This window comes from Aquarana catesbeiana, linkage group LG08, assembly GCF_042186555.1.
Source record: "Aquarana catesbeiana isolate 2022-GZ linkage group LG08, ASM4218655v1, whole genome shotgun sequence".
NCBI lineage: Eukaryota > Metazoa > Chordata > Amphibia > Anura > Ranidae > Aquarana > Aquarana catesbeiana.
Genome location: NC_133331.1, coordinates 304,334,026 through 304,405,221, shown reverse-complemented (window position 1 = coordinate 304,405,221; position 71,196 = coordinate 304,334,026). Strand labels below are relative to the sequence as shown.

The 71,196-nt window shown below is 44.9% G+C and overlaps 4 protein-coding genes across 5 annotated transcripts in view; all 4 read left to right on the top strand.

The window, feature by feature from the left end:
- LOC141106885 (uncharacterized) overlaps positions 1-4,422 on the top strand; it is a 152,563-nt gene extending 148,141 nt beyond the window's left edge. The window contains exon 30 of the mRNA XM_073597814.1: positions 3,324-4,422. Coding sequence (XP_073453915.1) covers positions 3,324-4,135 — 812 coding nt within the window. The 3' untranslated portion in view covers positions 4,136-4,422. The remainder of the gene's footprint in view (positions 1-3,323) is intronic.
- A 3,698-nt stretch (positions 4,423-8,120) lies between these two features.
- LOC141105104 (uncharacterized) lies at positions 8,121-29,428 on the top strand. Of its 2 annotated transcripts, XM_073594966.1 has the most exons (11): positions 8,121-8,221; positions 11,192-11,333; positions 11,578-11,675; positions 11,796-11,919; positions 15,096-15,193; positions 15,310-15,442; positions 20,607-21,128; positions 23,188-23,307; positions 25,490-25,555; positions 25,662-25,748; positions 28,810-29,428. In XM_073594966.1, exons 2-11 carry the CDS (start codon positions 11,210-11,212, stop codon positions 29,289-29,291), a joined length of 1,854 nt encoding a protein of 617 aa, XP_073451067.1. In that variant the 5' UTR covers positions 8,121-8,221; positions 11,192-11,209; the 3' UTR covers positions 29,292-29,428. The 2 variants fall into 2 exon arrangements, with proteins under 2 accessions (XP_073451067.1, XP_073451068.1); XM_073594967.1 differs by lacking the exons at positions 11,578-11,675; positions 11,796-11,919.
- Positions 29,429-38,944: 9,516 nt separating this feature from the next.
- Positions 38,945-51,332, top strand: LOC141105133 (uncharacterized). The gene is made up of 7 exons (XM_073595010.1): positions 38,945-39,016; positions 41,033-41,152; positions 41,279-41,410; positions 44,535-44,676; positions 44,934-45,031; positions 45,126-45,255; positions 48,756-51,332. The coding sequence occupies exons 2-7, from the start codon at positions 41,048-41,050 to the stop codon at positions 49,532-49,534; spliced, it is 1,386 nt and encodes a 461-aa protein (XP_073451111.1). The 5' UTR covers positions 38,945-39,016; positions 41,033-41,047; the 3' UTR covers positions 49,535-51,332.
- A 4,131-nt stretch (positions 51,333-55,463) lies between these two features.
- Positions 55,464-64,103, top strand: LOC141105102 (uncharacterized). The gene is made up of 7 exons (XM_073594960.1): positions 55,464-55,584; positions 59,022-59,148; positions 59,424-59,579; positions 60,014-60,122; positions 60,320-60,417; positions 60,504-60,645; positions 61,739-64,103. The coding sequence occupies exons 2-7, from the start codon at positions 59,053-59,055 to the stop codon at positions 63,019-63,021; spliced, it is 1,884 nt and encodes a 627-aa protein (XP_073451061.1). The 5' UTR covers positions 55,464-55,584; positions 59,022-59,052; the 3' UTR covers positions 63,022-64,103.
- The last annotated feature ends 7,093 nt before the right edge of the window (positions 64,104-71,196 follow it).

Here is a 71,196-nt window from a genome sequence, read left to right as displayed (position 1 = left end):
GAGGGATCAGGAAAGGTTGGAGTGGTGTTAATTAGCATGGAGGGATCAGGAAAGTTGGAGTGGTGTTCATTGGCATGGAGGGATCAGGAAAGGTTGGAGTAGTGTTCATTGGCATGGAGGGATCAGGAAAGGTTGGAGTGGTGTTCATTAGCATGGAGGGATCAGGAAAGGTTGGAGTGATGTTCATTGGCATGGAGGGATCAGGAAAGGTTGGAGTGGTGTTCATTGGCATGGAGGGATCAGGAAAGGTTGGAGTGGTGTTCATTGGCATGGAGGGATTGGGAAAGATTGGAATGGAGTTCAGTGACAGAGAGGGATCACGAAAGGTTGGAGTGGTGTTCACTGGCTTGGAGGGATCATGAATGGTTGGAGTGGAGTTCAGTGGCATGGAGGCATCAGGAAAGGTCAGAGTGGAGTTCAGTGGCAGAGAGGGATCAGGAAAGGTTGGAGTGGTGTTCATTGGCTTGGAGGGATCAGGAAAGGTTGGAGTGGTGTTCATTGGCTTGGATGGATCAGGAATGGTTTGAGCTGTGTTCAGTGGCATGGAGGGATTAAGAAAGGTTGGAGTGGAGTCTAGTGGCATGGAGGTATCAGAAAAGGTAAGTGTTTACTTTTTTTCTTCACCAAAACAGCATTTCTCTGGAATTTAGGTAGACAGTATGGTCTCTTTAAATCAGAAAGCTCTATGGAGGGTCTACCTAGATCCCCCCATCATCTGATAAACACAAAGCAACAATATATTCAGTCAGTGTGTGTGTTTCCTACAGATGGATCCAGTGACACAGAGCCACCAGAGAGATGTCCTAGTCCTCTTGATCGCAGGGAGGAGTCCTCTCAGGAAGATGATAGCACCCCTCAGGATCAGGTACATGCGGAAAATGCAAAAATGACTCCGGACTGTATGAGATTATACTTTTCTCTCTAACCTCTTGGCACTCACGTTTTGCTGGTATTTTCTATCATCCCGATGGTTTAGGATGAAGAGCCGATGTATATAAAAGTTGAAGTTAAAGATGAAGACGAGGAGACATATGAGATGGATGATCAGCAGTCTGGGGAAGAGGGTGGGATGACGCCGGCAGAAGGTGAGCAAAGACCACCAAATACAGATATTGTTCTGTTGTATGGATTGTTGATTGAGGATCTTTAGCCCATCACATCATCAGAATAAAATAGTGGTGGTCACATTTTTTTTTGTTTTACATGATGTTGGTGCGTATCAAACCCTTATTTTTTGCTATGCTGTTTGGATTACTTGGATTTTTTAGCCACTAGAGCAATTCTTGACGCGTTTCACACCAACGGGCGCTTAAACATGATTAATGTGTACGCAGCATTACAGTATCTCAGGCATAGGACAGACATAGGACATGAAAAGCATACAAGTACCGCTAAAGCCTCTACAAATCAGCAAGCACACCTGGTTGGTTTGCTGATGAGGTATGACTAGACTAAGATCACTAATTCTAGATCTGGTTCTGGTCCTGATTCTGGTTTTGCCTGGACAAGTTGCCCAAATGTAGGACCCGCCAAGGTTAGCAGGGCAATATCCAGACTAGAGGATACTGGGGCCTGGCCAGAAAAATAATTCCACCATGAGGCCCAGATAGCGTCAAAGCGTTCACGAGTGCCCTTGCACGTGGCCACCCATTCCTCTGCTTACATGATCTTCGTCACCTTTCCAAGCCAGTCCAGCTCACTCGGGATGCGCAGGCTCTTCCAATGAATTAGTATAAGGCGCTTTGCAGCATTAAGGAGGTGAGGGAGGGCACTATGTTTATAGTGGGAGAGGGGAATGTGGAGCAAAAAAAGTGGAAAGATACATCAATACCAAGACCATCCGATATGTGTCTGCGAACAGCCAACCAAAAGGGTAATAACAATGGGCAGTCCCACCAAATATGGAGGAGTGTTCCCCTCTGTCCGCATTCCCTCCAACATAGATCAGAGACTGATGGGTACATTTTAGTGAGGGACGTGGGCACTTGGTACCGCCGTCTGTAACATATTTTTTTGAATCTGTATATTTTGATTTTTCTACACAATAGAAACATATTGAGTGAATAAAGAAAAAATGTACTGTACATAGAAAAACCTTTTATTTTTATAATAGCACCGGAAAGGATGTGAGTATTACAGCCTACACTGTTTTTTGTTTTTTTTCTTCCTGGGGGTGTTTTTTAATTCATGCAGGGCAAAAAAAAAAAAAATGTAACTGGAGTTGAGCTTCATTTATAAAATTTCACGCACTAATTGATTTAAAAAAAGAAAAACATTTTAATCAATAGAAACAACATCCCTAAACTGTGACAAGGTGGAAAAGCCCCCACTGCTATGAGTACAAGAACGTCGTCAATGTATCTATCCCACCACCTCATTTAAAGCCGAACTTCACCCAAATTGGGATACATAGTTAGTAAGGTTGAATAAAGACACCAGTCCATCCAGTTCAACCTGAGTGAGTGTGGGTGCGTGTTTACAATCATCCCTATTTTTATTTAAGGTACCCATATAGCGCCGCAAATTCATGCAGCACTCCGCACATACATCGTACACCCACATTGGTCCCTACCCTCAAGGAGCCCACAATCCAAGGTCCCCAACTCACATTCATATACTAGGGCCAATTTTGAACAGAAGCCAATTAACCTACCGGCATGTCTTTGGAGTGTGGGAGGAAACTGGAGTACCCGGAGGAAACCCACACAGGCACAGGGAGAACATGCAAACTCCAGGCAGGTAGTGTCGTGGTTGGGATTCGAACCAGCAACCCTTTTTACTGCTAGGTGAGAGTGCTAACCACTACACCACTGTGCTGCCTATTTACATCCGCCCCCATCCTCTGCCACATTTGGCACTTTTTTGGGGGGGAACTTCCTATTCCGGTCAGATCCCTGTGGCAATCCAAGCAGAAGTTTGGAAGTGGAAGCGGGCACCTGTCAAAAATAGGAACCCCCCCCCAAAAAAAAATCAAAAAGTGGTATAAGGAAGGAAGGGAGGAGGTGGAAAACCTGAACTTCTTCCCCTTTTGGGTGAAGCTCTGCTTTAATTTTCAATGGAGGTAGATGTGTTGAACATCACATAAGGTGTCAACTGCATATAAATAAATAATTAAATAGAAGAAGAATATTTTTGATATTATAAAGAATAATTCTTTCCAACAGGTAGAGGTGGTGTCCAGAATTCCTCGAAGAGACCAATGGGTCCCTCACGACCTCGCTCACGTACTGTTAAAAAAATCCATGCAAAACGTCGCAGTGCGGATAGCTCCTCAGACCCGTCCAATCCGGAGCGTCCTTTTCCATGTTCGCAGTGCGAGAAAAGTTTCACCCGAAAACACCACCTTCTTAGACACCAGAAAAGTCACACGGGCGAGCGCCCTTTTCAGTGTTCAGACTGCGGAAGGAGTTTCACTCACAAAGGAGACCTTCTTAGACACCAGAAAATTCACATGGGCGAACGCCCCTTTTCCTGTACCGAGTGCGGGAAATCTTATGTCCAGAAAGTAAACCTTCTTAGACATCAGAAGAGACACACGGGCAAACGTCCTTTTTCGTGTTCAGAATGCGGGAAGTGTTTCATTGAGAAAGCGGACCTTCTTAGACACCAGGGAAGTCACACTGGCGATCACCCCTTTTCGTGTTCAGAGTGCGGGAAGTGTTTCCCTTGGAAAACAGACTTTATTAGGCACCAGAGAATTCACACTGGAGAACGTCCGTTTCCATGCACAGACTGCGGGAAATGTTTCATTCGGAAAGCAGACCTGATTACCCACCAAAGGAGTCACACGGGTGAGCGTCCCTTCCCGTGTACAGAGTGCGGGAAAGGCTTCATTCAGAAAGGAGATCTTCTTAGACACCAGAAAATTCATACCGGGGAGCACCCTTATTCTTGTGCAGAATGCGGGAAATCTTATGTTCAGAAAGTACACCTTCTTGTACACCAAAGAAGTCACACGGGAGAGCGTCCCTTTCCCTGCCCAGAGTGCGGAAAATGTTTTGCTGAGATAGGACTCCTTCATAGACATCAGATCATTCACACCGGCGAGCGCCCTTTTTCTTGTTCGGAGTGCGGGAAAAGTTTTAATCAAAAAGGAATCCTTATTAGACACCTGAGAGTTCACAAAGACAAATGACCTTTTTTCGTGTTCGCAGTGCGGAAAATGTTTCAGACCTTCGTAGACAGTAGAAACTGAGACACTGAAAGGGCATCCTCATTGGAAATGTTTTGCATTGAGGGCACATCAAAAATTCCGTGTCCGCTGATGCCTATGACCAATGAACAGGCGGTCTTCATAACTTTTTCCATCAGTAGAATAATTGCCTGATACAGATAAGGACATTTTAGTATTTGTCGTCTTTTTGATTCACTTTAAAATGAGTGGGTGTGGATGTAGTTGTGTTATCATTCTTGAACTTGTTTCCAGGCCCAAATAAAACTCTCGCTGTTTTAGTTCTCTGTTTATTATCATTATAACCTTTCATTATTACACCACCCAGCACTGTATATCAAATTAAAAAAACAAAAGTACAAATATAAAAAAGCTGTAGAAGAACAAGTGTCACATTCAGGGGTCAAGCTTGGAGACCAGTAGCTATAGCAGTAGAGAGGCTCCCACTGACCAACAGGATAGGTATACAAGCAAGTCACCTTGACGGATGATGCGGGCTCACTCAGATCTAACGGTCAGATCTAAGCACTAACCGTTGTTCACCAGAGCTCCAGATGGTGGAAATGGGTTTTGCTGCGTGTTTGTACCGGGTCACAGTACTCAGGATCACCCCACCAGTGTGAAATTCCAGTAGAAAATATAGCAGGAATGGATCAACCAGAAGCACAATCAGTAAACAAGCCAAAGGTTGGTAACAACTGGTTGCAGGTTGGGGTCAAGTAGAAGCGTAATTGAGGAACAAGCCAAAAGTCAGTAACAAGGAATTGCAGGTTGGGATCAAGTGGAAGCATAGCCGGGAAACATGACAAAAGTCGGTACCAAGGGTTGCAAGTTAGGGATCAATCGGAAGCATAGTTGAGGAAAAAGCCAAAGGTTGGTAACAAGTAGTTGCAGGTTGGGATCAAGTGGAAGCATAGTCAAGGAACAAGCCAAAGGTTGGTAACAAGGGTTTGCAGGTTGGGATTAAGTGGAAGAGTAGTCGAGGAACAAGCCAAAGGTCGGTAACAAGGGTTTGCAGGTTGGGATTAAGTGGGTCAAGTAGAAGCATAATTGAGCAACAAGCCAAAGGTCGGTAACAAGGAGTTGCAGGCTGGGATCAAGTGGAAGCATAGCCGAGGAACATGCCAAAATTCGGTACTAAGGGTTGCAAGTTAGGGATCAATCGGAAGCGTAGTCGAGGAACAAGCCAAAGGTTGGTAACAAGTAGTTGCAGGTTGGGATCAAGTAGAAGCATAGTCGAGGAACAAGCCAAAGGTCGGTAACAAGGGTTTGCAGGTTGGGATTAAGTGGAAGAGTAGTCGAGAAATAAGCCAAAGGTCTGTAACACGGGGTTGCAGGTTGGAATAAAGTTAAAAAGTAGTCCAGGAACAAGCCAAAGGTCAGAAACAAGGGTTTGCAGGTTGGGATTAAGTGGGAGAGTAGTTGAGGAATAAGCCAAAGGTCTGTAACAAGGGTTTGCAGGTTGGGATTAAGTGGAAGGTTAGTCGAGGAATAAGCCAAAGGTCGGTAACAAGGGTTTGCAGGTTGGGATTAAGTGGAAGAGTAGTCGAGGAATAAGCCAAAGGTCTGTAACACGGGGTTGCAGGTTGGAATAAAGTGGAAAAGTAGTCAAGGAACAAGCCAAAGGTCGGTAACAAGTAGTTGCAGGTTCGGATTAAGTGGTAGTGTAGTCCAGGAACAAGCCAAAGGTCGGTAACAAGGGGTTACAGGTTGGGATCAAGTGGAAGCGTATTCAAGTAACAAGCCACAGGACAGTAACAAGTGGATGCAGGTTGGGATTAAGCAGAAGCGTCCACCCGGGCAGTTCCTCCAGAGTCCTGTGCCGTAAACGGCGGCTCCCACCCGCATGCACGGGAGTGATGTAATCACGGCTCCTGCCAGTCACACAGCCAGAGTCCGTGAACCCGGAAGGAGGACCGAGTGAAGATGGGACCGCCTTCAGCAGTGACAGTGCGGTGCTGGAAGGCTTTCTTTTTAGGTAAATTTAACATAATTTGTCATGACATTACCTTTCAGGTTAGAAAAATAAAAATATCCAGCGGTTTACTACTGCTTTAAGTGCACATGCTATTTACCAGTCTATCCACAAAGTAACCAAGCAGAGTGTATTTTTGTGGTGTTTTTGCTTGAAGAACTGGGATAGGGATTAAGGGGAGATAGGGATTAGGGTGAGAACTAATACAAACTTTGGTTGAGGACGCTATATAGCAACAGTTAATAAGGCCTCCAGAGCCGGAGAATGTGAACATACAGCTCAGGGGGCTCCCAAACTAAAAAGAGCCCCAGCTGGCGAATCTGGAACAGTCTTTTCAAGAAGGAGCACAACTCGGCAACAGTCTCTCTCCAGGATTTCTCCCAGGCCTCTGCTCACTGTGTCCCTGTATACATAGATGTCTCCTTCCAGTATCAGTCACACCCTGTACCGTGAGCTTCGCAAGCCAAATCCTCAGCAGACTTTGCTCCAAACTGTTCCTGCAGCTTTTGTAGTCGGTTCCCCAGCTCTCCCTGAGCCGGGATCCCGCAGAACCTCCTTCAGATTCCACTGGAACACCAGGCTGAGTCACATTCCAACAGACAAAAGACCCTGCTGTTCTGGGCCCCAGATTATTTATACCCACCTCACTGCTGGTCACTCTCTCAACCAGAAATTGGCTGAGGCTGTATGAATAATCAGCCCAGGATCTGCCCCTTCCAGCCCACTGTGTTCCACCTACAAGGGAAAGTAGGTGAGTCTGCAACTGAAGAACCCAGAACAGACTGCAACAATCAAATCCAGCTTTACTGAATACAGAGGAGCCCAACCATAACTAAATTTACCTACCCCCTGTAGCAGAGTGCTAAACAGATATCAGGTGCTTTTCAGCTACCTAAAGTATAAGTCCAGTCAAAACTAAGCATTCCCACCTCCATTCTACCCTGTTAAAGAAAAGATGTCTATACTTACGTATTCTCTGTGCGCTTTGGTCCGGTCACATGATCGGCTCCCAGCTTCAGTGTAGAGGAGGGGCAGCCGACAACGGATGCCCCATAGTCAACCTATGGATAACGTCATCACCCAACCCTTAGCGGAGACCTCTCCTCTTCACTGAAGCTGGCCGGAGAGTTCATGTTGGCCAGACTGGAGCACCTTCAGAATAGGTAAGTATTCCCTCATCCCTTTAAACCCGAACACATATCAACTATAAAGGTTCTGTGGTTGCTGAGGGTGGTAATTAAACTCACTTGGTGCCTTATGTGTATGAAATTACCCTCAGAACCCGTGTAATTCATATGTGTTCGGGTTTAAAGGGATGAGGTGGCAACCCGAGTAAGTATAGACATCTTTCTTTTTTACAGGGTAAATAAAATAGGCTTAGAATGGGTGTGGGAGTAGAATTAAGCTTAGTTCGGTTTTGACTTGCCTTCTGTTTAAAGTGGAAGTAAACCCTCCTATCGTTTTCAGCCAAGGAAGCCGCCATCTTGGCCTCTGTTTAATCTACAACTGCCATGATGCTGCCCATGTGATCCGTTATGACACCAGCCATTGGATGGTTTGACAGTTTGGTTGAGAGCGCAACCAACGGGAGTGTTACATTTCCAGCACGTGCCGGAAAGGTAACTGTTTTATGGATGGGTTTACTTCCGCTTTAAGCCTTTGGACATGTGTTGGTATAGGTGGAAATGTAAGATCCATCAACTGATACGGGTCAGGAGGTTCTGTCATGCAATGGAATGACAGAGGATGTACCTCTGTGGAAATAGCACTCGTCTTTTTTTATCCCAAGAGTATTACACAGGGTGAAAGACGCACCCCTGATTGGGGTGTGATCTCCATCCAGTGTAAAGGTTGACCTCAGAGGACTGCTTGTATACAACTTGGGAATAAAGGCTGCAGTTCCTCTATTCTCCAAAGGGTGGCGACCTCCTTCTACTGAGTGGGGTGTACAGATGGGAAGTCTCTATGGAAGCCACAGACAGGAAGTTATGTAAGATGGAGACAGGAAGTTCCGGGTGAGAGGTCAGTCGGCAGGAAGTAGAGAGGAGACATTGCTGAAACTGGCAGCAGAGGAGGTAATAAGATCTTATTTTATATTTACACCCAGTAACCCCCCGTCATGTCCGTCCTCTTCCTCCATAGTCACTGTGATGTCCTCAGGAGATGACGATACACACTTTTAGTATATAGATTATCGCTGACATATACCGCAGTGCTGTACAGAGAACACTGAGCCAGTCCCATCAGTCTCTGTACCAGAGGAGCTTACACTCTAATGCCCCTCCCCCACAGTCACACACTATTATTATTATTATTATACATTTATATAGCTCTGACATATACCGCAGTGCTGTACAGAGAACACTGAGCCAATCACATCAGTCTCTGTACCAGAGGAGCTTACACTCTAATGTCCCCTCCCCCACAGTCACATCAGTCTCTGTACCAGAGGAGCTTACACTCTAATGCCCCTCCCCAACAGTCACATCAGTCTCTGTACCAGAGGAGCTTACACTCTAATGTCCCCTCCCCCACAGTCACATCAGTCTCTGTACCAGAGGAGCTTACACTCTAATGCCCCTCCCCAACAGTCACATCAGTCTCTGTACCAGAGGAGCTTACACTCTAATGCCCCCTCCCCCCACAGTCACACACTATTATTATTATACATTTAAATATACATACTTGACAACTGTCCCGGATTTGCTGGGATAGTCCTGCTTTATATTCGTTTGTCCCTTGAAGGCCCGGGGCAATCTGTTCCAGCATGTCCTGCATCATTAGCCCCAGTGTTCTGTTGTGGTTGATGACTGTTTTCTCTTACCAATTTATTGATGGCAACATGCATTCGTCACGGGACAAGTTAGTCCAATGTTTAACATTCTGATTTGTCTGGCCCCGAAGACCAGTTGGTCCCTGGTTTGGGTGTGCGACAACCTGTCTCTAGAAGTCCTTTCTTGTGAAAGATCCTCATGATGGATACCAGCCTGTCAGGCTGAGCCAGAGTCCAGAGCACTCTGTTGTTGCAGGGGACTTGGACATCTGAGGAATATCCTCTTCCAATCAACATTCTGGAACTCTGGGCTGGTTTTCCCTGCAGTGCTGGGCCTTTTGGCTGGAGGGTCATGAGATCTGGATTCGGTCTTCTCCCGATCAACATTCTGAACTCTGGGCTGGTTGTCCCTGCAATGCTGGACCCTGTGGCTGGAGGGTGATGAGATCTTGATTCAGTTTTCTTACCATCAACATTCTGAACTGGGCCAGAGTCCAGAGCACTCTGTTGCAGGGGACTTGGACATCTGAGGAATATCCTCTTCCAATCAACATTCTGGAACTCTGGGCGGTCTGTCCCCTTCAGTGCTGAACTGTGCAGCTGGAGGATCATGAGATCTAGATTTGGTCTTCTCCTGATCAAAATTCTGAACTCTGGGCTGGATGTCCCTTCAAGGCTTGAGCTCGGGGCTGGAGGTTCATGAGATCTGGATTTGGTCTTCTCCCAATCAACATTCTGAACTCTGGGCTGGTTGTCCCCTGCCAAGCTCAACTTTGTGGCTGGAGGGTCATGAGATCTGGATTCAGTCTTCTCCTGATCAACATTCTGAACTCTGGGCTGAATGTCCCTGCAACGCTGGACCTCGGGGCTGGAGGTTCATGAGATCAGGATTTGGTCTTCTCCTGATCAACATTCTGAACTCTGGGCTGGTTGTCCCCTGCCAAGCTCAACTTTGTTGCTGGAGGGTCATGAGATCTGGATTCGGTCTTCTCCTGATCAAAATTTTGAACTCTGGGCTTGGATGTCCCTGCAACGCTGGACCTCGGGGCTGGAGGTTCATGAGATCAGGATTTGGTCTTCTCCCGATCAACATTCTGAACTCTGGGCTGGTTGTCCCCTGCCAAGCTCAACTTTGTTGCTGGAGGATCATGAGATCTGGATTTGGTCTTCTCCTGATCAACATTCTGAACTCTGGGCTGGCTGTTCCCTGCAACGCTGGACCTCATGGTTGGAAGGTCATGAGATCTGGATTTAATCTTCCAATCAACATTCTGAACTCTGGGCTGGTTGTCCCTGCAACGCTGAACCTCGTAGCTGGAGGGTGATGAGATCTGTATCCAGTCTGCTCCCCACCAACATTCTAAACTCTGGGCTGGTTGTTCCTGCAATGCTGGACCTCTTGGCTGGAGGATCATGAGATCTGGATTCAGTCAGGAAACGCCACAGCAAAAATAAGTCAGAGCAGATTCTGTCCTAGGCAGAACTTCACATTCCAGCCTTGTCCACCCTGTTTTTGACTAGGGTTGCCACCTCATCCCTTTAAACCCAAACACCTTTGAATTACACAGGTTCTGAGGATAATTAAATGCAGATAAGGCACTAAGTGAGTTTAATTACCACCTTAATCAGCCACAGCACCTGTGTAGTTCATATGTGTTCGGGTTTAAAGGGATGAGGTGGCAACCCTATTTTTGACAGGGGTACTTACTCAGACATCAGCCTCTGGACCTGGGGAGTGGCTCCTGCACCCAAAGGTGTTTCAGGACCTGTGTCACAAGTGTCCTGCTTTGCAGGATCAAGATGGGTGGTGCTCTGGTGGTCCTCATAGCTCTGGGCTGGGCCAGGCAGATGTAGTACTCCGACCTCATGATAACTTTGGTGTAAGCTCTATGGGCTCCCTTAGATCTTCTTCTGTTTAAAGACTGATTTACTACCCTGCTTCTAGGTCACTGGCTTTATTGGCGTGGTTCCGCTTTCAGATAATCGTAGGAAGTGTTGTGTAATTGGTCAGGACATGTGGCAGTGTTCCAGCGCTAACATTATCATTTTTATTGTGGTGGTGGGTCATAAGTAAATTATCAACACATGTTTGTATTACATTTTATCTTTTTGATATGAATAAAGTTGAGCACAACATTCCTCACTGTGATCGTGGTAGTTGGTTGAAACACAAGTGACACCAGAGTGTATGAGATCCTACTCTTCCATGTAGTTGTCAGCCCATAGGTGCTCCCATCATAAAGATGTTATTTTATGTCATTCTTTGGTTTAGCATGAAGAACAGAAATAAATGAAAGTTGGAGTTAAAGAGGAAGAAGAAGAGGCGCATGTGATGGATAATCAGCAGTCTACAGAGACAGATGGGATAAAGGCAACAATTAGGTGGGATGAATCTTCTCAAGATATCAGCACAGGTGAGTAATTAAGACTAAATACTGTGTATGGATTTATAGTTGAGGATCTGTAGACCTTCACATCATTGGGTGATATTATCTATACAAGGACGTCATGATGGAGAATCGGCCGCCCCTCACATCACCGGGTAAGAGGAGACTTTATTGTAAAGGAGAGAGCAGTACGGAGGCTCCACCTAGATCCCCCATCATCTGATAAACACATAGAAACAATGTATTCAGTCAGTGTGTGTGTTTCCTACAGATGGATCCAGTAATGGGAACCCACCAGAGAGATGTCCCCATCCTCTGTATTCCGGGGATTCCACACAGGAAGATCACGCCATCCCTCACCATTGTCAGGTAGGTGCATGGAACCCAAAGTAACTGTTGACTTTTGGAGATGGCACGGTTCCAAATTATCTCAGCTTATCAGTGCTCAGATTTGAAAAGATGTTATTTTGTATCATTCTGTTGCTGTAGCATGAAGAACTGATGGATGTTAAAGTTAAAGAGGAAGAAGAGGAGGCCTATGTGATGGATTATCAGCATTCTTCGGAGGAGGTTGGGTTGAAGGCAATGAAGGAATCTGTAGATGTCTGCACAGGTGAGTGATTACCACTAAACACAGAAACGTTTCAAGTATACAGTGGGGAAAGTAATTATTTGATCCCCTGCTGATTTGATGAAGTTTTCCCACTTACAAATAAATGAGGGGTCTATAATTTTTTATCATAAGTGTATTTGAAATGAAAGAGAGAGAATATCAACCAAAAATCCAGAAAAAACATGATATAAATGGAGTTGCAGTTCGGTGAGTAAAATAAGTATTCGATCCCCTACCAACCAACAATAATTCTGGCTCCCACAGACTGGCAACAGTATGTGTTTATGTGGTACACAGATCAGTCCTGTCAATTTAAGAAGGTGCTTCTAACGACAACTAATTATGTGTATAAAAGACACCTGTCCACAGAATCTCTTCCATTCAAACCTCACCATCATGGGCAAGGCCAAAGAACTGTCAAAGGATGTTAGGGACAAGATTGTAACCCTACACAAGCTTGGAATGGGCTACAAGACTCTCAGCAAGAAGCTTGGTGAGAAGGAGACAACTGTTGGAGCGATTATTCGCAAATGAAAGAAATACAAAATAACCATCAATCGCCGTCGGTCTGGAGCTCCATGCAAGATTTCTCCTCATGGGGTGAGGATGATCATGCGAAAAGTGAGGGATCAGCCCAGAACTACACGGGAGGAGCTTGTGAATGATCTCAAGGCAGTTGGGACCACAGTCACCAAACAAACCATTGGTAACACAATACACCGCCATGGATTGAAATCTTGCAGCACCCGCAAGGTCCCCCTCCTCATAAAGGCACATGTACAGGTCCATCTGAAGTTTTCCAATGAACATCTACATGATTCGTAGAAGGATTGGAGGAAAGTGCTGTGGTCAGATGAGACCAAAATTGAGCTCTTTGGCAATAACTCGACTCGCCGTGTTTGGAGGAAGAAAAATGCTGACTATGACCCTAAGAACACATCCCTGCAGTCAAGCACGGAAGTGGAAACATTATGCTTTGGGGCTGTATCTCTACTAAAGGTTGAGGAGCCAATGGACGGGGCCATGTATGGTAAAATCTTGAATGAGAACCTTCTTCCCTCAGCCAGAACACGGAAGAGGGGACGTGGGTGGGTCTTCCAGCATGACAAGGACCCAAAACATACTGCCAAGGCAACAAAGGAGTGGTTCAAGAAGAATCCCATTAAGGTCATGGAGTGGCCTAGTCAGTCTCCAGACCTTAATCCTATAAAAAAATGTATGGAGGGAGCTGAAACTTCGAGTTGCCAAGCGACAGCCAAGAAACCTTAAGGATTTAGAGAAGATCTGTAAAGAAGAGGGGACCAAAATCCCTCCTGAGATGTGTGCAAACCTGGTCATCAACTACAAGAAACGTCTGACCTCTGTGCTTGCCGACAAGGGTTTCTCCACCAAGTACTAAGTCATGTTTTGCTTGGGGATTAAATACCTATTTTACTCACTGCAACTCCATTTATAACATTTGTATCATGTGTTTTAGCTGGATTTTTTAGGTTGATATTCTGTCTCTATCATTTCAAATACACCTATGATAAAAATTATAGACCCTTCATTTCTTTGTGGGCAAACTTACAAAATCTGCAGAGGAATTAAATAATTAGTTTGTCCACTGTATGGATTGATGATTGAGGATCTGTAGAACTTCTCATTCTCGGGTGAGATGATCTCTGCACGGAAATCATAGTAGAGAACCAGCCACCCTTCATATCATAGATAATAGAGAACCTATCACCTAGATCAGGGATATGCAATTAACGGACCTCCAGCTGTTGCGGAACTACAAGTCCCACGAGGCATAGCAAGACTCTGACAGCCACAAGCATGACACCCAGAGGCAGAGGCGTGATGGGACTTGTAGTTTTGCAACAGCTGGAGGTCCACTAAATTGCATATCCCCGACCTAGATATTTTTGGCAGTCTCCTGCTGCACTCAGTGGTTCGTGCCTCCAAGCTTCATAGCAATACTGTGTCCTGTAGTAATATGGAGGTTGGCAGAGGGAAGGGCTGGGCTCAGCAGAGCACCAATAATCCCAGAAATGTCAGTTTGTAAAGAATCCTGAAGCGGAAGTCATCTAAAATAAAACATTAAATGTCCTTTGCCCCTCCCTTGTATCGTTTACCTTCTTTTTTGTGCTTCAAGGCAGCACTTCTGGGATTGAGGCCCACTGCCTCTTAGGATTGGTACATCACAGGTACGCCAAGAGGCAGTGGGCTACTGGCAGCTGCTGGAAGAGACCGGTGCTGCATCTGCGCATGCTTAGCGGATTTCTGCGCATGGACGCAAATGGCAATGGCTGCAATTTTGCCCAACAACCAGAGGCTGGCAACATTTGTTAGCAAGCACTGAAAATCCTTTGTAGATGCGCCACCGGTCTCTTCCAGCCCCAAAATGCCTGGAACAGACCAATGGCGAAACTGCGTGTGTGCCTGTGTTTTTTTGTTTTTTTTTTTAAATGGCAACACGGAAAAGGGGTGAGGGGATGTAATTCACAAGTGGTTTAGTTCCACTTTCACCTGGAGGGTTCTCCTCAATGGAGCAGTGTTTGGTGACTCAGGCTAGGTGAGGTAAGTATTTACTTTCTTCTTTACAGGGACAGCATTTATTTGAAGTTTTATTTGGCCAACACGAAGAGGGTCCACCTAGATCCCCATCATCTGATAAACACATAGAAACAATGTATTCAGTCAGTGTGTGCATTTCTTACAGATGGATCCAGTAGCAGGAACCCACCAGAGAGATGTCTCCGTCCTCTGTATTCCCGGCTAACAGTGGGGCCCAAACTGTACAGTGGTGCACATGCCGTCGTCTCTTTAGGACTGCATGCAATAAACTACTTTTATGGCTGTAAGGGAAAGGCAGTCTCTGGTTGTATTGGATCACTAGCAGTTGAACAAAAACACAGTTGAATCCACTCACGAGTCCTGGTATATCACAAACCTTGTCCTGGGCTCTTGGTGGTCTGCAGTCTTTAGGGTCCTGATCCCTGGTGGCTTACCTCTCTGGTGCAGGAACAGACAGGTCCAAACAGCAGATCTGTACCCCACAGTCTGAAGCACAAGAGGCTCTCAGGAGACTTTATTGTAAAGGAGAGAGCAGTACAGAGGGTCCACCTAGATCCCCCATCATCTGATAAACACATAGAAACAATGTATTCAGTCAGTGTGTGTGTTTCCTACAGATGGATCCAGTAATGGGAACCCACCAGAGAGATGTCCCCGTCCTCTGTATTCCCGGGATTCCACACAGGAAGGTTACACCATCCCTCACCATCATCAGGTAGGTGGATAGAACACATCAAATGACTTCAGCATGGGATTGTTCTCTTCAATAAAGTCTCAGCCTATTAATGTTCTCCCATTTTGATATTATTTTCTATCTTTCTGTTGGTTTAGCATGAAGAACAAATGTATATAAAAGTCGAAGTCAAAGAGGAAGAAGATGAGATGAGGGGTGATCAGCAGTCTAAGGAGGAGGTTGGGACGATGGTGACAAGTAAACGGAAGGAAGCTTCTCTAGATAGCAACAGTAAGTAATGAACACTGCGGTGTACATTTAATAATGTAGGAAAATGCTTGCGTCATCATGGTTTATGTTTTCTCTGCTTATCGCGATGGTGTCTCACTGCTGCCTTTAAGTATGCAATTCCATATTTAGGTGGGACTTCAGGCATTCTACATATACATCTATAAGTCTATAAAATTAGTATTACATTACTTATTACACATATGAAAATACACACTAAAAATTAAGGCAATACATAAGGCCACAATAGTGATGAAGACATATTGGGTGTACGTCTCTTTACTTCCAATGCGTCTCAAACAAACTTAGTGGCTCAGGGGAACAAGAATCTGCAAGAGGTCACTGCGACGCACTGCCTGGAACCCAGCCTGGGTGCCTCCTTCAAGATACAGCTTCCTCCACTCTCGAATCCTTGAACCGGGTATTATAGCTGGAAATTGCACCTAGGAACTAGACGACACTAGCTTAGGTGTAAACTGGAACTGACTTTATTGTAAACTCACACAGAATACATATCACACAAAATCACCTAAAAGCTTGATCACATTATTGCAAACAATGCAAACTGTAAACAATAATAGCAATACATCTATTGAACAGTAAACATAAACAGTGATCTAATCAAACAGTAATCTAATTAACATAACCATATAACGTCCCACAATAGTTTGTGTTTTGTGTCACATTTGTGGGGTTGTGTTCGATATGTGCAAAGAAAGATCACACACATACTTAAAAGTATAAAATGTATTAAAAGAAATGGCAGATACAGAAAAAAAAACATTTAGCAAGAATACTTAACTAAAGATGCTGTTTCCGCCATGGAGTCTCCCCCTCCTTATAAAGGCGTGGCCAGGCAATCGGACCAGAAGCTTGCATGTTACATGATGAAGCTCTGGATGAGACTAACCCTACAAGTTTTAGCTAGGGTATATAGGTCTTGTATGTAAGAAATGGTCAAGCCCACCTTCAGAGCAAAATGACCTTCTAAGGAAAATGGCAAATTCCTGAAGGAGAGGGGGCTGGCTTGTCCATAGCGTCTGCTTACAATCACGCTCCAATGACATGAGTCCGCTAAAAGTTATTAGAATGACCAAGATATTAGAAGCTTTATTAGAGATCTGTGAGGCAACTAGACAACTAATAATAAGGAAATATGAAATATGCAATTTCCATTTCAGTTTGGTAAGAAGGTGAAGTGGACACAATACTAGCAGAAAGACAGAAACAATAGGTGACTCAATTAACAATAGGAATTCACACCTAGGAGACACACAATAGGGAATTATACCATGAGAGAAAGACCCCTTAATAAACAGATTATAGCAGAAGACACCAGCATCTAGTTTTGAGCTGATTATATTAACATCTATTCCAAGTCTCTGAGTCTAGAAGGTGGGTGAAGCAGTCATTGCTGGTTGGGGCACAGAGGCCCCAAATCTGTATCTGGTTCCTAGGTTCCCAGAGTCTGTGTGTTTCAGGAAGACATAGACCCGAATCCAAAGCAAAACCACTCCAAAGGTCCCCCCGGGCACCCAGGCACACACCTCCCAAAGAATAGAGTCCCCTCAAAAGCTAGGACCCATGGTCAGTAGGCAAGAGGCTACCCTGCTGTCCCCTCCAAAAGCCCTTGTTCAGGTTGGGTCTGTCACAATCACAATACATATACAGCCAAGCTGACCGGCAAACCCCAAAGAGGGTGCCTCCCTCAGCAGGACCCAAGTGGCCAACTCTACTATATTAACGTTACATTATTAGCTCAAAATGGTCATCCTCCAGCTGCAAATAATAGCCAGGTCACCAGAGGCCTGGTAGATGATTGCCGCAATTATCAGGGAGGTTTTACCCCCATTGAAATGTCCCACCTAAATATGGAACTGCATACTTGTGACCACTTGGTTATTGTTTCTATAAAGTTCAACTGTTAAAGATTGCAGCTAAAAACATACCTTTTTACTACCGTGTTCTCCTGAAACTTCCAAGTAGTAAATTAAAGTTGTATTTGGTATCTGCTCACCTGAGGCCATTTAAGCACAGTCAGAAATCTTAAACCCTGATGTGTGTGTTGGCCCTTGAAACGCGTCGGCCCCATTTTGCTATAAATCAGTGGACGTTTGTTTGGCATTCTCATTGAACTACAACTACGAAACTACAAAAATCCTGTTTTAAAAAAGTAAATGAATCAGTTTGTATAAACACCCCAAAGACAACCATTCCCCACCCCTACCTTTCCTACAAGCACAAGTCACCCACCGCTCTAGGTTGGTCCGCTTGTAATCTGGGCCCCAAATCCGTGCCGCAGATGCCGGCCCGACTCGCATCTGTGAAAGCTTCAAAAGTCAGGATGGATGACCCGAGTCAACAAGTTCTCCTGCCTTGCGGTGCTGTGATTTCCAATATTTTTGGATGGTTTCAATAAAGATTTTTGGAGTTCCTATGCATGAGTGTGCGGTCACCCATCCCGGCTTTTGAAGCTTCCCTAGCTTTCCTCTAAGATGTGTAAGGGCTTGTTTACACTTGCTTCAAAATGTCGCATCACACGTTATTTTTTTAAAGCACTCTGAATACCAATACCTGTCATTAAATAAAATGGTGACCTTACAGTCCTGTTAACAAGCTGTGTTTGCTGCGCTTCAAAAAATTATCCCCCATGTCACTTTCTTGCTGCTTCAAAGTTTCTCCAAAGCCTCCATAAAAGTCTATGACAATGCTCGCCTACAGCACCTGAAGCTTTTGAGGGGCTTTTATTCAGACTTAGCTTTGATTTGGAGGGATTGCAGGTATGAGATATCCCAGGATGCACTGGGAAACCAACAAGCAAACCAGAAAAGACGTCATCAGCAGTCACTTCTGGTTCATGTGTATATATATTCTGGGAGTGTCTGGTGCAGATGTCACATCTGGTGTGCAGTGTAGACCAGCAGGAAGGTGAGCGGGGTCCAGAGCAGAGCAACTGCCAAACGGCACACATGGTGTGCAATATGGAAATGCTATAGCGGAAGGTAAGCGGGGACGTGAGAGAGAGGACTGAGTGGCAGAGGATCAGCAGAGCTGGGGGACTGGAGCAGGAGAAGCTAAAAATGTCACACCTGGTGCGCAGTGTGGGAGCAATATAGTGGGAGGTGAGGGGGGGACCAGAGAGGGAGGAGGATCGGCAAAGCTGGAAGTTACTACTGAGTGGGGGGTCAGCAGAGCTGGGGGATATATTACCGAGTGCGGGATCAGCAGAGCTGGGGGTTTCTATTAAGTAGGGGATCAGAAGAGCTGGAGGTTACTACTGAGTGGGAGATCAGCAGAGCTGGGGGTTATTACTGAGTGGGGGATCAGCAGAGCTGGGGGTTTCTATTGAGTGGGGGATCAGCAGAGCTGGAGGTTACTATTGAGTGGGGCATCAGCAGAGCTGGGGGTTTCTATTGAATGGGAGATCAGCAGAGCTGGAGGTTACTATTCGGTGGGGGATCAGCAGAGCTGGGGGTTTCTATTGAGTGGGGGATCAGCAGAGCTGGAGGTTACTACTGAGTGGGGGATCAGCAGAGCTGGAGGTTACTACTGAGTGGGGGATCAGCAGAGCTGAGGGTTACTATTGAGTGGGGGATCAGCAGAGCTGGGGGTTTCTATTGAGTGGGGGATCAGCAGAGCTGGAGGTTACTATTGAGTGGGGGATCAGCAGAGCTGGGGGTTTCTATTGAGTGGGGGATCAGCAGAGCTGGGGGTTTCTATTGAGTGGGGAATCAGCAGAGCTGGAGGTTACTATTGAGTGGGGGATCAGCAGAGCTGGAGGTTACTATTGAGTGGGGGATCAGCAGAGCTGGAGGTTACTATTGAGTGGGGGATCAGCAGAGCTGGAGGTTACTATTGAGTGGGGGATCAGCAGAGCTGGAGGTTACTATTGAGTGGGGATCAGCAGAGCTGGAGGTTACTATTGAGTGGGGGGATCAGCAGAGCTGGAGGTTTCTATTGAGTGGGGGATCAGCAGAGCTGGAGGTTACTACGGTGTTCAAGTGGGGGATCAGCAGAGCTGGAGGTTACTATTGAGTGGGGGATCAGCAGAGCAGGGGCTTACCTCTGAGCAGGGGATCAGCAAAGCTGGGGTTACTACTAAAGGTGAGCGGGGTCCGGACCGGAGTGAGCAACTAGCAGGAGGCACACGTGGTGTGCAACATGGGAACAGTATAGCAGAAGGAGAGAGGTACTAGAGAGAGAGGACTGAGTGGCAGAGGATCAACAGAGCTGGGGGGCCGGAACAGGAGAAACTAGCAATGTCACATATGGTGAGCAGCGTGGAAGCAATATAGTGGGAGGTGAGCGGGGATGAGAGAGAGAGGAGGATCAGCAGAGCTGGAGGTTACTGCTGAGTGGGGGATCAGCAGAGCTAGGGGTTACTATTGAGTAGGGGATCAGCAAAGCTGGGAGTACTACTAAAGGTGAGCAGGGTCTGGCCTGAAACAAGCAACTAGCAGACAGCACATGTGGCATGCAACATGGGAATGCTATAGCGGAAGGTGAGCAGGGACCAGAGAGAGAGAGGACTGAGCGGCATAGGATCAGCAGAGCTGTTGCAGGAGAAACTAGCAATGTCATAAGTGGTGAGCAGCGTGGGAGCAATATAGGAGGTGAGCAGAAACCAGAGAGAGAGAGGAGGATCAGCAAACCAGAGGATCGGCAGAGCTGGAGGTTGCTGGTGAGTGGGGGATCAGCAGAGCTGGGGGATACTAATGAGTAGGGGATCAGCAGAACAGGTGGTTGCTTCTGATTGGGGGATCAGCAAAGCTGGGGCTACTACTGAGCAGGGGAACTGCTGAAAGAGGGTACTAATAAGCTGGGGAACTGCTGAATGAAGGTACCAATGGGATGGGGATCTGCTGAGTGGGGGTACTACTGAGCTGGGGTTCTACTGGCCCCTTTTAAACAAATCGAAAATCAACACACACACACCGGGCATTTGCCAAGCTTCATTAAAGCTTTAAAAAAGCATCACGAAGCATCAAAAAAGCATGTTGAACCACTAGGCTCAACATGTGGGGAACCTTCAACATGTGTTAAAGTCAAAGCAAGTGTAAATGAGCCCTAAGGAAAGAGCAAAGAGAAGTAATAATATCCATAGCAAATAGCACAGAGGAGTCCTTTGATTTTCATTGTCAACTGTGATTTTCATTGCCAATGGAAGGAAATTTTCACCCAGAAGAAGAGGACCAAGGTGGTGTGTTGTTTCCAGCTGCCATCTGTCCAAGGGTACGAGGCAGAACCCACCTGGAAGATCCACAGAAAGGCTCCCCAACAAGCGACGAGCATAGAAAAAATAAAAAAAGGAGAATAACCAACCACACCCGGAATACAAGATTCTCCATGGAAGAGAACACCATCTTAATAGAAAGGGTCTCCAAGCACTGGGACAAGTTATTCGGCCACTTATCCCGCCAGATGTCCTTCCCGGCCAAAAGCAGGATCTGGAATGAGGTGGTGGATGCTGTAAACGTAGCTGGCGTGGCGGAGCGGAACGTGGATACCTGTAAGAGACGCCTAAACGACATAAAGAGACAAATAAAAACCAAATTGTCAGAAATGAAACAGCGAAGGGGGACAGGAGGAGGTTCAACTCCGGAAGTCACATTTTTGGAATATGAAGAAAAGCTCAAGGAATACCTGGGACCTGATATTCTTGCCGGAGACAGTGAATCGGATGGGAGAGGTAAGAAAGTTTCGTTTTTACTGTTTTACTAGTAAGTGTCTATATTTGTGCGTGTGCCGTGGGGAACCTACGTGTTCATCAGGAGGTGTTCCCTCCATCCTCTTGATTTCAGGGTCCCACGGTGGGGGGGGATTTGGACTTTCCCACCACTAGACCTGTATTCCTGGGGTAATAAAAATCTTGCGTTATTATCCCCCCGGCAAGAGAGAGCATGGGTGGGGTGGGGGAGCATATTCTCATCCTGTCAAACTGGCTGCTTGGGGTACGAAGGTGGCGATTTCCGGGAGAGTGCACCAAAATCATGTGGTGACACGTTGACTTTATGGAATTAAAGTGGTATATTTATACCCTATTCACATTAGTAAGAGATGCCGAATGAAAACCGGATCGTAAAGATTCCTCAAGAGGCGCCAGATGTAACGTACATCTGGTCAAGTCAGGCAAATAAATTGCCTTTTGTGGTCCTGGCTTGCCGAACTTGGAATGGTCGAAAATTGACCTGCAGTTGTTCACCCCCCCCCCCCCATAGGAAGTAGCAGGGTCCATTTTTCAGCTATCTACGAGTTTAAAAGGGAATGGACACAGATGTCCACTCTTTGGCCCCACCTCGTGGGTTTAGATCTGTTTTTTTTTGTCCTCGTACTCCAGAGTGCAAAGAGAACCAGATATTCTGCACAACTGGAAACAAGTCGGATCCCAAGGCTAGCGTGAATGGGGCTTGTATGTAGAGGTGCACCTAATGGGGAAATTTTGGTGCTGAAACCAAAAATTCTGGATGCCCTTGGCCGAAAATGAGAATTTCTCAAAGCGTCTCCCATGAGACCTAGGGCTCCTCGGCTGTCCTGGAAGACTCTCAGAAAAGGAGTTACTGGGAAGTCTAATGCCGCGTACACACGGCCGGACTTCCCGACAGAAAAAGTCCGATGGGAGCTTTCGGTCGAACATTCCGACCGTGTGTATGCCCCGTCGGACTTTTTCTGTCGGCATTTCCGACGGACTCAGATACATAACATGTTCTAAATCTTTCCATCGGAAATGCTGACGGAGTTTAGCCTGTTGGCAAGTCTGGCCGTGTACGGGGCATTACTCAGCTTTTCAAAAATATATATATTTTTTATATATATAGTTTGTATTATATTCGACTTTTTAATTAATATCATGAATTTAAATGAATTTATGGTCGGCCATGATCAGCACCTTTAGCACAAGAAAAGCTCAAGAAAGAGGCACTTCTTTAAATTCTATATACACTATATTGTCAAAAGTATTGGGACGCCTGCCTTTACACGCACATGAACTTTAATGGCATCCCAGTCTTAGTCCATAGGGTTCAGTATTGAGTTGGCCCACACTTTGCAGCTATAACAGCTTCAACTCTTCTGGGAAGGCCGTCCACAAGGTATAGGAGTGTGTCTATGGGGATGTTTGACCATTCTTCCAGAAGAGCATTAAGACTGGGATGCCATTAAAGTTCATGTGCGTGTAAAGGCAGGTGTCCCAATACTTTTGGTAATATAGTGTGTGTCTTCACACTGGTCCGTTGCACTTCCGTTTTGGTGTTAAAAATCTTGTTTGCTGCACTTTTGGTCAGTTAAAAAAAAACGCACCAAAAAGCACCTGTCCGTCCTTAAAAACCCATCAATAATGCACCGTGTTGCGTTTTTGATGCGGTTTTTGAGTCAAATGACAAATGAAAAACACACCATAAAGCACAGAAAAATCACGGTAAAACCGCGTTTTCGGCGCAATTACCGGCACCATTTTCTCTATCAGCAAAATGCCAAAGAACACAATTTTCAGCTGATATGTTTCGGATGCCGAAATTTCAGTGCATCCCCACATGGATTAGGTGGAGTGCACAACAATCTGCTGTGATGTTGTTTCTGTGAGACAAAAGTCACAATAACATTTTACATTTAGTAATAATTTAAAAATAATAAATAATAATTTAATAATAATAATAATAAATCATTTAATAATAATAATAATAATAATAATAATAAATAATAATTCAATAATAATAATTGAATAATACATTTAAAAAAACATTTTTTTACAGCATCAACCAAACAGGGGCCTGCCACGGCTTCCTCCAGAGCAGAGACAGCAGCAAACCTTGATGTGTATCACAATAGAAGACAACCGGATGAAGATTCTATGTTATCCTATGAGGACGACGGTAAGAAAATAGTGATACCTTTACAAATATGAGAAGAGCCGAGTTCAACTATAAAAAAAAAAGAGGCCGCAGCGTCACTGGGAGAGTGAGAGCTGACCAATCGCGTGGGCGAAATGGCGTGTTTTTTTTCTTTTTTTTTTTTTTTTTTTGTGCAGACAGTTGTATAAGGATTTTTCTGTTAATTTGTAAAATATTTATTAACCACTTCAGCTCTGGAAGGTTTTACCCACTTCCTGACCAGGCCATTTTTTTTTTTTTGCGATACGGCACTGCGTCGATTTAACTGACATTTACGTGGTCGTGCGACGTTGTACCCAAACAAAATTGACGTCCTTTTTTTCCCACAAATAGAGCTTTCTTTTGGTGGTATTTGATCGCCTCCGCGTTTTTTTTTTTTTTGCGCTATAAACAAAAGAACATGTAACACATTCAGAAGGGTGAATTTATCTTCAGACCCGGGACCAACATGACAGGTGCCAGCAGGGGGAGGGAGGAGAGCGGACGTGACCCGAAAAAGTGACGTCACTTCCAGGTCACCCTGTCGCTTTCCCTGGTAACATAGTCATGCACTGAAATACATTCAGTGGACCCCAGAGGAGACATTGCGTGTCTCATTAAAGAGAAATCATCACCTAAAAATCATCACAAAGGCAAATTTTTGTCTCCTATGTGATTAAAAAAAAGCTGAAAGCTGAAAATTGGCCTGGGCAGGAAGGTGTCTAAGTGCCTGGTATTGTAGTGATTAATTAATCGTGAGTGCAAAAAAAAAAAAAAAAAAAAGCAAAAACGGCTCTGGCAGCGAAATTGTTAACAGATGAGGTGGGTGTCCTCCAGACCTGCTTGGGGAATGGTTCTTGTTGTCCGCATCTCCTCATCCTTACAAAGACAGCCGCAGTCTGTGTACATTTGAATCCCGCCTCTTCAGCACTATGGAATTGGGCGGAGTGACATCACAAGTTCATGCCAGCCAATCGGCTACCATTTGTACTCGGTTAATGACTGGAGACGCGGCAGGGAATGGATCACTGAGTGGCTCTAGAGGACATCCGCCTGATTGTAAACTGATGCAGGCGGGGTGACTAGACATGTGCAGTTCGTTTAGCTCCGAATTGAAATTTGGACAAATTTTCGGTTTTCGGAAATTCAGATGTATTCGAATTTCCGAATTACAATAGAACCAAATTTAAACGGATCCGAAATGCCGAAAAAAATTTGAACGGGATTCAAATCGATTCGAATAGTTTTCGAATTAAATAGTTTTTAAATTCGAATAGTTTTTGAATTTCCAAAGAGAATAAAATAGAATAGAAAATAGATAAATAGAATAGAAAAAATAGAATAGAATAGAAAACAATATAACAGAACATAAAATAATAGAAACAAAATAGAATAGACTATAAGAGAATAGAAAAGAATAGAATAAAAAAAAAAACAATAGCATAGAAAGAATATAACCATTTCACAAAATTTAAGAAGAATCAATTTGAATAGAATAAAAAAGAATAGATTAGAATAGAATAGAAAATAACAGAATAGTATAGAAAAAAAATAGAATATAGAATACAATAGAAAGAATATACACATCTGAAATTGGAATAGAATAAATTTGAATAGAAAATAATAGAATAGAAAATAGAATAGAATAGGAAGATGGTTATATTCTATTTTATTCTATTCTTTTTTTATTCTATTTGTTTCTCTTCTATTTCATTTTATTCTGTCCTTTTACTTTCTATGCTATTTTGTTCTGTTTTACTTTATTATATTCTATTATTTTATTTTCTGTTATATTCTTTTCTATTATATTATATTTTTTTCTATTCTATTCCTTTATTTTCTATTGTATTTTATTGTCTTTGGAAATTGGAAAACTATTCGAATTTGAAAACTATTCAAAATTGATTTGAAAACTATTTGAATCAGTTCGAATTCCGAAAATTTGATTCGAATACGAATAAACAAAAAGGAAATACCAAAACAAATTAACCAGGTTAAACAAAATTAACTAAACAAATTTATGTAAATAACCAATCCAAACTAAACAATTTTTTTTCGTTCCGCACATGTCTATGGGTGACCTTCTTAGTCCACCTTTTCAAATAACTTAAAAAAAGGTGGAGTATGCCTTTAAAAACAATAATTACACATTTTTATCACATATTTCGATGGTTATTTTTTGTAGAACATTCACCAAGTCCTCCCACATCAGTGCAGCCAGAGGATCTCTTGATGTCTGAAGATAATCTACGTAAGCTGAAATAACTCATATCCTTCGTCGTAGGAAAATGTATTGAGGTTCAGACCTTCCTACATCCACGTGTTCTGTATTCGATTCTTTTTTCTCTGTTTTACAGACCATCGTTTATTGCAAAGCACAGAACAACTGGAAGAGGCCAGTTGTCACTCCATAGCCAATGAAAGAGAGTTGAAAGAGTTTATAGGTAAGAATCGGCTTCGGAAAGTTAGTAAGGGAAACAGGAAGTTTGTTCACAACCTGTTTCCTACTGCACATGCGTGAGTTGCCCTGCACTTTGTGAATGGTCCTTTAGTCTTCTAGGACCTGTGATGTGTCACAGAAGACTTTGGGGGAAGGAGGGCAGGGCAGACTTTCGGCTCAGTTCGCTACTGCGATGTAATCCAGAAGTGGGAGCGGGTACCTGTCAAAACCAGGTACCTGCTCCCCTCCGTAAAAGTACCAAATGTGGCAGTGGAGGGTGCAAAGAAGCGGAGCTTCCCCTTTTGGGTGAAGCTCCACTTTAATGACAGAAAAACTTCCCAATTCAACCTCTAGATGGGACTGTTGTATCATACATGCCATAGGTAATGTATGTCAAAAGGTCAAGCTATTGTTGGCCTGGCTAGATGAATATTGACTTCAAGGGGTTGTAAAGGTAAAAATTTTTTCACCTTAATGCATTCTATGCATTAAGGTGAAAAAACTTTTGACAGTACCGCCGCCCCCAGCCCCCCCGTTTTACTTACCTGACGCCTCGAATCTTCGCTGCTCGTTCTTGTCATCTTCGCTGCAGCTCAGCCTGGTCGCTGATTGGCTGCAGTGGATGGATTGAAAGCAGCGCAGCCATTGGCTCGCGCTGCTGTCAATCACATCCGATGACGCGGCGCGCCGGGGGGCGGGGCCGAGTGATACAGCGAGCGGCTATAGCCGCCGGCTGTATCACGGGAGCGCGCCCGCAAGCACTCACCACCATGCGAGGGAGCTCGCATTAAGGTGGTGAATGCTTGCGGGGAGGAGCTGAAACAGCCGCCGAGGGACCCCAGAAGACTAGGTTCGGGGCCACTCTGTGCAGAACGAGCTGCACAGTGAAGGTAAGTATAACATGTTTGTTATTTTTTTTAAAAAAAAAAATTACCTTTACAACCGCTTTCAGTAACATATTTAACTACCAACTGACTTTTTCAGTAGATACAATAGTATCTTAAGTTCTCATTGTTTTAGTGCAGTGGTTCTCAATCTCAGTCCTCAAGTACCCCCAACAGGCCATGTGTCAGGTTCTGGTATAGAGGCCGAGATGCTAAGAGGGCTCCCCTTGCGGCTAAGTGCAGCGAGCCCCTGGAGTTGGGAACAGGGATTGCGGTGCACAAAGAAGCACGGTTTGCCATGTGTTTGCTTGTAGTCAGATGAACTGATCCCCAAGGGATGACTGTAGCGGGCTGGTAGCACTGGAAGAACCTGAGGTGCTTTGGTGAAGGGGAACCAGGAGCCAGGCCAAAAGGTCATATGGGGTACCTCAGTCCAGAAGCATAAACAGGAGCAAGCTAGGGTCATACACTAGAGACAGGAACGGCAGAGTTAAGGAGCCAAGCCGGGGTCAAACACTGGAGAATAAGCAGAAGCAAAGTCCAGATGCGAGCCAGGGGTCAAACACTGGAGAATAAGCAGAAGCAAAGTCCAGATGCGAGCCAGGGGTCAAGCCGGGATATCAGAGAGCAGGGTCAAGGCAAGCCGGGTCGGCAACAGGAAGTCCACAGATCAAGGATACAGAAGCACAGGGAACACTGGGGAGCTGAAGATAATCCAGCAATATCCTATCTTCAGTAGTGAGTTTAAATAGGGCAGTTGGTGCCAGCATCTGTCACGCCACTTGCGTGCCGCTGTGCATGCGCGTTTGCGTTGCACGTGCGCTGATTTGCAGCGCGTGCTCCTAGGCGTACCTGGGTCCTCTAAAGGCATCTATATTGGATATGGCCAACATTGCCAGTCCTGCGACAGCCATGTCCCTGACACCATGTTTGCAGGTTTTCCTTTATCTTGCATGGGGGCTTTAAATCAGAGTAAATGGCTTGGTATTTTGGACAGCTATTTTATCTAAGAAATTCCCAAAACATGTCCTGTTGGAGGTACTTGAGGACTGAGGTTGAGGACAGCTGATTTAGAGGACATCTTGTGTAAACGGTTTTTAGTACCATTTGTTTGAGAAGTATCCACTGAGAGAAACTTGACGTCTGTTTCATAATACAGATCCGCCCCGATGTAATACAGTAAGGTGGCCTCCTGCCTCCTCGCACCCAGCCTATAATGCACACGTGTGCCCGCTTTAATGCTATCAAGTGACCTCTTACGTCCTTACACCCAGCCTATAATGCGCACACATGTGCCCGCTGTAATACTATCAGGTGGCCTCCTGCATCCTCGCACCTAGCCTATAATGAACATGTGTGCCCGCTATAATACAATCAAGTGACCTCTTACGTCTTTACACCCTGCCTATAATGCACACACATGTGCCCATTGTAATACTGTCAGGTGGCCTCCTAGGTCCTTGCACTCAACCTATAACGCACACGTGTGCCCGCTGTAATACTATCAGGTGGCTTCCTGCATTCTCGCACCTAGCCTATAATGCGCATGTGTGCCCACTGTAATACTATCAGGTGGCCGCCTACATTACATTACGTCCTTGCACCCAGCCTATAGTGCACACGTGTGCCTGCTGTAATACCATCAAGTGACCTCTTACGTCTATACACCCAGCCTATAATGCACACGCTATCAGGTGGCCTCCTAGATCCTTGCACTCAACCTATAACGCACACGTGTGCCCGCAGTAATATGATCAGGTGGGTACCTGTATTCTTGCACTCAGCCTATAATGCACATGTGTGCCCGCTGTAATACTATCAGGTGGCCTCCTGTATCCTTGCACACAGCCTATATTGCACACGTGTGCCCGCTTTGATACTTTCAGGTGGCCTCCTACATCCTTGCGCCCAATCCATAATTCACAAGTATACCCAATCTAATAGAGCTTCATCTGCTTCCTCCTCCCAAACCTTCATAGTCCAAGCCAGGAGCGAACACATCAGAGTGGCTGCAGGAAGACCCTACATGAAAGCATAACCACCCTATAGGTGGCAATACCAGGGGCATAGATTTTGCTGCAAGACTGTGCTGCAAACACAGGGGAGCAGCAGGAGAATGGTGCTACATATCCATTTTCTTTAATAAGGGTTTAATAGCACTTTTTAATTTTACCATTTTAGACCTTGAAAAAGCATGCAAAGTGCTAGAGCCAGTAACGGACACTGAAAACGCCCGAACTGCACCGGCACAGCATCAAGAAGAAAGGCATCCATATGTTAGGACCTCACGGGGCAAGAGGAAAAGGACTCTTCTTCAGAGGAGATTAGCAACAAATAGTTCTAACCAATTGCAGGACACCCTGGGAAAACTGATGGACATGTACAGCAAACAAACTCATTCCTTGCATCAGAATAATTCAACGGTTGCGGAAACCATCATACAGGAACTGCGGCAGACCAATCAGAATTTGCATCAGATAGCTGTCAACTTGGCTGAACAAACGGCTGAACACAGAAACTTCTGTAACCAGTTACTTGAAGAACAGAAAAAGATCTCCCTAGCTTTACTAGTGTTGGTGGGGAAATCAACACCGCTTGGCCCCGGAGGTCTGAACCTACCACCGAATCCGCCTGATAATACAGACAATCACTCTGCTTCATAATGTTTTGCTTGTGTTTGTTGGACTCTAGTTTTCAGATTGTTAAATTGTTTCATTTCATTGTTATATATATATTATATGTTATTTGTTATATATATTTTTTATTTTTGTCATTAAATCAAAAAAGTGGCAATTTTTAACATGTCCCTGTGTAATATGTCTCCAAAATTTTGAAAATCATGTGGCAATCATTTAAAGAAGTCTCTTGATGTTTGAAAACAAAATACTGGTCTGTGGATTTATTTAGAAATACAGTACCTGTAGTTGCTTCTTCAAAGAAATGCTGAATAATTGTGCAGATAATCCCTTGTCTAGTTGTTGTTATCCTGCATGTCATCTCCTCCCCTGCCAGAAGCCTGACTTGTGGTCTGTAAATTCATTTAGAAATACCTGTAGTTGCTTCTTCAAAGACACACAGAATAATTGTGCAGATAATCCCTTTTCTAGTTTTTGTTATCCTGTATGTTAGCTCCTCCCCTGCCAGAAACCCGATTTGTGGTCTGCGGATTCATTTAGAAATACCTGTAGTTGTTTCTTCGAAGAAACTTAAAATAATTGTGCAGACAATGCCTTTTTTTTGTTTTGTTCTTATCCTGCCTATCAGCTCCTCCCCTGTCAGAAGCTCGAATGTGAGTGTTCCTATTGTTCAGATCAGTTGCCACCACCTCCTGTTCAGTAGGCATGCTTACGGGGGCGTGCTGACATAATTTGTACTGTAACAGCACCATGGCTCAGAAAAAACGGAGAGTGCCGACACGTCCTCTTATCTCTTTACTGGCAGGAAGAGCTCCTGGTATTATTCCCCATCTGCTGTGATCGCGCCTGTGACTCTACCTTTTAGAAATACCTGTAGTTGCTTCTTCAAAGAAATGCTGAATAAATGTGTAGATAATCCCTTTTTTAGTTGTTTTCCTACATGTCAGCCCCTCCCCTGCCAGAAGCCTGATTTGTGGTCTGTGGATTCATTTAGAAATACCTGTAGTTACTTCTTCAAAGAAACATTGAATAATTGTGCAGATAATCCCTTTTTTTTATTTATTATCCTGCCTGTCAGCTCCTCCCCTGTCAGAAGCCCGATTTGTGCATGTTCCTTTTGCTCAGATCAGTTGCCACCACCTCCGTTTCATTGGGCATGCTTGCAGGGCGGGCTGACATCATTCGTACTTTTTACTGTGACAGACTGGTCTGCCCACTGCACTATGGCTCAGGAAACGGAGAGTGCTGACGCGTGCTCTTCCCTGTTTACTGTGCATGGCTGTTGAGCTCAGGAAGTGCTCCTGTTATTATTCCACATCTGCTGTGATTGCGCCTGTGGCTTAACCTTTTAGAAATACCTGTAGTTGCTTCTTCAAAGAAACGCTGAATAATTGTGCAGATAATCCCTTTTTTTAATTTTTTAGTATCCTGCCTGTCAGTAAGATGTCAGTCCCGGGCAGCTCCAAAACATGTGAAGTAATTCTACAATACATTCTTCTTCAAAGAAACAGTGAATAATTGTGCAGATGATCCCTTTTTTACTTGCTATCTTGCTTTTCAGCTCCTCCCCTGCCAGAAGCCCAATTTGGGAGTGTATCTATTGATCAGCTCAGTTGCCACTATCTCCTGTTCAGTGGGCATGCTTTTGGGGCCCTACTGACATCATTCATACTCATCACTGTGACAAATAAGTCCTGGAAGCTGCCCACTCAACCATGGCTCAGGAGTGCAGATAGTCCCCTCCTCCTGCATAACTCCTTACTGCACATGGCTGTTGTTGAGCTCAGGCAGAGCTCCTTTTATTCCGTCCCCATCTGCTGTGAGCTAGCCTTTGAATATACCTTTTTAAAAGTACATGTAGTTGCTTCTTCAAAGAAACGCTGAATAATTGTGCAGATATTCCCTTTTTTATTTATTATTCTGCATGTCAGCTCCTCCCCTGTTAGAAGTACAATTTGTAAATGTTTTTTCTACTGTTCAGCACAGTTGCATGCCTGTAAATCTTTACTAGGCAGCCTGTCAGACATGTCCCAGCCCATGTTTTGTATTGTGACAGGGCTGGTATCAGACAAGCGTCTGGTGCTCAAGATCAGTGCTAAATAATACTGATCTCATGAATGCATAGCTGAGCACTAGCCTTTTATAATGAAATCTAAATAACTCCATTATGAAGAGAGCAACCTCAAGCTGTGATGAGGTGGAAAAGTGAGCATTGCTGTCTAATTAGGGAACATCGTCAATGTATCTACCCCACCACCTCATTTGCTTATCAAATGAGGTAGAAGTTTGTACTTCACACAGTATGTCTACTACAAAGGGTACAGTATGTCTACTACTATTTAGTGATGATCTTGGGCCTGGTGCCCATGATCATCGCTAACCAATATTCATCTCATGCATGCATAGCTAAGCACTATCCTGTGATAATGAAACCAAAATAACTCCATGAAGAGAGCAACCTCAAGCTGTTATGAGGTGTAAAGGTCAGCATTGCTGTCTAATAAGAACATCATCAACGTATCTACCCCACCACCTCATTTGCTTATCAAATGAGGTAGAGGTGTTGCACTTCACACAGTATGTCTACTACAAAGGGTATAGTATGTCTACTATTATTTAGTGATGATCTTTGGCCTGGTGCCCAAGATCATCGCTAAATCATGTTCATCTCATGCATGCATAGCTAAGTACTATCCTGTAAAAATGAAACCAAAATAACTCTATCATGAAGAGAGCAACCTCAAGCTGCTGTGAGGTGTAAAGGTCTGCATTGCTGTCTAATAAGAACATCATCAATGTATCTACCCCACCACCTCATTTGCTTATCAAATGAGGTAGAGGTGTTGTACTTCATACAGTATGTCTACTACAAAACATAAAAAATGTATTATTTCATTATTAAGAAAAATATTTATCTCCTACAGGTGGAGATGGGGTCCAGAATTCTTCTTCGGAGGGACATCTTGGTTTATATTTGAATTATTATGCACAAGATGATGGCATCACACAGTATTCTTCAGAAGTAAACCATGTTACTACAAATATCTACCACAGACTTGAATCTTGTGATGGATCAACGGGTCCCTCTTATCATCAAGAGGCTTTTGGGAAGTCACATGCTGTTATCAAAATAGTCTATCCAAGACCTCATAGCGCGGATACATCCTCAGATCCATCAAACCATCGGGGGATATCACCTTCTAAAAATCTAGACACACACACGGATAATAAAACATTTCTTTGTTCGGAAATCAACCGCTCTTCTATATCAGAATTATCTTCTGCAGGAGAGCAAAGGATACACACACATGAGCGTCCTTTCCCATGTTCGCAGTGCGAGAAAAGTTTCACTCGAGGGCAACACCTTCTTAGACACCAGAGAACTCACACGGGTGAACGTCCTTTTCGGTGTTCAGACTGTGGAAAACGTTTCACTCAGAAAGGAGACCTTCTTAGACACCAGAAAATTCACATAGGTGTGCGTGCGTTTTCCTGTTCGGAATGCGGAAAATCCTACGTCCAGAAAGTAAACCTTCTCAGGCACCAGAAAATTCACACTGGGGAGCGCCCATTTTCCTGTTCAGAGTGCGGGAAATCTTATGTCCAGAAAGTAAATCTTCTTAAACACCAGAGAACGCACACGAACAAACATCTTTTATCTTGTTCAGAGTGTGAGGAATGCTTTACTAGGAAGGGGAGCCTTCTTAGACACCAGCGAAGTCACACTGGCAATCGTCCTTTCTCGTGTTCAGAGTGCGGGAAATGTTTCAATGAGAATGCAAAACTTCTTAGACATCGGAGAAGTCACACGGGCGAGCGTCCTTTTCAGTGTTCAGAGTGCGGGAAAGGTTTCATTCAGAAAGGAGACCTTCGCAGACACCAGAAAATTCACACGGGGGAGCACCCTTTTTGCTGTGCGGAATGTGGGAAATCTTACGTTCAGAAGGGACACCTTCTCATACACCAGAGAAGTCACACGGGCGAGCGTCCTTTTCCCTGTCCAGAGTGCGGGAAATGTTTTGCCGACAAAGGACTCCTTCACAGGCATGAAAAGATTCACACTGGTGAGCGTCCTTTTTCCTGTACCGAGTGCGGGAAAAGTTTTAATCAAAAAGTAATACTTCTTAGACACCAGAGAGTTCACGAGGGCAGGTGAGATTTTTCCGTGCTCACAGTAGGGATGCACCGAAATCGGTATCGGTGCCGTCACCAAGCATTTACATGAGTATCGGTACTCTTCCAAATGCTACTGATACTTTGCGGTGCGATTTGCGTATATAAAAAATGAATGGGTGCAAACCGCACTGCAAAGAATCGCATGCGATTTGAACAGGAATGTGGTGTGATTCCTGTCCGAACAGCATGCGATTTCCCCCACCACTCCTGTGTGTGTGTGGAAGGGGATTAAACCACCATCTAGTGGGCAGTTTTAAAATAGAACTCACAGTAGATATTTGGCCACATAAAAAATAATTGACATGGGTGTCCCGGTCCGCCGATGATAGCAAATCACGGAGGTGCTCACAGGGCTGGAGGAGATGTAGAGGAAGTCCGCCCCCAAGCTGATATCACTTCCGCCCTATACCCCGCAACTTCTCCTCCAGCCCTATGAGCACATCCAGTGGCCCTGATTTGCTGTCATCGGTGGACCGGGACACCTATGTAGATTATTTTGCACGTGGCCAGATATGTACTATGAGTTCTAACTTTTTTTTTTAAACTGCCCACTAGATGGCGCTTTATTCCTTTCTATACCAATAAAGAACCAGTATCGGTACGACCCTAGTTTGCAGTGTGGAAAATGTTTTCTTGAGAATCAAACACCAGAAGAGTCACTGAATAAGAATCCTCACTGGAAATGTTTTGCAGCAAAATCAGATTGCAAGTCAAAAATCCACATTCACTGCTGCCTATGACAAATGTCAGGTGGAATTTCATTGGTTTTACCATCTGTGGAACCATATTACTTCATACAGGTGAGGACATTTTAGTACTCAACATTTTTTCCCTTTCCTTTATAATAAGCAGGTATGGCTGTAAATGTATTATTATGTAATCCTAGTTGCAGGCCCCAAATAAAATAACCTGGACAACTTCAAGCTTTTGTTCATTTTTATGATAACCCTTCTTCATCTATTATACAGAAGAGGCTGAAACAAAGACAAAAGAGGGGGGGGGGGACAAGCCTTGTGCATTATCATAAGACCATTTTATTCCAAATGTAAAAACTCCAATGTACTCACAGATGTGAACAACTGCAAACATATAATCAAATCAGTCCAAATTAGCAAACAGTGGCATCTGCAGGGATGTAGCTTATGTGTTTCGGGGGCAGCGCCCTCTTCATCAGTGCTCTGTTGAAGAGGACACTGCCCTTGAAATGCGTAGGCTACGCCCATGGATGACTACTATTTGCTAGTTTGGACTGGACTGATTATATGCTTGCAGTCTTTCACATTTGCCCATTCTTCCTCATCTATCTCCACCTCCAGGTCTGCTTCTCAAGCTATCTGGTATGTGAGGTTACCCATGGGACTGGAGAAGAGAGAGCATAGTTCGAAGATGCCCCCGCCCTTTGTTCCTGGGCAGCTCAGACATCTATTTTCAAAGAAAGTTCTCCTGGACAGGTCATCCATCTTTTTGCTTAAGAGTATGCAAAAAATTAGTTACTTGGCAGCGGTGGAACATTTTGGAGAGAGGCATCTCCAGAGTATTGGAAAAATACTCAAGGGGTTTGAGACCCATCAGATTTCATCTTCAATTCTCAAATCGGGAGAGGGCAAAAGTGGTAAAATGGGAGGGGTAAGTGATGGTAAGAAACAATCAGTTGACAATACAGGCTGAGATATAGGGTAATGGGCAGAGGTTGTTGAGTCCACCATGTACAGATGATGAATATTTGAGTAATACATACTACTGTATCGGATCTTGACATTGGCTTAAAATATACTTGAACTGGATAATTAAGCATCCCAGATGTCCCTATTTTTAAGCTGAGAAAATTAATGTTTTTTTTATCTTTTTCTGTAAGATTTTTCCAACATTTTCATTAATTTTGTTGACACGCTTTCATCCCTCTCTAAACTTCTATGTTGCTACAGCTCCCCCCTGACTGGTGACACAGGCTCACCCAATTTGTGGTGTCTAACCACCAGCCATTTTTCACCAGAGTTCCTGATGGTGAAGATGGGGTTCACTGCATGCTGGTAGCAGGTCACTGTCCCACCAAGGGGTGAACGAGGACAAGAAGGCTATGGTGTGGGGCCATCAAACTAAATATTATGCAAAAGAGTAATTAGACCCAGGGAGAGGTTTTCGGCAGGGAGTAGGGTGGCCAGATCCAGGTGAAGCCTCACACCGCATATTGAACGACTCTGGACAGCTGCACGACCCCTCTTTTTATACCAGTAAGAAAGGGAAGAATAATCTGGACGCTTCGCTTTGGAGAGGTTAACCCTCAATAAATTGTGCTTGCAGTGAACTTTTTTGGTCTTGACCATCTTGCCATTAGGGAATTTGGCGCCCTTGCAGTGCTCCCCTATCCCTCACTATGGTGGGTCCTTTTTGCCTATGCTCAAAACCCAATGATAAGAAATTCCATGTGTCTTATTGAGCAGCCCTCTCCTGAGAAAGCATTCCTGCAAAACACTTTGAGATACTACAACCCCTCCACAGCTCATCTTGACTGAAATTGTAGCATGAATGTGCTGTACATAATGGGTATACATCCGGTGGGTCAATATTTTAGCCTTTTTTCCAGAGCAGTTAGATATGTATGTATATATATACAGTTGCAATAAAAAGTATGTGAACCCTTTTGGAATGATATGGATTTCTGCACAAATTGGTCATAAAGAGACTTTTGTAAGTCTTTATCTGACACTCTAGGATTCTTCTTCACCTCATTAAGCAGTCTGCGCTGTGCTCTTGCAGTCATCTTTACAGGACGCCCACTCCTAGGGAGAGTAGCAGCAGTGCTGAACTTTCTCCATTTATAGACAATTTGTCTTACCGTGGACTGATGAACAGCAAGGCTTTTGGAGATACTTTTATAACCCTTTCCAGCTTTATGCAAGTCAACAATTCTTAATCGTAGGTCTTCTGAGAGCTCTTTTGTGTGAGGCATCATTCACATCAGGCAATGCTTCTTGTGAAAAGCAAACCCAGAACTGGTGTGTGTTTTTTTATAGGTCAGGGCAGCTGTAACCAACACCTCCAATCTCATCTCATTGATTGGACTCCAGTTGGCTGACACCTCACTCCAATTAGATCTTGGAGATCTCATTAGTCTAGGGGCTCACATACTTTTTCCACCTGCACTGTGAATGTTGACATGGTGTGTTCAATAAAAACATGGTAACATTTAATTCTTTGTGTGTTATTAGTTTAAACAGACTGTGATTGGCTATTGTTGTGACTTAGATGAAGATCAGATCACATTTTATGACCAATTTGTGCAGAAATCCATATCATTCCAAAAGGGTTCACATACTTTTTATTGCAACTGTGTATGCTGCGGATGGGATCAAAGGCACTAAGGGGTTATGTTCATGTATAGATATGTGTGGTTTTAAATTTCTTTGCCTGATGGTACTTTTTTAGTCATCAACCTGTTATGTAGGGTTGAAGTGTCACCAATAAAGGTTGCTTTTATCTTCATTTATCTTCTTCCCTGAGAGACAACCCACCAACAAAAGTACCGCAATACCTGTTTGGCTATCCTGAATGGAAGCTATTGTTTGTTCAGAGGTCAAGGTAAATGTTATGAGCAAAGAGAAGGCAAGAGAGGTCAAGATTCAAATGAAGGTCGGGGTAGGGAAGAGAGGAATCAAGTCAATCCCGGTCAGCAATTGGAAGTAAAATATAGCCCCTTTTGCACACAGTAAGGTATCTGGCAAAAAGACACAGCACCAACCCCATCCAGGCCAGGGCTGATGTGTAAATACCCCTCTGGGTCAGAGGACACACCTAGCATCAGTTCAAGGAACATTGGAAGTTTTGGCAATGGTTCTGTGAAAACCATTGGAAGTACTAGTAATGATCCCACAAGTGCCATTGGAAGCGAAGTGAATGATACTGGAAGTCCTGGAAGGGATTCGGCAAGCAGCATTGGAAATACAGGCAGGGTTTCGGCGAGCAGCATTGGAAATACTTCCAGAGATTCAGAAAGTGCCTTTGGAAGAACTAGCAGACATACTGAAGTCCTGGTAGGGATTCTGTGATTAAAGCATGACTAAATCCAACATGTGCCAGGAATTCTAACTGTTACATTTTTTTGTGCTCTCACCCAAACTATCAAACCATTAAATGGCCGACGTTGTAACTGACCACATGTGTAGCACCATGGCAGTTGAGGATCAAACGGAGGCCAAGATGGAAGCTTCCTTGACTGAAAATGAAAAGAGGGTTTAGTTCTGCTTTAAGAGTTCTGGAAGTCCTAACAAGGATTGTGGAAACCCTGTCAGGGATTTGGAAAGCAGGGGCTCTGGAAGTCCTAATGGACCTGGAGGTACTGTAACACGTGTCCTAGTCACAATGTGGGGCCAACACTGGTCCCAATGTTCGGGTTGTGGCCTGATTTACACCAAGACAACTCTATTAACATTACGTGACATGTTGTTTTCTCCCTTTGTTTTATTCTTCCCAAAATGTGTTCTATTTTTACAGCTACCATTTAGAACACACAAGTAGGATTCTGGTGAAAATAGGCTACCTTTGTGACAGCCAATCATAGTGAGAGCTCAGGCACGCTCATAGAGTCATGTACAGCTTGGCTGTCCACAGTTTCAAGCTTCTCCAAAAGCATAACACGTCCTCCTGTAATACTACGACCCGGTCCTTCCAGGGGGCTCCGATATGAAATCCTCCACCTTCTAAAGAAAAGTCGAAAGCTGGAATACTCCTTGGTTGCACATGGTGATGAGGGACTTCAGGCTCCCTTTGGTGGAATATATTAGCCACCTGAGGATGTCTCCTCTCAATGCACTAGGCCAGATATGTCACTGAGATCTGCTGAAGGGTTGTACTTCTGTTTGTGATACTTCCCTTAATTCGATTGTTTTCAAGTCTCAAACAAGTTAACAGTGAAGAGGAATTGGTGGACAGTGTCCATTCTGAGACACTGTTCACCGATCCACACACTTTGAAGTTGGCTTTGACACACTGCTGCCTTAGAGACCCCCCAAAAGACATTTTTTCGGGTTGTAGACAACCAACAAAGGATAGAAGAGCAGCATTTTGATTTGGTTCCCATGCAGCTCATTGTATATAACGCAGGATGATGGTGACAGATAACGTGGAAGCAATGATTTCAGGTACAGGTAGGGTGTGTATAGATTTGGTTGATGGTAAAGGGAACGTCTGTTGACAGCTAACTGAAAGATTTGCTATGGGAAGGCAAGTGCTGCCATGTAACACGCTAACGGAGGCGGCGCATCTGTGAAAACAGCACCCGCCTCTCTCTTCTTTTTTTTTTTTACGGATGACAGAGAGATGCACCCATCTGAAATGTGATGGTGGTCCTCCGTGTGATGGATGACTTCCAACACAAACCTCAGAAGACCATTTGCATAAAACCTTGGAATGCAGTTCCTCTATTCTCCTCTAGGTGATAATCTCAGACCAAATGGAACGCACTCAGAGGAGAACTCTACTGACAGGAAGTGATATAATGTACAAACAGGAAGTTCCAGGTCAGAGGTGAGTCGGGAGGAAGTAGAGAGGAGACATTGCTGAGACTGGCAGCAGAGGAGGTAATAAGATCTTATTTTATAGTATGACCTTCTATAGCTCTGACATATACCGCAGTGCTGTACAGAGAACACTGAGCCAGTCACATCAGTCTCTGTACCAGAGGAGCTTACACTCTAATGTCTCCCCACAGTCTCACACTAATATTATTATTATACATATATGGTATCTCACAAAAGTAAGTACACCCCTCACATATTTGTAAATATTTTCTTCTATCTTTTCATGTGACAACACTGAAGAAATGACACTTTGCTACAATGTAAAGTAGTGAGTGTACAGCTTGTATAACAGTGTAAATTTGAGTACAAAAGTGAGTACACCCCTAAGTGAAAATGTCCAAATTGGGTCCCAATTAGCCATTTTTCCTCCCCGATGTCATGTGACTCGTTAATGTTACAAGGTCTCAGGTGTGAATGGGGAGCAGGTGTGTTCAATTTGGTGTTATCTCTCTCAATCTCTCATACATGTCACTGGAAGTTCAACATGGCACCTCATGTCAAAGAACTCTCTGAGGATCTGAAAACAAGGATTGTTGCTCTACATAAAGATGGCCTAGGCTATAAGAAGATTGCCAAGACCCTGAAACTGAGCTGCAGCACGGTGGCCAAGACCATACAGCGGTATAACAGGTCAGGTTCCACTCAGAACAGGCTTCGCCATGGTCCACCAAAGAAGTTGAGGTCACGTGTTCAGCATCATATCCAGAGGTTGTCTTTGGGAAATAGACGTATGAGTGCTGCCAGCATTGCTGCAGAGGTTGAAGGGGTGGGGGGGTCAGCCTGTCAGTGCTCAGACTATACGCCACACGCTGCATCAAATTAGACTGCATGGCTGTCGTCCCAGAAGGAAGCCTCTTCTAAAGATGATGCACAAGAAAGTCCGCAAACAGTTTGCTGAAGACAAGCAGACTAAGGACATGGATTACTGGAACCTTGTCCTGTGGTCTGATGAGACCAAGATAAACTTATTTGGTTCTGATGGTGACAAGCTTGTGTGGTGGCAACCAGGTGAGGAGGACAAAGACAAGTGTGTCTTGCCTACAGTCAAGCATGGTGGTGGGAGTGTCATGGTCTGGGGCTGCATGAGTGCTGCCGGCACTGGGGAGCTACAGATCATTGGGGGAACCATGAATGCCAACATGTACTGTGACATACTGAAGCAGAGCATGATCCCCTCCCTTCAGAGACGGGGCCGCAGGGCAGTATTCCAACATGATAATGACCCCGAACACACCTCCAAGACGACCACTGCCTTGCTAAAGAAGCTGAGGGTAAAGGTGATGGACTGGCCAAGCATGTCTCCAGACCTAAACCCTATTGATCATCTGTGGGACATCCTCAAACGGAAGGTGGAGGAGCACAAGGTCTCTAACATCCACCAGATCCGTGATATCGTCATGGAGGAGGGGAAGAGGACTCCAGTGGCAACCTGTGAAGCTCTGGTGACCTCCATGCCCAAGAGGGTTAAGGCAGTGCTGGAAAATAATGGTGGCCACACAAAATATTGACACTTTGGGCCCAATTTGGACATTTTTACTTAGGGGTGTACTGACTTTTGTTGCCAGCGGTTTAGACATTAATGGCTGTGTGTTGAGTTATTTTGAGGGGACAGCAAATTTACACTGTTATACAAGCTGTACACTCACTACTTTACATTGTAGACAAGTGTCATTTCTTCAGTGTTGTCACATGAAAAGATAGAAGAAAATATTTACAAAAATGTGAGGGGTGTACTTACTTTTGTGAGATACTGTATATAGCTCTGACATATACCGCAGTGCTGTATAGAGAACACTGAGACAGTCACATCAGTCTCTGTACCAGAGGAGCTTACACTCTAATGTCCCCTCCCCCACAGTCACAAAAAGTAACATTTATAATCTTTTGGTACATATATATATATATATAGTAAAATATTTTTTTTTAAAGTGATATAGTGAAATATTTAATTCACAATGTATAAGAAGCCGTCTAGAATATAAGACTGGATAATGCTCAACTAATATCTATCCATAGAAAATAAAGCCCTCTATGGATCACATGACCTCATCCGTGAGGATGGAGGAGGACCGGAGTCACATGACTGAGAAGATCCTAAACCTCACCCTGGAGATCATCTACCTGCTGACTGGAGAGGTGAGGAGGATTCGGGGAGGTCACATGACATCTCTCTTATATGATAAATTAAACATATCCCAGTAAAGAAGTAAATATAATTCTAGCAGTGTAAGCAGCAATCATCTTTAGTTTCTGTTTTAATAGGATTATGAATTGGTGAAGAAGACATCTAATGAGCGACTTCCACCCAGCATCCTTCACTCCTGGACACCCCAGAGGGACAAAAGGAAAGTTCGAGAAATCATCAACAAGATCACTGAGCTGCTTATGGGGGAGGTGAGGGGTTGTACGCCTCAGGGAAATGCACCTTTGGTTTTTAAAGAAATGTGCCCTCCCTCAGCTTCCTAAACTTACCACACCTGGAACACCTGCCCTTTCTATAAATGGAGTCAAGTCAAGACTCAACCAGAGTCCTATGTATGGGAAGAGTCTACCATGTCCCCATTCTCTGTTTCGGAAGAGTCTACCATGTCCCCATTCTCTGTATTGGAAGAGTCTATCATATTCTTATTCTCTGTATTGGAAAGAGTCTACCATGGCCCCATTCTCTGTATTGGAAAAGTCTACCATGTCCCCATTCTCTGTATTGGAAAAGTCTACCATGTCCCCATTCTCTGTATTGGAAAAGTCGATCATGTTCTTATTCTCTGTATAGGAAAGAGTCTACCATGTCCCCATTCTCTGTATTGGAAAAGTCTACTATGTCCCCATTCTCTGTATTGGAAAAGTCGATCATGTTCTTATTCTCTGTATAGGAAAGAGTCTACCATGTCCCCATTCTCTGTATTGGAAAAGTCTACCATGTCCCCATTCTCTGTATTGGAAAAGTCGATCATGTTCTTATTCTCTGTATTGGAAGAGTCTACCATGTCCCCATTCTCTATATTGGAAGAGTCTACCATGTCCCCATTCTCTGTATTGGAAGAGTCTACCATGTTCTTATTCTCTGTATAGGAAAGAGTCTACCATGTCCCCATTCTCTGTATTGAAAGAGTCTACCATGTCCCCATTCTCTGTATTGGAAGAGTCTACCATGTCCCCATTCTCTGTATTGGAAGAGTCTACCATGTCCCCATTCCCTGTATTGGAAAGAGCCATATATCCAACACCCCTCAGACAACCTTCTCCCTATTAGTGCAACCCATATAATCATAGAAAGATTGCTGTCCAACCAAATCTTCCAAACTTGGTCAAATTTCTTTGGACACCCTCTGCTCAGGTATGTTGCTTTATAGAACGGACTCACCCTATTCACAAGCCCTTTCCAGTACGACAGTGAGGGCGTCGTGGGTTTCTTCCAGTAGAGGACCAGTGCCTTGCGCGCATAAAACAATAACAAGCTAAGCAAAGTACGCTGGGCCCTAGTAGGTGCCAAGCCCTCCACCAAGCCAAGCAAACATGTTGCCACCATCAAGGGCACAGATGTAATACAGCGCCCAATGGCAGACCAGAAGTCCTTGACTACCTGGCAGTGCCTAAAAACATGGCTAAATTTGGCTGGAGACTGTGAGCAATGCCAACATTCTGCTGACGTACCCGGGTAGATTTTAGATAACCTTGCTGGGGTGTAATATATCCTGGCCAGGAATTTCTATTGAATTTGGCGATCTCTAGCAGACACTAAGTGTGTGAAGGGAACACTCCACATATCGTCCCACTCCTCTCCCCCTAGATCCGGGACCTCCTCCACCCACTGCACCCTACACTTGGCCACCGAAGGGGGTGAGACAGGAAATAGTTCTTTATATAATTCAGATAACATTTTTTTTTTTCATGGAGTCATCCAATAGAACAGGGGTCTCCAAACTTTTCAAACAAAGGACCAGTTTATTGTCCTTCAGACTTTAGGAGGGCCAGATTGTGGCCAGAGGGGCAGAACATGTCACAGGCTCAGGATGAGAATAAATTTGGCCTCAGGGTTGGTGGTCAATAGGAGTAGTGCCCCTATTAGAAGGAATAGCATCCCATCATTGGTATCTGTGGAAGAAATAGTGCCCCATTGTTGGTGTCAGTGGGAGGAATAGTGCCCCAAGGGCCAGATAAAGGCTAGCAAAGGGGAACATCTGCAGTTTTGGAGACCCCTGCAATAGAACATTCTCCAAAATTGAGGACCTGAGTTCCAGCTTGGTGGAGCCAAATTGAGATACAAAAGCGCGTCGCCATTGGAGGTAAAAGGAAAGAGATAGGGATTTGGAAGCTCAAATTTCTGTTTTAGATCTGAAAACTGTAACAGCTCGCCCCCCCCCCCTCTGGTGACATCACCCAAAGTTTTAATCCCTTTTGGACACCCATATGATCGGATCTGGTATAGTGAGCAGATGGGGAAAACGAGGGGGGTTCCTCCACAATGGCGAGGCCGGTGACATGGCAGTTGAGGTAGGCACCAGTAATTTCTGAACATAGTCCCAAGCCTTCACAGTGACTCGCATTGTGCCCGTCAATGGAAACTGAGCCCCAGAGCCCCTTCACAGAAGGAGACTCAGGCTCTCATAGGAACCCAGCACTGCTGCCTCTAAGATCGTGGCAGAGTCCACATCATCCCCAAGAAGCCATCTCTGTGCAAAAACTCCCTGGCCAGATAAGAAATATTTAAAAAGATCAGGGAGCGCCAGGCCTCCCTGTCCCCAGGGCTTCTGAAGTGCTGTGAGGTCTAATCTGGGAGGAGAGTTTCCCCAAAGATTCCATGTACCCAATGAAAAAAAAGAGTGTGGAATCCAAATAGGTGAGTTATGCAAAAAATATAGGAAAACGGGAAGTATCTTCATTTTTAGAAGGTTTATATGTCCCATCACAGATCGGGGGAGATTCTTCCATATCTCAGTTTTCCTGTTTAGGAGATCCAACAGGGGCTGCAGATTCAGACCAAAATAGTCTGCAACCCTGGCAGATATACGAAACCCCAAATACAGTAGGTAAACTGATTGACCCACTGTAGTGGTAGCCCAGGGTCCGCCGCGGCCCTTGTACCTGAATCCAGTGGGAGAATATTGGATTTGTCCCAATTAACTTTTTAAGGCCTGAAAATTTTGCAACGATGTCCAAAGTGTCAAGGACTCCACGAAGAGAACTACCCAGATCTTTTCAAAACAGCAGCATATCATCCGCATACAGCGCCGAACATCCCTTAATGTTTCCAACTTCCAGGGCCCCAACCTCAGGAGAGGAACACAGCGCCACCGCAAAATTGGTTTGATCATTAGGAAAAACAGGAATGGGGACAGAGGGCCCCATTCTCTATATTGACAGGATTCCACACAGGGAGAGCAAAGCAACCCTTGTCATCAGGTAGATGGGTAGAACACAAGAGTGGCCTCAGACTATGACATAATACTCTTATAGTCTCATCATATCAGTGCTCACATTTTAAAGATATTATTTTTTTATTGTTTCACTGATTTAGCACGAAGAACAGATGTATATGAAAGTTGAAGTTAAAGAGGAAGATGAAGAGACGTCTGTGATGGATTATAAGCAGTCAACAGATAAGGTCGGGATGATGGTGGCAACCAAACTGGAGGAACCTTCTCTAGATATCAGATCAGGTAAAGACCACTAAATAAAAAAAAAATTGGTACATGAATTATTTATTTGTAGATATTAGCATAATCAGGTAAGATGATGGACAAGTGGGAGTCTTTAGAAGGACGTCATGATTGAGAATCAGCCGCCCCTCACATCACCGGGTAAGAGGAGACTTTATTGTAAAGGAGAGAGCAGTACGGAGGGTCCACCTAGATCCCCCATCATCTGATAAACACATAGAAACAATGTATTCAGTCAGTGTGTGTGTTTCCTACAGATGGATCCAGTACTGGGAACCCACCAGAGAGATGTCCCCGTCCTCTGTATTCCCGGGATTCCACACAGGAAGGTCACACCATCCCCCACCATCATCAGGTAGACTAGAAGAGAGTCAATTCTTATATGTAGTCTCGGTTTATTGGTCCTCTGAACTTTAAAGGTTTTATTTTCTGTCTTTCTGTTGGTTTAGGATGAAGAACAAATTTATATAGAAGTTGAGGTTAAAGAGGAAGAAAAAGAGATGTATGTGAGTTGTGACCTGAAGTCTGCGGGGCAGGCTGGAACGATGGTGGCAAGTGAACAGCAGGAGTCTTCTCTAGGTATTAGTATAGGTCAATAATACATACTGAACGTAGACACCTTTTCATTTACTTCAGAAAGTATGAGGTTGGTTTTGCAGACTGATGGAAACTGACGGAGAATCAGCAGACCTTTAGAGCAGGAGTCTCCAAACTTTCTAAACAAAGGATCGGTTTAATGTCCTTCAGACTTTAGGGGGGTCAGACTGTAGCCAGCAGGGGTAGAAAATGCATCTGCGAGAGTAAACAATGCCTCAGACTTAGTAGTCACTGGGTGTAGAAATATTAAATAGCTCTTGTGGTCATTATAAGGAGGAATAGTGGCCTATCATCGGTATTAGTGGGAGAAATAGTGCCCCATAGATGGTGTCAGTGGGAGGAATAGTGCCCCATTGTTGGTGTCCGTGGGAGGAATTATGCACCATCATTGATGTCAGTCGAAGGCATAGTGCCCCATTGTTGGTGTCCGTCGGAGGAATTATGCACCATCATTGGTGTCAATCGAAGGAATAATGCCTCATCATTGGTGTCAGTGGGAGGAATAATGCCCCGTCATTGGTGTCAGTGGGAGGAATAATGCCCCATCATTGGTATCAGTGGAGGGAATAGTGCCCCAGATTTGTTGTCAGTGGGGGGAATAGTGCCCCATCGTTGGTCTCCATAGGAGGAATTATGCCCCATCTTTTGTGTCCGGGAAGGAAAATGTCCCCACTATTGGTAGCAGTGGAAAGAATGATGTCTCATCATTGGTGTCAGTGAAAGGAATAGTGCCCCATCATTGGTGTCAGTGAGAGGAATAATGCCTCATCTTTGGTGTCATGGGAGAAATAGTGAAGTCTAGGAGGAGGGTGTGTTTGGCTATCAGGTTCCTTCCTCCCCTGAACTGTGGGGTCTCCCTTCGGGAGAGCCGCTTACCAAATACTCGGTGGTCAGCTGAGGAGAGGGGTCCATCAGGCCTTTTGGCTAGGTGGACCACAAGTGTGCCTTGTCCCTGTCAGGAGCCTTGCACCCCTGGGAGTCAGGGTAGAGTCCTACTTCTTCAGGAGGTGGACTAGAGACACACCTTTTTAAGTGCACTTTTTGTCTGTTTTTCACATTTGTAGTTTATTTACAGGTGTTTTGTTTTTGCGCACCACCACGGAATAGAAAAAAAGGGAGCCATTTGCTCCTGCTGCTGTCAATTAAATCCTCTGGTGGGGCTGGGGCTTGCTGTCTGTGCCTATAGACACAGGCAGCGGAGCTCAGGATCGAGCCTGCACAAGTGCCCCCAAAGGAAGCATGTTTCTATAGGGGCACTCGCCAAAAAGGAGGAAAACAAAATAGGTGTAGCGCTAATGTAAACAACCATAAGTGTCTAGCATAGAGACACTACAGACCAAGGGCTAATAAACCTCTAAATATAAATTAGACAAAAGTCCTCCATATTTGTATAGTTCATATAAAATTATAATCCATAAATATTGCGTGACTTCATGTGCGAAGCATAATAATGGGTGCGTGACATCTGAAGTGAAGAAAGTACCACCACCGACAATAAGGAGGCTTACCGGATCAATTGGACCCAAAAAGACATACGCTCAGTTGGGTCAAACAGGCTTAGGTGGTGAACAGCTGTAGAAGATCCGGAAGGGTTATAAAAATGGAGGTCTTTGAGTTGAACCGTGGACCGATGTGCACCTCAAGGTGATATCAGAAAGCAGATGGTAGTAGTAAGAAGGAAAAAAGGAAACACCACATAGTGTAAATCCGTAAAATTATGTAGCTAATTTATTAAAAAAATTAGGAAATACACTCACATGTAAATCTTTAAAATCAGCGCTGTAAACGTACAAACGGCGGCAGTGGGGTCCTACCCGACGCGTTTCGTCCTCTTAGACGTCGTCACCCCCCAGACGATGTCTAAGAGGATGAAACTTTTGCGCAAACCAATCAAGGGATTGGGATTTTTTTTTTTTACCAAAAATATGTAGCTGGATACATACTGGCCTAAATTTCCGAAGAAATTCGAATTTTAAATTTTTTTTTGGGATGTTTTCTAGCAGAAAGCTAAATATATTGTTTTTTTTTGTTGTTGTTTTTTTTTTTTTACTTTTGGTTATTTTTTTGTTTATAGCGCAAAAAACCCCATGAATTTCATTTGGGTACAGCGTTGCATGACCGCACAATTATCAGTTAACCGCTTGCTGCCCAGCCGCCGTCATTATACTGTGGCAGGTCGGCACGATCCCACGAGCTGACGTATAGCTATGGCAATGCGCGGGATAGCAGGCGCAGATGCGCCCGCTGCACTGCGGTGGGTGCCGATGCTCGTGGCCGACGGTCGCCATGACCGCCGGCCAAAAGCGATCACAGGCACGAGAGGCAGAACAGGGAAGAGTGTGTGTAAACACAAATCCCTGTTCTGTGAGGAGTGACAGATCGTGAGTTCCTAATAGCTAGGAACCACGATCTGTCATTTCCTCCAGGTCAGTCCCCTCCCCCTACAGTTAGAAACACACACAGGGAACACACTTAACCCCATGATCGCCCCCTAGTGTTAACCCCTTCCCTGCCAGTGACATTTTTACATTAATCAGTGCATTTTTATAGCACTGATCGCTGTATAAATGCCAATGATCCCAAAAATGTGTCAAAAGTGTCCGATGTGTCCGCCGCAATGTTGCAGTCCCGATAAAAATCGCAGATCGCCGCCATTACTAGTGAAAAAAATAATAATAAAAATGCCATAAATCTATTCCCTATTTTGTAGATGCTATAACTTTTGCGCAAACCAATCAATATACGCTTATTGCAATTTTTTTTTTTTTTTTTACCAAAAATATGTAGAAGAATACATATCGGCCTAAACTGAGGAAAACAATTAGCTTTTTTAAAAAAAAAAAATGGGGATATTTATTGTAGCAAAAAGTACAAAATATTGTGTTTTTTTTTTCAAAATTGTCGCTCTTTTTTTGTTTATAGCGCAAAAAATACGAACCACAGAGGCGATCAAATACCACCAAACTAAAGCTCTATTTGTGGGGAAAAAAAGATGTAAATTTTGTTTGGGTGCAACATCGCACGACCGCGCAATCGTCAGTTAAAGCGACGCAGTTCCCGAATGGTAAAAAATGGCCCGGTCATTCAGCAGCCGAATCTTCCGGGGCTGAAGTGGTTAAAGTAACACAGTGCCAAAAAAAGCAAAAATGGCCTGGTCCTGAAGTGGGGTAAATTATCCGGAGGTCAAGTAGTTAACAAAAAGAAAAAAGTTTACAGTCACTTTTAGGTTTCCCGGTGAACACTAACCTGTGACAGAGAAAGCAAGCATTTTCATTAATAAATAGAACATCTTCGAGCTGTGATAAGGTTGGGAAAGTCCCCATTGCTATCTACAAGAACATCGTCAACGTATCTATCCCAACCAACCCATTTATCAAGTGAGCGGGAAAGGTTGTACTTCACATAGGAAATCAACTGTAAAAAAAAAAAAAAAAAAAAAAAAAGAATGCTTTTGGTATTATTAAAATGTTTTTCTTCAGCAGGTAGAGGTGGAGTCCATCATACCTTGGAGGGACATAAAGCAACCCTGGGTTCTGAAAACAATTACTCTTCTAGGTCATCTCCTGCTGCAAACCTAATAACTCACACGAACAAGCTTTCTTTTCTAAGTTCAGAGGACGAGAAATGTTTTACGCGGAAAAAAGATTTTTCTGGACAACAGAGAATTCGCACGGACAATGCTCTTTTCTCATGTTTAGAGTGCGGGAAATGTTTTATGAAAAAAGAAAGTCTTGTTATTCACCAAAGAAACCACACGGGGGAGCGTCCTTTTTCCTGTCCAGAATGCGGGAAAAGCTTCACTAGGAAACAATATCTTCTCAGACATCGGAAGACTCACACAAGTGAGCGCCCTTATCAGTGCCCAGAGTGCGGGAAAGGTTTCATTGGCAAAGGGGACCTTTTTAGACACCAGAAAATTCACACGGGGGAGCACCCTTTTTGCTGTCCAGAGTGCGGGAAATCTTTTATTCAGAAAGGAGACTTTAATAGACACCTGAGAATTCACACGGGCGAGCACCTTTATTCGTGTCCCGAGTGCGGGAAGCGTTTTACTGAGCTAAGACTCCTTATTAGACACCAGATAATTCACACGGGCGAGCGTCCTTTTTCCTGCACAGAGTGCGGGAGTAGTTTTAATCAAAAGGGAAGCCTTCTTAGACACCAGAGAATTCACAAGGGCGAGAGACCTTTTCCGTGTTCAGAGTGCGGGAAATGCTTCTCTCAGAAATCAGATCTTCGTAAACACCAGAAGGTTCACTGAGAAGGCATCCATGGTGGAGATGATTTGCACTGAAGTCTGATGGGACATCAAAAACTTTCCATGTCCACTGCTGCCTTTTACCAACGTACAGTGCCTTGAAAAAGTATTCATACCCCTTGAAATTTTTCCACATTTTGTCATGTTACAACCAAAAATTGGGATTTTATGTGATGGACCAACACAAAGTGGCACATAATTGTGAAGTGGAAGGAAAATCATAAATGGTTTTCAACATTTTTTTACAAATATGTGAAAAGTGTTTTGTGTATTTGTATTCAGCCCCCTTTACTCTGATACCCCTGACTAAAATCTAGTGGAACCAATTGCCTTCGGAAGTCACCTAATTAGTAAATAGAGTCCACCTGTGTGTAATTTAATCTCAGTATAAATACAGCTGTTCTGTGAAGCCCTCGGAGGTTTGTTAGAGAGCCTTAGTGAACAAACAGCATCATGAAGGCCAAGGAACACACCAGACAGGTCACGGATAAAGTTGTGGAGAAGTATAAAGCAGGGTGAGGTTATAAAAAAATCTCCCAAGCTTTGAACATCTCACGGAGCTCTGTTCAATCCATCATCCGAAAATGGAAAGAGTATGGCACAACTGCAAACCTACCAAGACATGGCCGTCCACCTAAACTGACCGGCCGGGCAAGGAGAGCATTCATCAGAGAAGCAGCCAAGAGGTCCATGGTAACTCTGGAGGAGCTGCAGAGATCCACAGCTCAGGTGGGAGAATCTGTCCACAGGACAACTATTAGTCGTGTTCTCCACAAATCTGACCTTTATGGAAGAGTGACAAGAAGAAAGACATTGTTGAAAGAAAGTCATAAGAAGTCCTGTTTGCAGTTTGTGAGAAGCCATGTGGAGGACACAGCAAACATGTGGAAGAAGGTGATCTGGTCAGATGAGACCAAAATTGAACTTTTTGGCCCAAAAGCAAAACACTATGTGTGGTGGAAAACTAACACTGCACATTACCCTGAATACACCATCCCCACCGTGAAACATGTTGGTGGCAGCTTCATGTTGTGAGGACGCTTTTCTTCAGCAGGGACAGGGAAGCTGGTCAGAGTTGATGGGAAGATGGATGGAGCCAAATACATACAAACTTAGAAGAAAACCTGTTAGAGTCTGCAAAAGACTTGAGACTGGGGGGGGGGGGGTCACCTTCCAGCAGGACAACGACCCTAAACATACAGCCAGAGCTACAATGAAATGGTTTAGATCAAAGCATATTCATGTGTTAGAATGGCCCAGTCACAGTCCAGACCTAAATCCCATTGAGAATCTGTGGCAAGACTTGAAAATTGCTGTTCACAGACTCTCTTCATCCAATCTGACAGAGCTTAAGATATTTTACAAAGAAGAATGGGCACAAATGTCCCTCTCTAGATGTGCAAAGCTGGTAGAGACATCCCCAAAAAGACTTGCAGCTGTAATTGCAGAGAAAGGGGGTTCTACAAAGTATTGACTCCGGGGGGCGCCATACAAATGCCCCCCACACTTTTCACATATTTAGTTGTAAAAAATGTTGAAAACGATTTATCATTTTCCTTCCACTTCACAATTATGTGCCACTTTGTGTTGGTCCATCACATAAAATCCCAATAAAATACATTTACAGTTTTGGTTGCAACATGACAAAATGTGGGACATTCCAAGGGGTATGAATACTTTTTCAAGACACTGTATGGTGGGATTTTATACCTTGTTCCATCTGTAGAACGATTGCCCGACACAGATGAGGACATCTTAGTACTTATGTTTTTTTTTTTTCTATAATGAGCTGATATGAACAAAGGTGTATTATTCTATAAAGTCCTTTTCAGGCAAAAAATAAAATACTACACACAATTTTAAGTCTCTGTCATAATCACAACCCTTAGTAATATGTTGGCCCCTGCTGCTGTAAGTGACTGGAGTCACTGGCTGAAACAGAATGCTCTGGGAGTTAAAGGATGCTCTGGGATCACAGTAGCACACAGAGGTCAGTGAAGATATAGGAATCACAAGGTTCATTAGAAGACACATGAGCTCACAAGGGTCGCTGGAGACACAGGAGCGAAAAGGGTATCACTGGAAACTTAGTGAAGTGAAAGGGGTTACTAGGGGCACAGGTGCCCACAGCAGTCACTAAGAACACAGGAGTCACTGGAGTCACCGGTGCCCACAGGAGTCACTAAGGACACAGGTCCCCACAGGGGTCACTGGAGACACCAGTATGCAGAGGAGTCACTGAGGATATAGGGGTCACTGAAAACACAGTAGCACACAGGAGTCACTGAAGAGACAGGGATCCCAGTAGACACAAGAGTCACTGAGGACACAAGGGTCACTGAAGACACAGGTGCCCACAGCAGTCACTGAGGACACAGAGGTCACTGGAGACACAGGTGCCCACAGGAGTCACTGAGGACACAGGGGTCACTGGAGACACAGGAGTCACTGGGATCCTGGGAGACACAGGTGCCCACAGGAGTCACTGAGGACACAAGGGTCACTGAAGACACAGGTGCCCACAGGAGTCACTGAGGACACAGAGGTCACTGGAGACACAGGTGCCCACAGGAGTCACTAAGGACACAGGGGCCACTGGAAACACCGGTACGCAGAGGAGTCACTGAGGACACAGGGGTCACTGGAAAAACAAGTGTGCACAGGAGTCCGTAGGCACACAGGGTTCACTAAGGACACAGGGGTCACTGAAGACACCAGTACGCAGAGGAGTCACTGAGGACACAGGTCACTAGAGACACCGGTGCACACATGTGTCACTGAGGACACAGGGGTCACTGAAGACACTGGTATGCAGAGGAGTCACTGAGAACATAGGGGTCAGTGGAAACACAGGAGTCACTGAAGACACAGGGATCCCTTGAGACACAGGTGCCCACAGGAGTCACTGAGGACACAAGAGTCACTGAAGACACAGGTGTGAACAGGAGTCACTAAAGACACAGGGGTCATTGAGGACACCGGTACGCAAAGGAGTCACTGAGGACACAGGGGTCACTGAGGACAACGGTACACAGAGGAGTCACTAAGAACACAGGGGTCACTGAGGACACCGGTACACAGAGGAGTCACTGAGGACACAAGGGTCACTGGAGACACAGCTGCGCACAGGAGTCACTGAGGACACAGGGGTAACTGGAGACACAGGTGCGCACAGGAGTCACTTAGGACACAGGGGTCCCTGGAGACACAGGTACGCACAGGAGTCACTGAGGACACCAGTATGCAGCAGAGGAGTCACTGAAGACACAGGGGTCACCGGAGACACAGGTGCGCATAGGGGTCGCTGAGGACATCGTCATTGGAGACATAATGGTCACTGGAGACACAGGGGTCACTGGAGACACAGGTACGCACAGGGGTCGCTGAGGACATCGTCATTGGAGACATAATGGTCACTGGAGACACAGGGGTCACTGGAGACACAGGTACGCACAGGGGTCACTGAGGACATCGTCATTGGAGACATAATGGTCACTGGAGACACAGGGGTCACTGGAGACACAGGTACGCACAGGGGTCGCTGAGGACATCGTCATTAGAGACACAGGTGACAAAAGACACAGGTAAGACGCTGCAGCAAGGGGGCTTGACTTACTGTAGGTATATAGTGGAAACAGTGCAGCGCTAGAAATCAAATGTTGAGTATCCACATATCAACATACCGTGGTATACAAAATAAATTGTGATTAGCATATACAAAAAATCTCCAACACCATCATTTAATTGATAGCATCTCTAAATAAAGTGCACTATGCAAATAGTAAATCAACATTAGCTGTATAGTCCCTTTGGTGATTAAAACATTAATATATGTTGATGGGAAGGAATCCAGGAGTTTAGGACTAAAGGAGTCACCGCCGTGTGTGCATCCACCACCCAGGGGAGAAGATTAAATACTCTTACCAGAAGGTAGCATCAATCAGGCATATGATATCAAAGCTCTGGATAGCAAATGGTGATATTCCTCCTCCTCAGCTGAGCCACCTCAGGCAACCTCGACCCGGCATGTGGGAATATGGATCAGGATGGTAATGTCCAAGATGGTAAAAACCTCCTTCCACCACAAAACCGTTTGGTAGGTTTATGGTTAGCAGCATCCATAAAAAACAACAACAAGCCGTAACCGGATGGTTACGGATTTATTTAGAATAAAAGTATACATAGATTCCAAGATGTATTGCATAAAGTAAAAAATCTCCTCTGTGATCACAAAAGCATAAAATTCAAAAAGGCACAATGGCATGGAAAGGACTCATTAAAACCAACGCGTTTCGTCTACAAAGACTGGAGTTGTAGACGAAACGCGTCAGTTTTGACGAGTCCTTTTCGTGCCTTTGCGCCTTTTTGAATTTTATGCTTTTGTGATCCCAGAGGAGATTTTTTACTTGATGCAATACATCTTGGAATCTATGTAAAGTCTTTTTATTCCAAATAAACCCATAACCATACGGTTTTTCACTATGTGGAGGCTTTCTGTTGTTTTTTTTTTTTTTACGGATGCTGTTAACCATAAACCTACCAAATGGTTTTGTGGTGGAAGGAGGTTTTTTTTATCATCTGGGACATTGCCATCCTGATCCATATTCTTACATGCCAGGTCGAGGATGCCTGAGGTGGCTCAGCTGAGGAGGAGGAATTGCACCACCAACGTGACTACACACTAGTGCACAAAGCAAGGTCCATACATGGATGAGCCAGTTTGGGGTGGAGGAACTTGGCTGGCATTTACAGAGTCCTGGCCTCAACCCGATAGAACACCTTTGGGATGAATTAGAGCGGAGACTGCAAGCCAGGCCTTCTCATCCAACATCAGTGCCTGACCTCACAAATATTCATCTGGAAGAATGGTCAAACATTCCCATAGACACAATCCAGAAGAGTTGAAGCTGGTATAGCTGCAAAGGGTGGGCCAACTCATTATGGAACCCTATGGACCAACGCGTTTCGTCTACAACTCCAGTTAAAGTCTTTGTAGACGAAACGTGTCGGTTTCAATGAGTTCTTTCCATGCCATTGCGCCTTTTTGAATGTTATGCTTGCTTTTGTGATCACAGAGGAGATTTTTTTACCCTACGGACTAAGTTCTTGTGCGTGTAAAGGCAGGTGTCCCAATACTTCTGGTAATATAGTGTATATAGATATACAGTATATATATATATATATATATATATATATATATATATATATATATCAGCTTAATAGTCATTAGATATGATGGCTGCATTCGTTTTCATTTTTTAGTTTTTAGTTTCCCTTTATTTTTACCTGGTGATCCAGCCAGTAGCTAGATTTAGGCATGATTGATTTAGATATAATTGACAGGCGATGTGGCGCCTCCTCGCCGCCTGTTGTAATGCCAGTTGTTGCACCATTTGTAGTGCTTCCCCCGATTGCTCAAATGTGTTGCCGCCCTCCAATCGCGACACGTTGGAACGTTTTTGCCCCTGATGTGAAACATCCCCCACCTGCTGCTATTGCTGAAAACGTGACTCACTTGCGCCTTTTATTCTGGCCAATGAAATGAATTCATGCGCGAGCGCTTTACGTGCCTAGATGCTCCCCACATTACATGCGTTTACAACCTTCAATCGTTTTTTTTTTTTCTCTGTCAAAACACTGCTGCCAGGAGGAAAGGCGTCTAGGAGAGACGGGCAAACATCCAGCGTACGAGTTCTGGACTCCGGGAACTGGCTCCCCTCCCAACGTAGATCCCTGCGGAGCGTGATGGCGATCCCCAGAGAGAGGGATGACGTCCCAACACAAAACATTATATACAGACTTGTTTGTAGAAAGAGTTGGCACAAAAAAAAGCTGCAGTTCCTCTAATTCTCCACAAGGTGGCCACATCACTTACACTGAACAGCGGCCACAGGCAGGAAGTTGCTGGGACCAATGGACAGGAAATGATGTCATACAAAGGGGAAGTTGTGGAATGTACAGACAGGAAATGAACTAACAGACAGGAAATTGTGGGTGAGGGGAATTGTTGAGAGGAAATAGAGGAGACATTGCTGGAACTGGCAGCAGAGAAGGTAATAAGATTTTACATGAATCGCTCACATCAGTCTCTGTACCAGAGGAGCTTACACTCTAATGCCCCTCCCCCACAGTCACACACTATTATTATTATACATTTATATAGCTCTGACATATACTGCAGTGCTGTACAGAGATCACTGAGCCAATCACATCAGTCTCTGTACCAGAGGAGCTTACACTCTAATGTCCCCTCCCCCACAGTCACATCAGTCTCTGTACCAAAGGAGCTTACACTCTAATGTCCCCTCCCCCACCGTCACACACTATTATTATTATACATTTATATAGCTCTGACATATACCGCAGCGCTGTATAGAGAATACTAAGCAATTCACATCAGTCTCTGTACCAGAGGAGCTTACACTCTAATGTCCCCTCCCCCCACAGTCACATCAGTCTCTGTACAGAGGAGCTTACACTCTAATGTCCCCTCCCCCACCGTCACACACTATTATTGTTATACATTTATATAGTTATGACATATACCGCAGTGCTATACAGAGAATACTAAGCCAATCACATCAGTCTCTGTACCAGAGGAGCTTACACTCTAAGTGTGCTTTTTCCAAGACCAGCAAGGTTAGGGTTTTGAAAGCATGAGGAGGGGGGGGGGTTCAGGGACATGGAGAGGGAGGGTGGGCACTATGTGTAGGAGTGAGGTGAGAGCGGGGAGATGTAGTAGAATTAGGAGAAGTGTGCACAGGGATGGTGATGAGGGAGGAGGGGGGTAGAGGTTCAGGGACATGGAGAGGGAGGGTGGGCACTATGTGTAGGAGTGAGGTGAGAGTGGGGAGGTGTAGTAGAATTAGGAGAAGCGTGCACAGGGATGGTGATGAGGGGGGAGGGGGGTGAGGTTCAGGGAAATGGAGAGGGAGGGTTGGCACTATGTGTAGGAGTGAGGTGAGAGCGGGGAGGTGTAGTAGAATTAGAAGAAGCGTGCACAGGGATGGTGATGAGTGTGTGTGTGTGGGGGGGATGAGGTTCAGGGACATGGAGAGGGAGGGTGGGCACTATGTGTAGGAGTGAGGTGAGAGCGGGGAGGTGTAGTAGAATTAGAAGAAGCGTGCACAGGGATGGTGATGAGTGTGTGTGTGGGGGGGGGGGTTCAGGGACATGGAGAGGGAGGGTGGGCACTATGTATAGGAGTGAGGTGAGAGCGGGGAGGTGTAGTAGAATTAGAAGAAGCGTGCACAGGGATGGTGATGAGTGTGTGTGTGGGGGGGGGGGGGGATGAGGTTCAGGGACATGGAGAAGGAGGGTGGGCACTATGTGTAGGAGTGAGGTGAGAGCGGGGAGGTGTAGTAGAATTAGGAGAAGCGTGCACAGGGATGGTGATGAGGGGGGGGATGAGGTTCAGGGACATGGAGAGGGAGGGTGGGCACTATGTGTAGGAGTGAGGTCAGAGCTGGGAGATGTAGTAGAATTAGGAGAAGCGTGCACAGGGATGGTGATGAAGGGGGAGGGGGGGATGAGGTTCAGGGATATGGAGAGGGAGGGTGGGCACTACGTGTAGGAGTGAGGTTAGAGCGAAGAGGGGCGATATGCAGAGGTGTAGTAGAATTAGGAGAAGAGTGCACAGGGATGGTGATGAGTGGGGGGGGTGGGGTGAGGTTCAAGGACATGGAGAGGGAGGGTGGGCACTATGTGTAGGAGTGAGGTCAGAGCTGGGAGATGTAGTAGAATTAGGAGAAGCGTGCACAGGGATGGTGATGAGGGGGGGATGAGGTTCAGGGATATGGAGAGGGAGGGTGGGCACTACGTGTAGGAGTGAGGTTAGAGCGAAGAGGGGCGATATGCAGAGGTGTAGTAGAATTAGGAGAAGCGTGCACAGGGATGGTGATGAGTGGGGGGGTGGGGTGAGGTTCAAGGACATGGAGAGGGAGGGTGGGCACTATGTGTAGGAGTGAGGTGAGAGCGGGGAGGTGTAGTAGAATTAGAAGAAGCGTGCACAGGGATGGTGATGAGTGTGTGTGTGGGGGGGGGGGGTTCAGGGACATGGAGAGGGAGGGTGGGCACTATGTATAGGAGTGAGGTGAGAGCGGGGAGGTGTAGTAGAATTAGAAGAAGCGTGCACAGGGATGGTGATGAGTGTGTGTGTGGGGGGGGGGGGGGGATGAGGTTCAGGGACATGGAGAAGGAGGGTGGGCACTATGTGTAGGAGTGAGGTGAGAGCGGGGAGGTGTAGTAGAATTAGGAGAAGCGTGCACAGGGATGGTGATGAGGGGGGGGATGAGGTTCAGGGACATGGAGAGGGAGGGTGGGCACTATGTGTAGGAGTGAGGTCAGAGCTGGGAGATGTAGTAGAATTAGGAGAAGCGTGCACAGGGATGGTGATGAAGGGGGAGGGGGGGATGAGGTTCAGGGATATGGAGAGGGAGGGTGGGCACTACGTGTAGGAGTGAGGTTAGAGCGAAGAGGGGCGATATGCAGAGGTGTAGTAGAATTAGGAGAAGAGTGCACAGGGATGGTGATGAGTGGGGGGGGTGGGGTGAGGTTCAAGGACATGGAGAGGGAGGGTGGGCACTATGTGTAGGAGTGAGGTCAGAGCTGGGAGATGTAGTAGAATTAGGAGAAGCGTGCACAGGGATGGTGATGAAGGGGGAGGGGGGGATGAGGTTCAGGGATATGGAGAGGGAGGGTGGGCACTACGTGTAGGAGTGAGGTTAGAGCGAAGAGGGGCGATATGCAGAGGTGTAGTAGAATTAGGAGAAGAGTGCACAGGGATGGTGATGAGTGGGGGGGTGGGGTGAGGTTCAAGGACATGGAGAGGGAGGGTGGGCACTATGTGTAGGAGTGAGGTGAGAGCGGGGAGGTGTAGTAGAATTAGAAGAAGCGTGCACAGGGATGGTGATGAGTGGGGGGGGATGAGGTTCAAAGACATGGAGAGGGAGGGTGGGCACTACGTGTAGGAGTGAGGTTAGAGCGAAGAGGGGCAGCATGCAGAGGTGTAGTAGAATTAGGAGAAGAGTGCACAGGGATGGTGATGAGTGGGGGGGGGGATGAGGTTTAGGGACATGGAGAGGGAGGGTGGGCACTATGTATAGGAGTGAGGTGAGAGCAGAATAGTAGAATTAGGAGAAGCGTGCACAGGATGGTGACAGAAGGAGTACTGGCAAGGTAGTGGAGGGAAGGCACAGGAGTGGTATTGAGAGGTGCAGGGATGGGTGAAAGGTGGGGGGGGGGGCTGTGGGTGAGGTGGTGGTGGTTGTGGGAGGGGAGGAGGTGTGAGTGAGGTAGGCGGTTTTGCTTAGTGGTCACATTCCAAAAGATGTACAACAGAAGACTATTGGTTGTTGGAGGCTGCAAAGACAGACCGTGTTTCAGACCCATTCATAACAATATGAATACTCTGTGTAAGGCTCAGAGCCCATATCAGATACTAATATAGTCTACAGTGCTTCACTCCACATAATTCAAAACTTCTTATCAGTCTACAGAGAGGAGTGTCCTGTATACATCACATGACCACATCAATAAGAATGGATAAGAAGCGGAGTCACATGACCGAGAGGGTATTGGACCTCACTGTGGAGATCATCTACCTGCTGACCGGAGAGGTGAGGAGGATTCTGGGAGGTCACATGACATCACTCTTATCTCTATTAATAAAACACAGACCTGACCAGAGAGGTGAGGAGGATTCTGGGAGGTCACATGACATCACTCTTATCTCTATTAATAAAACACAGACCTGACCGGAGAGGCGAGGAGGATTCTGGGAGGTCACATGACATCACTCTGATCTCTCTTAATAAAACACAGACCTGACCGGAGAGGCGAGGAGGATTCTGGGAGTGTGGGTAGCAGTAATGATTTTTGTTTCCTTTAATAGGATTATGAAGTAGTGAAGAAGACTTCTAAGGAGCCACTAACACCAACTAGTCGTCCTCATGTTCCACCTCCACCCAAATCCAGGAAACCTAATAAACGCAACATTCAGAAGATTCTGGAAGCCACCTACAAGATGATGGAGCTGCTGACTGGAGAGGTGAGCGGTGCCGGGAATTCTGGGATATTATGGGATGTGTGATGGCTCTGTCGTCGTGTAATCCAGTCTAGATAAGGAAAATCCTGACGACATAATGAGGCATATCAGGTGGACTCCAAGGATGTATGGATGGTTCTTAGAAATGGATGGACTTGAAATAATCTCTTGTCTATTCTCAATCCTAGTATTCCACAGAGTTGTCTGTCCACAATAGGTTCCGCCATGCGTTTTTGCAAGTGTCCTCAGTGTGTAAAAATATCAAAACTATGTTCCTTCTTCCTTCCGATTGAGATCCATTCCAGGTTCTTCAGATATTTTCCTTCTTGGCCAGAGGGGAATTATTTGTCATATGTGAAAGCAGTTGCTGCGTTTTGTATTGTTGAACTTTAGATATGTTTCTTGATTTATTACTGCTATGTTACTGTGCTCTTTAGATTCCTTTCAAAAGCCAAGATGCCGCTGAGCAGTGGGAGGATTCAGAAGAACCCAAGGATTTCTTCAAGGACGTCATGATGGAGAATCAGCCGCCCCTCACATCACCGGGTAAGAGGAGACTTTATTGTAAAGGAAAGAGCAGTACGGAGGGTCCACCTGGAATTCCTATGACCCCTGAAACGTGTTGGCTGTCTTTTACCACAACATCAATATATGAATTTGGACTCTTATCTTTTGGTCTGGGGCTCCTTCCAAATATGCATGTCTTCCCCATTGTATTCAGTCAGTGTGTGTTTGACCTACAGGAGGCTCCAGTACCAGAAGTCCACCAGAGAAATGTCCCAGCCCTGTTTATTTCCAGGATTCCACACAGGAAGATTACAACATGCCCCAACAATACCAGGTACACAGCGTCAAGCATCTACAACTCATAAAGGGTTTTGGAGCAGTTCTTGGAAAGAATTTGGGATATATGTGTTCTTATTTTAGGGGGAAGACCTGATTATTATGAAAGTTGAGGAGAAGGATGAAGAAGAGGAGACATATATGAGGCCTGATCAACAGTCTACAGAGGAGGAAGAAATCATGGTTACCATTAAAGAAGAGGAATTTCCACTAGACATTAACACAGGTAAACAATGAATACTAAATGTAGAGAGGGATTGTCACACTGTTATTGTACTTTAATACTTTTACAAATGGACAATAAGTAGAGTTTCAAATTGTCAACTAAGGAGGAGATTAATGGGAATCTATTACTCAATATAACATCATGTACCCAACAAAGGAGGAGGAGATACTGTACACCATATGAAAGGTCCATCTCCATTCCTCAATATAACGTCATGTTCCCAACAAATGAGGAGGAGATACTGTACACCATATGAAAGGTCCATCTCCATTCCTCAATATAACGTCATGTTCCCTACAAATAAGGAGATACTGTACACCATATGAAAGGTCCATCTCCATTCCTCAATATAACGTCATGTTCCCAACAAATGAGGAGGAGATACTGTACACCATATGAAAGGTCCATCTCCATTCCTCAATATAACGTCATGTTCCCAACAAATGAGGAGGAGATACTGTACACCATATGAAAGGTCCATCTCCATTCCTCAATATAACGTCATGTTCCCAACAAATGAGGAGGAGATACTGTACAACATATGAAATGTCCATCTCCATTCCTCAATATAACGTCATGTTCCCAACAAATGAGGAGGAGATACTGTACACCATATGAAAGGTCCATCTCCATTCCTCAATATAACGTCATGTTCCCAACAAATGAGGAGGAGATACTGTACAACATATGAAATGTCCATCTCCATTCCTCAATATAACGTCATGTTCCCAACAAATGAGGAGGAGATACTGTACACCATATGAAAGGTCCATCTCCATTCCTCAATATAATGTCATGTTCCCAACAAATGAGGTGGAGATACTTTACACCATATGAAAGGTCCATCTCCATTCCTCAATATAATGTCATGTTCCCAACAAATGAGGAGGAGATACTGTACACCATATGAAAGGTCCATCTCCATTCCTCAATATAATGTCATGTTCCCAACAAATGAGGAGGAGATACTGTACACCATATGAAAGGTCCATCTCCATTCCTCAATATAATGTCATGTTTCTAACAAATGTTGATGTCATGACTGTACATAACTCCCCGCTGACTAACAGACTTTCATGAATGTGTTCTGCAGCAGGTGGATATAATGTCCAGGATACATTGAAGAGACAACATTCTTCATCGGATTGTAATGCAGAAGATGATGGCACAGAAGACTTTTCCCCGGGAGTAAACCTGTACTGTGCAGATGGGTCACCAGGTCCCTCCCATCTCGAAGAGTCCTTCGAAGATCCACACGCTGTTAACAAAATCATCTATCCGAGACTTCACAGCGTAGATAGATCCTCAAATCTTCAGAGTTCCTCTTCTGGTAAACTAGAGAGTGTTACTAGCCTGGATGATAAAATATCCGCAGGTTCTGAGATCGATACAGGTTTACCATCAGAAATATCTATAGGGGAAGAAGAAAGTGCGGAGAATTGCGAGGGTCCATTTACGTGTCCAGATTGCGGAGAGTGTTTCGCGTGGAATAGGGACTTTCTCAAGCACCAGAAAACCCACACGGGTGAGCGCATTTTCCCCTGCACAGAGTGCGATCAGAGTTTCACTCGCAAAGAACACCTCCTGAGGCACCGGAGACTTCACACAGGCGGGAGTCTCTTCTCATGTGCCGTGTGCGGGAAATGCTTCACCCGGAACGAGCACCTCCTTAGACACCAAAGATGCCACACGGGCGAGCGCCCTTTTTCCTGCCCGGAGTGCGGGAAATGCTTCACTCAGAAAGGAAGCCTTGTTATACACATGACGAGCCACTCAGACGAGCGGCCTTTCTCCTGTCCGGAGTGCGGGAAATGTTTTACACGCAAAAGGATCCTCATCGTTCACCAGAAGAGTCACACGGGCGAGCGGCCTTACGCCTGCCCAGACTGCGGGAAGTGTTTCACTTGGAAAAAAAATTTTCACAGGCACCAGAGGAGTCACACGGGCGAGCGCCCCTTTTCCTGCTCAGAGTGCGGGAAATGTTACACTCAGAAAGGAGACCTTCTTAGACACCAGAGAGGTCACACGGGCGAGCGTCCTTTTTCGTGCTCGGAGTGCGGGAAAAGTTTCATGCGGAAAGCAGACCTTCTTACTCACCAGAGAAAGCATACCGGTGAGCGTCCCTTTTCGTGTTCGGAGTGCGGGAAGTGTTTCGTCGAGAGAGGGCACCTTCTTACGCACCAGAGGATTCACACCGGCGAGCGCCCTTTTTCGTGTTCGGAGTGCGGGAAGTCTTTCACGCAGCAAGGAAACCTGCTTACGCACCAGAAGATTCACATGGGAGAGCGCCCTTATTCGTGTTCAGAGTGCGGGAAATGTTTCACTCTAAAATCGCATCTGATGGCACATCAGAAAACCCATACGACGACTTCATAGACTGTTCCATCCGTCGAACGGTTATGTCGTTTTAATAGCTGAGGGGCTTGCACATACACGATATTGTCAAAAGTATTGGGACGCCTGCCTTTACACAGACATGAACTTTAATGGCATCCCAGTCTTAGTCCGTAGGGTTCAATATTGAGTTGGCTCCGCCCTTTGCAGCTATAACAGCTTCAACTCTTCTGGGAAGGTTGTCCACAAGGTTTAGGAGTGTGTCTATGGGAATAGCAACACAGAAGTTCTCCAAAAAGATCACTTATTCGGCGCTTAGGAAAATGAAGTAATAACATGAAAAAGCAGCTGCTATAATAACAAAAAAAAAAACATTTCTAAAAAAAGGAAGTAATCAAAACTACAGAAATCAAAAAGTAATCTTTGGAACTTCAGCAGCGCTAAAAGTTTTACATAAAAAACTTGATAATCTAGAAATCCAGCTGGAAACAGAATTCAAACACAGTCTTTTGCATATAACAGTTCCTAAAAAGGTTCATCGGCTGTCTTTTCGATCAATCTAGTGCTTAAGGAATTGCACTCACCAGGAAGAAGATCAATCAAAGCCTTATAGTATAAATGAAGTGGCTACGAGGAACGTCCGTCCAATCCACAGTGAACGATCAGCAGATCTGGAGACCAACACTCACATCCTCCGATTCACCGGGATCCAATCAGCTGGGAGCCATTCATAATACTCGGGCAAATAAGGAGAGAGGAAGCCTCATAGTGTAAAACTGTACTCACAAACAAAATGGTAAAAACAAGCATCAAATAAATGGTAACCCGGTGCATTCAGTTCTGTCAATCTCGGCACCTATCGGAGAGCTGTGATCATCCGTGGTGGTTCCTGCGGAGAAAACGGAGCCAATGGCCTGTATGGCAAGTCGTGTGGAACACCTAGACGCGTTTCGTAGATACGCCTTTATCAATAGGCGCCTATCAAGTTTTTTATGTAAAACTTTTAGCGCTGCTGAAGTTCCAAAGATTACTTTTTGATTTCTGTAGTTTTGATTACTTCCTTTTTTAGAATTGTCTATGGGAATGTTTGACCATTCTTCCAGAAGAGTATTTGTGAGGTTAGGCACCGATGTTAGATAAGAAGGCCTGGCTCGCAGTCTCTGCTCTAATTCATCCCAAAGTTGTTCTATCGGGTTGTGCAGGCCAGTCAAGTTCCTCCACCCCAAACTCGCTCATCCATGTCTTTATGGACCTTGCTTTGTGCACTGTCCAAATCATTGGGGATGTTTTTCAGGGGTTGGGTTTGGCTCCTTAGTTCCAGTGAATGGAACTCTTAAGGCGTCAGAATACCAAGACATTTTGGACAATTTCATGCTCCCAACTTTGTGGGAATAGTTTGGGGATGGCCCCTTCCTGTTCCAACATGACTGCTCACCAGTGCACAAAGCAAGGTCCATAAAGTCATGGATGAGTGAGTTTGGGGTGGAGGAACTTGACTGGCCTGCACAGAGTCCTGACCTTAACCTGATAGAACACGTTTGGGAGGAATTAGAGCACAGACTGTGAGCCAGGCCTTCTCATCCAACATCAGTTCCTGACCTCACAAATGCGCTTCTAGAAGAATGGTCAAACGTTCCCATAGACACACTCCTAAACCTTGTGGACGGCCTTCCCAGAAGAGTAGAAGCTGTTATATGAACCCCACGGACTAAGACTGGGATGTCATTAAAGTTCATGTGCGTGTAAAGGCAGGTGTCCCAATACTTTTGGTAATATAGTGTACGAATAATTACATGTTATAAGTCCCCATATCACCCTTTTTAATGCTTCTTAGGATTTTGCTAGTCTTTGCAGCAGCTGCCTGGCATTGTGTACTATTATCAAGCTTTCTGTCTAAAAATATACCCCAAACCCTTTTTTTCTATTTTCGCTTTCTCCATTTAGCCTCTAATAATGGCATATGTTACGGAAGTCCTGTGTACATGATTTTCAAGTTACCTACATCGTTTACCATTTATATTACCCATAGTTCAAATTTTGAAAGGACTTTTGTAGCGAGATGATATCTGCATTATGATGTATATAACCCTACATATGGTCAACGTCTTCTGTGACTATGGACACCATCCTGTCAAGGAAATCAAGCGAGACCCGAAGAAAGATATTCAACGGATTATGTAGTGCAAGGCACCAAACTGTCCAAAGAGCCAGTTCAATGTCCTTCAGACTTTATGGGAGGGGGCCGGACTGTGGCCATTGGAAGTAGAAACTGTCCCGGCATCAGTGTAGAGCAAGGCTCCAAACTTTCCAAAGAGCTAGTTCAATGTCCTTCAGACTTTATGGGAGGGGGCCGGACTGTGGCCATTGGAAGTAGAAACTGTCCCGGCATCAGTGTAGAGCAAGGCTCCAAACTTTCCAAAGAGCCAGTTAAATGTCCTTCAGACTTTATGGGACAGGGGCCGGACTGTGGCCATTGGAAGTAGAAACTGTCCCGGCATCAGTGTAGAGCAAGGCTCCAAACTTTCCAAAGAGCCAGTTAAATGTCCTTCAGACTTTATGGGACAGGGGCCGGACTGTGGCCATTGGAAGTAGAAACTGTCCCGGCATCAGTGTAGAGCAAGGCTCCAAACTTTCCAAAGAGCTAGTTCAATGTCCTTCAGACTTTATGGGACGGGGGCCGGACTGTGGCCATTGGAAGTAGAAACTGTCCCGGCATCAGTGTAGAGCAAGGCTCCAAACTTTCCAAAGAGCCAGTTAAATGTCCTTCAGACTTTATGGGACGGGGGCCGGACTGTGGCCATTGGAAGTAGAAACTGTCCCGGCATCAGTGTAGAGCAAGGCTCCAAACTTTCCAAAGAGCTAGTTCAATGTCCTTCAGACTTTATGGGAGGGGGCCGGACTGTGGCCATTGGAAGTAGAAACTGTCCCGGCATCAGTGTAGAGCAAGGCTCCAAACTTTCCAAAGAGCCAGTTAAATGTCCTTCAGACTTTATGGGAGGGGGCCGGACTGTGGCCATTGGAAGTAGAAACTGTCCCGGCATCAGTGTAGAGCAAGGCTCCAAACTTTCCAAAGAGCCAGTTAAATGTCCTTCAGACTTTATGGGAGGGGGCCGGACTGTGGCCATTGGAAGTAGAAACTGTCCCGGCATCAGTGTAGAGCAAGGCTCCAAACTTTCCAAAGAGCCAGTTAAATGTCCTTCAGACTTTATGGGACGGGGGCCGGACTGTGGCCATTGGAAGTAGGAACTGTCCCGGCATCAGCGGGAGTAAACAATGCCCCCTTTTTTGGTGCCGGTAAGAGGAATTGTGGCCCATCGTTGGTGTCATTGGGTGAAACGGATCGTGCCCCCATCGTTGATGTCACTGGGAAGGATTGTGCCTCATCACTGGTGTCCTTGGGAGGAACTGTGCCCCTTCATTGATGTCAGTGGGGGGGGGGGGGGGATTATGCCCAATGGTTGGTGTCAGAGGATGAAATCTTGCCTCGTCTCGTGAGCCAGATAAAAGCAAACAAAGGCCCGCTGTTTGGAGGCCACTGACGTAGAGGTTTTGTATATATTTTCTTTATTATGATTAGGTCTAAACGATTTCTGTTAGGTTAGAAAATCAGAAATATCACATATTACCATTTTTTGTATTCTTCCATCCTGATGTCTAATGCTGTAATAATTAGTTCTCATGGATGGATTACATTTTGACAAGGTAATACATTTATCTTTTTATATGCTGTTTTCTTTTTTTATTATTATTATAGTAGAGTAGAAAGTTAAATAAAACACGAAGTGGGCACACCGGAAGTAGAAAAATGGAGAAAGTTTTCACAATGTACTTTGATATATTTGATGATGTACATGATGATGTATTGTATAATGAGCATAAATGGAAGTTATCGCACTGCTTTGGGAGTCGTTATTGTGTGATTGTGACCAGGCAAAATCATATTTTTATATATAAAATATGGGAGAATTTGAGTTACCTAAAATTAGTATAGGGTTTTGGGTAAGAAGATTATGTGGAGGAAGGAGGACGATGGAAAGGTAAGTAGGGAAGGGAGGATGGGTGCGATGGCTGCAGTTCCTGAAAGCAAACGAATATCGTTTTATAATATGTATAATTAAATGTGCCATCATTATGAGGATCTGCTTTCCATAAAAGCCATGGGGGTAACAAGTGTTTTTGAAGAGAATGTGGCCACTTCTCATCATTCCACTCTACTTCTCATTGTCCTCTTTACTTCTCATCTCACTCTACGTCTCATTGTTCTCTTTATTTATCATCTCACTTTACTTCTCATCGTCCTCTTTACTTATTGTAACGGAACATCCCATACTCCGCTTGAGTGCTTCCATCATATACCGCCTCCTCCAATCTGAATATAGATATTAGATATTATAGACGCATAGTACAACCAAGAACTAGGCAGGACTTGTTTGGCTGCAAAGCTGGAACTGTTTATTTGAACAAGAATACAGGCTATGAGTCCCAAGCTGGCAGAGACCATCATGGCCTTTTTAATTATGTCCTTTTTCATTACATAACAGAACATCTTCCTAAATGCTTGCAGCTCCCTCAAATGCCAGGGCCTGTAGTCGGTAGGCAACAGGCTAGCATTTATTCCCCTCCAAAAGCCTCTGGCCCGGGTGAGTCTATCAAACCTATCATCTCTCTTTAATTCTCAACGTCCTCTTTACTTCTCATCTCACTCTACGTCTCATTGTCCTCTTTACTTTTCATCTCATTCTACTTCTCATCGTCCTTTTTACTTCTCATCTCACTCTACATCTCATCGTCCTCTTTACTTCTCATCGTCCTCTTTACTTCTCATCTTACTCTACGTCTAATTGTTCTCTTTACTTTTCATCTCACTCTACTTACCATCGTCCTTTTTACTTCTCATTTCACTTTACTTCTCATCGTCCTCTTTACTTTTCATCTCACTCTACGTCTCATCGTCCTCTTTACGTCCTTTTTTTTTTTTATAGTGATATCCATAATATTTTTTGTCATTTTGTGTGTCAAGTTACCACAACACCATTATTATCTTGTATTTTTTAACCTCAAAGAGGTTGGTTGGTGTTGGTGTCCTCTGTTAATTTGAAATTGTATTTTTGAAATCTACCTGCCTACTCGCAAACAAACTGTCCTTTTTGAAGTAAAACACATAGCCAAGTATTTGTCAAAACAAAAATTATAAATTTATTAGAGGTCATAACAAAATAAAGAGGAAGGCAACGCTGGAGAAACAGTTGAAATTGGTGAAGCCTTTGTACCCCAGGGCAGACATCAATTATTTTACAGGCAAAATTGGTAGCCTGAGGAGTCCATTTAATAGGGAGCACAATCCGGTCCAGGACTCCAAGAGATCGGGAGCAGCAGCAGATGACAGATATGTCCCGAGGCTGTGGTCTTACAACAGCCTGCCAGACCACACCAAACCCAGGCCATCACTCTCATGACTTCCTTACACGCTTCCTTCCAGGCTGTGGCTGTGTTGTTGGAGGTGTTGCTGGAGGTGGTGGAGGAGTTATATGGTCCAACTCACAGTTGGCCCTCTTCCATTCCTTGCATCTTACTAGTCGTCATACAGCAAAAGGCCTTGTGGACACTAGGAGTGTTTGTGAGGACCGCAGTAGCCTGCCGAATCAAAGCAGTCGCTGACTGCAGGTTCCTCACCTGGTCCTTTTTATTGGAAGGCGGAAGGGAAGGAACCTGGGATTCGGTCAGGCTACTGGGCACGGCCATCTCCTGGCTGCCACTTTCCACTGCCACCTCCTGGCTGCCACTTTCCACAGCCTCCTCCTGGCTGAGACTTTCCTGTGTTTGAAAATGGGACATAGTTTTAGTTTTTTTGGTCATCAATCACACACAATTTTGAGGTCATGACTGTTGCAAATAGAAAAGACTATCATTCTGACCCCAGCATTTTTCATTCTTGTCCCAAACATTTTTGGCCACTACTGCCTATTGATATTGTAAAACACTTTGTTAAATCAGAAATTAGTGATCAATAATAGCATCTAGTTAACATCATTAATTTTTTGACAAGAAATATGTTGAACAATGCTATAACTGGCTCAAGCTGGGCTCCTCCACATCTTCCTGGGTGGAACGGTTGGCTGGTCAGAACGAACTAACAGAACGCACTGAAAATCAGAAAGGCCTAAGAAGAGCGAGCTGAAAATCAGAAACGAGCGGACAAGAACGCACTGAAAAACAGATATAAACTATTAAATAGAACGCACTGAAAGACAGGAACGAACTGACAACACGCACTAAAGAACAGATAAGAACCCACAAGCACAAACTGACAAGCAGTAATGAACTGAAAAGCACAAGGCTGAAAAGCGCGAATTGTCTCTCGCCAAACTTCTACTAACACGAGATTAGCAGAAGGAGCCCAAAGGGTGGCGCACTGGCTATTGAACTTCCTTTTTATAGTGCCGTCGTACGTGTTGTACGTCACCGCGTTCTTGACGTTCGGAATTTCCGACAACATTTGTGTGACCGTGTGTATGCAAGACAAGTTTGAGCCAACATCCTTCGGAAAAAAATCCATGGTTTTTGTTGGCGGAAAGTCCGATCGTGTGTACGCGGCATAAGTATCCCAACATAAATAGAGGAGCCCCGACTTAGTAATGCAAACTTATGGGATATAGAAAGTAAAAATACCAGGGTCAAAAGAGAACCCCGGTGGCCAGTATAACCCAAAAAGGGGATAGAGTCTAAAACACATCATCAAATATATTACAGCAATAAAAAGAAAACCGCAGGAGTAAATTTCCAAACTGAATGGTGTGACATATAAAGAGAAACAGTAGAAGGGGAAGAACTGGGAAAAAGGAACAAGAAAGGGAGAGGGGGGGCACAGATAGCAGAAAACGAAAAAGGGGTGCAGGCCCAAAGAATAAGAAGAATGGAAGTAACAAGAAAGGCTGTGTAGCGAAACTAAGAACCAGAGGAGCGAGTTCTCTCACCCAGAGCCTCATGACAAGTCCCCTGGTGAATCAGCTACCAATGCAATACTCCCAACGCACACGTTCCTGCACAAACGGCTGTATCTTAGATTGGGTGCTGAAATGACCAATGGCTGGAGCCGACTGCAATCATAAGAATTTGCTATTATGTGATTAAAGTTTTGGACCCAATTTTGGAGATCCTGGTGTGCTGGTGACACTTCCTTCTCATGGTGAATCAGCCAGGCTGCGAGACCTACTGCATGTAAGCATCTGTGACAAAAAAAATATTGCCATGGCCTCCAAGTGTCACGAAAAGACTCCTCTCGGTTATATAGGGTAGCCGTAAGGTCTTCCATGTCCCTGAGTTCATTGATCCTAGAAAACCAAAGAGACATCGAAGGTGGGTGCACAGACCTTCAGCATAAGGGAATGCACGCCTTGGCTGCATTTAGTATAGCTGAATGGAAAGTGAGGTCTTGTATTTTTTTAATGGGCCGCTGTGTGAGGCAAGCATGCCGCAGGATTGTCTTCTACATCCACGTTAGTCAGGTGTTTGATAGTACTATCTACCTTTTGCCAGAAAGGTCTAAGTTTCGGGCACTCCCAAAAGATGTGAAACATTGAGCCTTGGCCAACATTGCATCGCCAGCATGTGTCAGGTACCTGCGGGAAGATACGGTGCAGGGTCGTGGGCACCCTATACCACCTTGCCAGAATCTTGTAACTGGTTTCTTGGACCTTACTGGCTATGGAAGATTTCTGGGCAAAGTAAAGAATTTTCTCCTTTTGAGGGTCGGTAAACTGCATAGCAAGATCGGATTCCCACCGCGAAATAAAAGAGGGTTAAAATCTGTCGCCAGTCGAATCAGGGCAGCGTAGATGGTAGAGAGGCTGTGGCAAATCAGTTCCCTCTTATGGCACATACTCTCCAGGTCCGTAAGCTCACGAGAGCTCCCATACCTTCCAAGTCCCCCAGTAAGCCCAGGCACCTCACAGTATGCCTTGGGTCCTCTATAGGGAAAGTTGCGAAGGTCATTCAGGGAGCCCAAGACATTCGCCTCGAGACAGATTGCAACATTGAATCTAGAGCCCTGAAACCACCAGTGGACTGTCACCAACATAGCCGCCCAAAAATATGTCTGAAAATTGGGGAGGGCAAGTCCACCCAAATCCGCAGGCAACCACAACGTAGAGCGTGCCAATCTAGGGTTCCCCCCGACCAAATAAAGGATCCCACTATACGGTTGATATCCTTAAAAAA

Excerpts from the sequence above, each read along its gene's own strand:
- LOC141105104 (XM_073594966.1), top strand. The coding sequence starts at position 11,210 with ATGAAAGTTGGAGTTAAAGAGGAAGAAGAAGAGGCGCATGTGATGGAT. Across the intron at positions 21,129-23,187 it reads CAGTGAATCGGATGGGAGAG|CATCAACCAAACAGGGGCCT; the intron begins GTAAGAAAGTTT and ends ATTTTTTTACAG. Across the intron at positions 23,308-25,489 it reads GTTATCCTATGAGGACGACG|AACATTCACCAAGTCCTCCC; the intron begins GTAAGAAAATAG and ends TATTTTTTGTAG.
- LOC141105133 (XM_073595010.1), top strand. The coding sequence starts at position 41,048 with ATGGATCACATGACCTCATCCGTGAGGATGGAGGAGGACCGGAGTCAC. Across the intron at positions 41,153-41,278 it reads TCTACCTGCTGACTGGAGAG|GATTATGAATTGGTGAAGAA; the intron begins GTGAGGAGGATT and ends CTGTTTTAATAG. Across the intron at positions 44,677-44,933 it reads TTCTCTAGATATCAGATCAG|ATGGATCCAGTACTGGGAAC; the intron begins GTAAAGACCACT and ends TGTTTCCTACAG.
- LOC141105102 (XM_073594960.1), top strand. The coding sequence starts at position 59,053 with ATGACCACATCAATAAGAATGGATAAGAAGCGGAGTCACATGACCGAG. Across the intron at positions 59,149-59,423 it reads TCTACCTGCTGACCGGAGAG|GATTATGAAGTAGTGAAGAA; the intron begins GTGAGGAGGATT and ends TTCCTTTAATAG. Across the intron at positions 60,123-60,319 it reads GCCGCCCCTCACATCACCGG|GAGGCTCCAGTACCAGAAGT; the intron begins GTAAGAGGAGAC and ends TTTGACCTACAG.